Source organism: Anas acuta, chromosome 1 (assembly GCF_963932015.1).
Source record: "Anas acuta chromosome 1, bAnaAcu1.1, whole genome shotgun sequence".
Classification (NCBI taxonomy): domain Eukaryota; kingdom Metazoa; phylum Chordata; class Aves; order Anseriformes; family Anatidae; genus Anas; species Anas acuta.
Genome location: NC_088979.1, coordinates 168,100,869 through 168,172,957, shown reverse-complemented (window position 1 = coordinate 168,172,957; position 72,089 = coordinate 168,100,869). Strand labels below are relative to the sequence as shown.

The following is a 72,089-nucleotide window of genomic DNA, read 5'->3' as shown; positions in this document are numbered from 1 at the left end:
AAAGGCAGGGTTTTGCACATTTGCATTCCAGTTAGGTGCTGGTCGATTTTAGAAGTGGAACGGTGGTTTAATTTTTCTTTAAAAACGGAAAATAAACATAGTACCAACAGCCTGGGCACCAGTCATGAAATTGTACATGGAGACGGGCCCACAAATAGCAGGGGCCCACATGTAGCAGAGCCCAGACTTAATTTAGGATTTGAGAAAGCCCAGTGGTCCAGCTGTGTATCTGGGACTACCAGCTAATTTTGGAAGCGCAGGACCCTGGTATTTTTATACATACATGTATGTGTGTATGTAATGTATAGTGTCTATAGATAGATGCACACATTTTTATGTACGTACGTATATAAAGGTGATGTCTTTATGAAAGCATGCAAGGAGTGTTGGAGCGTTATATTTCTGTTTCCAGTATTTTTATACATATTTCACTGTGTATGCATGCATATGTTTATATTCAGCATATATGCGTGTGCATATGCGTACACACAGATGGAATACCTAATGGAAGCACTCAAGGGTGATCGAGCGTTATACTGCTGTGTTTCAAGGCCCTCTGGATTCTGAGTGTTGCAGACCCAGCCTTGCCTTTGCGATACGTTTCTACTCTCCAGTATTTATTTAGCCTTGGGTACTATTACAGAAATACCTCAGACTGCCTCTGTGAGTTGTGTAGGTTGTTATTTTGTGGTTGGCTAACATAACTTTTTGCGGTAAGGATCAGATGTGACATCAGAATGCTGGATTTTAACCAAAAAATGGTTATAGATGTTATGCGAGCATTCTCTAAACTTCAGGCCTACTGACCTCAGCTGACACCGGCTGAAACGCAGTGACTTTTGTGTCCCACTGCTTCCTCCAATCAAACCTGTTTGAAATGGAACATTTCGGTTTTCCTAAACCATTTTCTTTCCTTATATTTGTCTATGTACTGTGTTTTCATCCCCGTTGTGTCATTTTAACTTCTCTAATAGCTAAAAATGAAACGGATATTTCTCTTCTGTGTTTCAGACTCTCAGAGGTATAGTTTGCTTAAGTGGCTGAACTTGCCTGTGGCTGCCTGTGCACGTGTGCATCGTGTATACACTGATTGTGAGGAGAGACTGAGATGGAAGAGAGCTTTTTCTTTAAGCCAGAAAGTTTTTCTTTGAATTCAGACAGACGAGAAGTCCGCTACCTGCCGTATTTTCTTGCAGCAGTTGTGTGATCTAGCCTGTAGCAGAGCTGTTGCCTCCCTCTTTCTAGTGACGTTTGGTGTTTGGCAGGGCACAGCAGCCTGGGGGGGGGAGCGGGGAGATGCACGGGCTTCATGTAACAGGGCAGAGGTTTTGGCTGTAGTCTCTGCAGTCGCAGCAGCCTTTGTTGCTAAGCAGACTGTTGTGTGTTGTACCAGGGAAAGGTTTTGTTTATTTTCAAAGATCTGGGGCTTCATCCTAGGCATTCTCTTGCCTGTCTCGATCCGTGACTTTATCTTTCTGGATGCTTGCGATGGAAAATGTGAACTCATTCCCAATCCTTTGCCCTCCTCGTTTTCCTCTCCTAGTCATTGTTTTCTCTTTTGAAGCCCTAAGTTTTTGCATTGATGATTGGAATCGTTTCCTATTTGCTCTGTCCTGTTTCATTACGGTGTGCTTGCATCCACTTGACATGCTGCAGTAGAGATTATCTTGCTTGCCTGCTGCTTTGCTCGTGTAAATCCCCACCCGTCTGTGAGTCTCTCTCCCAGACTCTTGTCTCCTGCCTACCTCCATCTCTGTTCTTTCTTATTTGGCACATGTCCCTGCGTTCTGCACTCTTCCTGTTTCTCTTGCAGTAAAGCAGTCTTAATCTTTTTCTCCTCCTGTCTAGGACTGTAACAACAACCCATTTACAGTGCCTCATTCAGTGCCCTCTTTCTTCAAGGCCTTTCCAAGATATCCCTGCAGCAGGCCTGTTTTCTTTTGCTACCAGGGACGAGTGTAACCATATACTTTTGCATCATTCAGCCTTAATCTTGAAATTATATAATTAAAAAATAATAATTTATGATGGAACAGAGATCCCTGGAGTCTGTTACCTGAAGATCTGGTGGGTCACATGCTGCAAATTTTTTTTGTTGTGCGCAGCTGTTTTTAAAGCAAGAAGAAACAAAGAAAACATCTTCCTATTCTGATATGTTTGTGTAATAAATTGCCACAGAAATGCTGTCATCTTTGAGTGGAAATAAGTAGACAGTCATGACCTTGCTCTGCCTAGCTTTCTTTGGGTGATTCTTCTGCATAAAACTTTTGCTTAAGGGAAAGTGAAGCTACCTCGGTTCCTTTGGGAGGACATCTGAAACTTGGGCTCTGACAGTTGGTGGCTGTGCCATGGGGAGCGCAGAACATCTGGGCACATCTCTCCTACATGTGCACATCAGCTTCCCTGAAGGTTGGATGTAGCGTGCACGGAGTGTCCTTGTTGATTTCAACGTGGGTGCCCCACGAGTATCCAGGCCCACTGCATATGCACAGCGTAGCCCAGACAGGTGGAAGGGAATTTATGAATCAGTATCGCTCCTGAAGCATAGTTCTGTCTCTGAAAATATTTGCAGTGTAAAGTCAATGTTAACTTTTCAAAAATAAGCTTATGTTGGCCGTGTGTGACAGCAACGAAAAATCCAAATGATTTGTTTTTTTTTTCTTTTTTTTTTTTTCTACAGCTCTTGTTGAACACAAGCTCTTTAGGACAAGGGCTTAGTCTTTTTCAGTGTATAAAACCCACACTCATAATAAAACCATTATGATAATCCTGCATTATTGTTATCGTGCTAATTAGCAGCTATTTTTAGTTCTGAACAGAGGAATGCTGTTGAATTCATTTATCAAGGAAAAAGGGCCTTTTGTACATTTATTCAGGCTGTAGTCAACAAAATAGGCAGTGAAGCATGCTACACCTGATACCATATGCCTCGAGCGTGGTAGGCTCACTGGGGCTGAAACTGGCGTGCCTGGAAGTACTGTAAAGAAAGGGGTTTAGAGTGCAGCATTTATTCTTTAAATAAATTATTACTTTGGCACGGTATTTTTCATCTGTACAGAGTAACAGCAGATGAAGACATCTTATTCCCGTGCAGTGTTTCTGCAGGACATCATACGATTGCTTTATTACTGGGATTCATTTTACGAATCCTTCTAGATTCTGACTGATAGGAAAGTCTTTTTTTCTGGGGTTTTGCTCAAAATAAAATGATAATATGTAACTGAAGCACGGGTCAGTCTTGAATACTTTTATAGGGTGTTAATAGCACACCGAGTATGGGTTTTATTTTATTTTAGTTTGTGTGGTTTTGTTTCGTTTTACAGAAAAGATGGGATGTGGTACAACTGCATAATGTGTTACTGGTTATGGAAGACACCATGCAGAATAAGTATTTGATACTTAACCAGATTGGTTAAGTAAGATGGCATTGGATCCTACAGACAGCCATTCCAGTCCTGTAGGAGGTTTTGAGACAAACCATTGCACTGGCTGAGCGGCACCCCAGGAGAATTGTCAGTTTACCTTCTTGTTAGAAGGCAGGACTCAGTTTTACGCCACCACCGTGTCGTCACACCTCTGTCATCTAGGCGTAGTTCTGTAGTCCGCTTCTGTCTTTAAATCCATTTTGGGAGGGGCAGGGAGGGAGGAGAAAGAAAAAGAACAAAATAATTTTTGCTTGCATTTTTCTTGGTGTCTTTGTTTCAAAGATTGCATGGATTGTTTTCAGCTTAGCCATCCATTTCCATAAACTGAGCAAACCCAAGTTAAAGCAGAATCGTAGCAGTGATTTTGAAGTTACGAAACACTGCAGTGAGAGGAAAAAACCTTGTAATATTTGCTGTTTTACGGTTGATGTTGCTAGAACATTCAATATTAGCTCTTCGAGTTCAAGCTTACCTGGTATTTCAATATGTTTATGTAGAAGTGTGCACATCAAGACGTTTTTGAAGCTGTGTGCTCTAAAAACATGCAAATCTTAGAAGGCGTGTATGGGTCTCAGCACAGGCAATCAAATATTGTAGTAAGTAAGGTGTGTAAGTGTGTGCAGGCTGTTGGCTGTGTACATAGGTTGTTGGTTCTGGAATTTATGGGCCCAGATGCAGCAGGGAGACGCATTATAAACCTCTCGGGCTCGTGGTTTCGGATGAAAGGCTGATGGAGATCCTGCGAGCCGTGAGCAGTTTGCTGCAGGACGGAGAGGGCTGTAGCCCTTTGTAGCTTCCCAAGCCCATTAGCTGTGGTTTGGGGAACTTGGAGCGTCACCGGTGAAGCCTGCGCAGCGTGTGAGCAGTGCAAGCCCCAACTTGACAGCAAATCTCAGGCAGCCGGTAGGCAGAAGCAGATTGGCAGAGCAAAGGGCTGGTGAGAATCCAGCCCTCAGCTCATCCTGATAGGAAAGAGAAGAAAAGGTGGTGGTCCTTCTGCTGCGATGTGTCTGATACCTCTGAAACTCCCGCTGGGGTTTTTGAAAGAAAAGGGAGCTGTCATCTCCCCCACAAGCTTTGGAGCAGAGCCTGTGCAGATTTGGTGGCTTTTCTTCCACAAAGAAAACCAGTGCTACCGTCTGCATCTGCATTTGCATTCCCCAGCAGCAGCTGACTGCAACTGGCAGAACCGGTCACTGTAGATTTGGGGTGAAGCTGGGATAATGCTGCTGATTTCATTCTGCTGCTTGCAAAAAAACCAACAACCCTATGAACAGCAAGGGAAAGAGCAAGGCTGCCTCAAGGTACAGGAAGCAGAGCTACATGGTTTACACTTTAGAGATGTGTTTACAAACGTGCTTTTTAGGAAGAAGAACTCCTTAGTCCCAGCGGACTTTTGAAAGTGGACAAATGTTTGTGTTTTTTTTTTTTCCAAAGCCCTGGTACAAAGCAAACAACTGAAGTTTGAAGAATTACGCAGCACATCTATTGAAACGTGCAGTGCTTGGGAAGGGCAGAAAATAGCTAACTGTGAAAACAGGCGACTCAAGTGGAAATAAAAAGAAAATTAATTCAAAATGTGAACTGTGTCAATGAGCACTTGTGTTAAGGAATTCTGAGAGATGTTTTTCTCCCCGTGCTTTTTCTTTCTCATTGGCCATACGTTAGTATAATCTGCTCCCAGTTTACCTAGGTATGTGCTGCCTTGCTGGTCAAGCAGCCCTGCAGAAGAAGTGTTTGTACCTGGAGTTTCTTGGCTGAAGTATTTGTGGTCTGTACAGTTACTCTGCTGCTTTGTTGTGCATTTCTCTCAGGGAATTTTGCCATGCAGCATGTGCTGAACCTCCAAACACATCTTACAAACCAGATCCAGTTCTTCTGAGGTGCACCTCGTAGCAGCTCTTGGGGCCAAATCCTCTTAGGTTCAGTCACTGCTGCATATACAGGATCAGGACAACCTTAACGAGACTGTTGCAGGAGCATGTTTCAAACTTGGCCTGCAGGAATCCCTGTAGGCAATTCCCTGGTGCTTTTGAGACATGAAACCAGGAAGACAATTAATGTCAATATCCTATATATCTTCCTTGTGCCTAAATGTTACAGGTGCCTTTGCTCTGAATTGCCATTGTGTGGTGGCACTTTCGATGAGATCAATCAAATCTGATTGCACGAGCTGAAATTGCTCTGCAAATAAACCTACGCAGTCCGACTGCAGTGATGAAATAAAACGGACCAGTCATTCAGCGTGAGTCAAAATGGAAACAGGAGAACAGTGAACTCAGCAGAAACAGTCTCTGAGAGCTCTTGTTCTTGCATTGTGTGAGCTTATGAGCTGCAAATTTCAAAATATTATCCAAAGGTGAAACCTTTGCAAGTTGGATACTCCTTGGGAGCAATTTAATGAAATTACAAAACCAAGTTCCTACCATATCTGACTGATACCTTAACAGAAGCAAAAATGGTGCTAGATTCTGCATTGCTTGTCCTGGCTTTTTTGTTAGGAAGCACCTCTGCAGTTGCAGGACAGATTTCAGTGCCTCGTATCACTGCACACAACTGTCGCTTTCTGATTTCATTTCAGCAACCTGAAGTGAACAGGGAGCGTGTTTTCCTTAGCTGCATAGAAAAAATAAGGTTCAGATTAAAAGTGCTCTCAACCCTGGCTTGATCATCTGTCTGTCAGTATCTGTGAACTTTGGGTTGGTAATTTGGCATAAATATTAAGGCTGGTGAATCAGCTGGAGAGACAGCAGGGGAATTCTTCCCACGTCTGTCTAAGACCAGGCAGAAAAGACAGAATAATTATCCTCTGCTTTAGAGCAAATGAGGAATTTTAAGGACAGCTATTTTAGTGGCAAGTATATGCTTGTAAATTTCCTGTTTCTCCTTAAAAGTAACAGGTTTCTTGCACTAGCTGTTTTCATTCTCCAGTATTTCTTTGCTTGAAAATGCTGAGTGCTTCTTCTCCCTTGTGAAAACTGTAAAGAACAAATGTAATCTGTAGGATCAACTAATACTTTCTCCATCCCTATAAAATAAAGTTGCATGTATGTTCTTCAAGGCAAAGATTTTCTTCCCATTCAAGTCTGTATCAGGCCCCAGATCTCATCTTGGTTAAAAGTCATTATAAGGCTGGCGTGGCAAAGTGCTGAGGGATGTGCTTTATGCTTATACATTGATTTGAGTGCTTTGCTGAATAGGGACTGTCTCAATCGCAAGCAGTGAATGGCAGCTCCCAAACTTGAGAAATGTCCAGGTTCTTCTCCTCTTTGTGCAGGTCCCAGCACATTCCTCACTGCTTAAAATTGTGTCTGGCGCTTTTGATATCCAGCTAGTTTTAGAACAAGTTAAAATTTTGATTTCTGAGAACAGATGACTGGGAGAGCCCTAGCTATGTAAGCTCTAGCAGGCGTTATATATTGATCTTCAGCATAAATAAAACTGCTACTCTGAAATCTGATTTAATATCCCTCAAGCATACTTCCTGGTGTAACAGGACTGTTGCCTTGAAGGTTCCTTGAAGGAATTGTTCGCTTAATGTTGTAGCACACCATTGACGGCCTTGTTACAAACATTTCAGAGAATCACCAAGGTGGAATTTGAGAAAGTAGGATCTGGAGGGTGTAGTAGCATCTAGTAGTGTTGTAGTATGTATGTTGTATTGTTTACATTAGCTGTAGACAGCTGAATTTTAAGAAAATACTTTGTTTTGAAGTGTTGGGTTCAGAATGAATGGTGAAGCATAGAAGAGTTTATGCCTTTCTTGTTAACTGGGTATGTATTTATTTCCAATTTCAGGTTGGAGGCAGTAAGCACACGATGAATGAGCACCTCCATGTTGGTAGCCATGGACAAATCCAGGTTCAACAGCTGTTTGAAGATAACAGTAACAAGAGGACGGTTCTGACAACGCAGCCGAACGGACTTACAACGCTAGGCAAATCTGGATTGCCAGTGGTTCAGGACAGACAGTCAGAGAGTGCTCACAGACGACAAGGGAGCTCCAGCTCTTTAAAATCTACAGATGGAACAGGGAAGGTGAAAGCCTCCGTTATGACACCAGAGCAGGCAATGAAGCAATACATGCAAAAATTAACAGCTTTTGAGCATCACGAGATTTTTTGCTACCCTGAAATATACTTTTTGGGTCCAAATGCAAAGAAGCGGCAAGGTGTGATTGGTGGTCCAAACAACGGCGGGTACGATGATGACCAGGGGTCTTACGTGCAAGTGCCCCACGATCATATTGCGTACAGATACGAAGTCCTGAAAGTTATAGGGAAAGGAAGCTTTGGGCAGGTGGTGAAGGCCTACGATCACAAGATGCATCAGCATGTGGCACTAAAAATGGTGAGAAATGAAAAGCGTTTCCACCGCCAAGCTGCGGAAGAAATTAGGATTCTGGAGCACCTCCGGAAACAAGATAAGGATAACAACATGAATGTTATTCACATGTTGGAAAACTTCACATTCCGCAGCCATATCTGCATGACATTTGAATTGCTGAGCATGAACCTGTACGAATTAATAAAGAAAAACAAGTTTCAGGGCTTTAGCCTGCCTTTGGTCCGCAAGTTTGCCCACTCAATTTTACAGTGCTTGGATGCTTTGCACAAAAATAGAATCATTCACTGTGACCTTAAGCCTGAGAACATTCTGTTAAAGCAACAGGGTAGAAGTGGTATTAAAGTGATTGATTTTGGCTCAAGTTGTTACGAGCACCAGCGTGTCTACACTTACATTCAGTCGCGTTTTTACCGTGCGCCTGAAGTCATCCTTGGTGCTCGTTATGGGATGCCCATAGACATGTGGAGCTTGGGGTGTATTTTAGCAGAACTCCTCACCGGTTACCCACTTTTGCCTGGAGAAGATGAAGGAGACCAGCTGGCTTGTATGATCGAGCTATTGGGCATGCCTTCCCCAAAACTCCTGGATTCATCCAAGCGAGCCAAAAACTTTGTGAGCTCTAAGGGTTATCCCCGCTACTGCACCATCACAACCTTGTCTGATGGTTCTGTAATACTTAACGGTGGACGCTCTCGGAGGGGAAAACTACGCGGCCCGCCAGAGAGCAGAGAATGGGGTAATGCATTAAAGGGATGTGATGATCCCCTCTTCCTTGACTTTTTAAAACAGTGTTTAGAATGGGATCCCGCTATCCGTATGACACCCAGCCAGGCTTTGCGGCATCCCTGGCTAAGGAGACGGTTGCCAAAGCCTCCAACTGGGGAGAAAGCCTCGGCAAAGAGAATTACAGAGAGCACTGGTGCTATAACATCGATTTCCAAGTTACCTCCGACTTCAAGCTCAGCTTCAAAACTGAGGACTAATTTGGCACAGATGACAGATGCCAATGGGAATATTCAGCAAAGAACAGTGTTGCCAAAACTCGTTAGCTGAGTTTGAAAAACCCAATGCTGTTAATACAAGAGATACAATGTGGCTGAGCCTTATTTGTATGAAAAAGTAGCTCAGATAATACATTTTTATTTGCTCAGTAACTTTATTCATTTGTATCTTTCAGCACTCATTTTAAATGTAAGAAATGTTGATTTTGTTTTTATAAAAACACGGGGACAATGCTTTAAGTTTTTATACTTATTTTTTAAGATGTTTGTCTTCTACAGTACAATTAGCCTTACTGTAACTAGTGTGACACAGTAATAAACATCAGTGGCAGGCCACTGGTTACAACATGATTGTCATGCATTGCAGCGTGGTGTCAAAGGTATTAACCTTTCTCTTCCATGGTTCATATTAAGTTTCACCTGGGGTAAATTCGTAAGGCTCTTCTGGAGTTTACAGGTATGGGTCTTGATCCTGCAGACACTAACACCTATGCCTGACTGGACTCCAGGGAGAATTCTCAAAGAAATACAGTTAAGCACCTGCAAACTTGTTATCTGAAATGGAGCCATAGCATGTAATATTGTCATTTGCTGTATGGTAGCCCAGAAAAAGTAGTGGTATCACCTAGTAACGATACAGTCACCGCCTGTGGAATGCTTTCTCTATTAGACAGTAATGTTTTTGATTAAAATGATAGTTCATATGTAATGCAAAAAAAAAAAAAAAAAAGAACTTCTAGGGCTAAAATAGACTCTCTACTGTACATGCCATGTGCTAGAGTGAGAGGAACAGGCCTGAAAGAATGAAGCTGAAAGTATGCCTGTTTCTCTAAATCTGAAAGTGACCGATGAGTTGCTTCCTAAACCTGAAGTCAGGTAAAGCAAAACATTCTGGACTTCATTTCAGGTATATAACACTGAGGATTCACACTGGGTTTCTCTTTGTTTTTTTTTTCTATTTTCTCTCCTCATGTGCAGCTTGGCTTCCCTGAATCACATAGGCAGAAGTGCTTGTTTTGTCAGTTTTATACTGTAACTTCCAGACTGTTAATGCTACATGAATTTCATAGGTTGTTTTTATTTCTTCTGACAACGTCTATCTGAGCGATTGTGACCTCTCTGGTACATTTACACTTCAGATCAAATCTGTACGTAGGGGCAAACACTATGTTACTGTATGGTTTTCTGTAGACAGGTACCTTTCTTTAGAGAGCATAGGTGTAGATGCAAAGATCTGCTTTGGAAAGCATTTCACTTGGCAGGCACCACCTTAGGTATTTACTAACACAGGAGAAATATCAAAGAAAAGGTAAATGACTGGAATTTGGCTCAATCTTTGGCGCTTGTAGCTGAAAATGATTTTGAAGGAGCAGTTAGAGATCTGTATAGATTTGTTCATGTGTGTGTGTGCTGATGTTTGGTTTTTCATTTTTTTACTTTTAGTTATATTCATGGAAGAAAGATGGTCTTTACTGAGGAATAATATCTAGACCTACGTGAGAAATATTTACACATTGTAGCATGTTTTCAACAGGAACAGTTTGAAATCTAAGACTGGTATCTCATCACATGCAATGACTGTGGTCTACATTAGATGTATAAAACAGCATATGAAAAGGGAATTTTAAACAAAGTAGAATATAATCTAGAAGGGTTTATGGATGTTAGGATGAGAGAGACTAGAATGGATTGCATAAAACCTCAATAACTTTACTATAAGCAACCTTTATATGCACAGATCTTACTAAGTTACGTGTACAAATTATGAAAAACACTTAAAGCATGGTCCCCTGAGAGGCCAAGAAAGTTTCCGGTTAAGTTGTTCTTCATGTTCATTAAGATTTACCACTTACAGCCTAATTTTGTTTGTTTGTTTGTTTTGGTTTGTCTTTTAATTTAATGTAAGACTGGGGGAGGGATAGAAGTATGAAACGACAGAATTCTCAGGAAACATATCACTCAACTTCTTGCCAAAAAGTCAACACCTAAAGAAGCTCCAAAAATAATTTCTGAGTAGAGGATGGTATTTGTTGATTGATAACTGTAAAAATTAGAGCATCAATCAACCATCTTTATTACTTTTTTTTATATATAAAAAAAAAAGATCATTTCCTGCCTCTAGTCAAAGTAAATTATTTAGTGTTAAATGTTCACAACTTTATACAATGTGTGTAAGTGCAATATGTAAACATGTGTGAAATCATGTTAAAAATGAAATATAGTAATACAGCTAAGAGAAGTGGCTTTTGGAATATGAATATCCAGTAAGTTATGGTCAGTAAATTCTAAGTCTGGAAAAGAGATATATTAATTTTCCTATAAAATTAGCTGACTCCCATGACTGTGGGAATACAGTACTGTGTATTTTTTTTACAGTAACTGGGATTCTTTATTTCCTCCACCAACTACTTGGCTTTACCACTCCTTTCTACCTTAGCTCTTTCCGCAAAAGTTAAGAAATGGGGTTACTTACGTGAGGGGTGGAAAAAGAATCGCCTCCCCCTTAGTATATTTTGAAGATAACCTTGATTCGTGTTCCTGCCTTTCATGACAATTGAAGATGAAAACATTCATAAGGTTCATGGGTCATTAATGGGCTAAAACCACTAAATTTTCTTTTACATGTAACCAGTTCGTAATGCCAATAACGCATTTATGACCAACCTTCTTCATAAATGCTACCGGAAACTTTAAGGCCAAAATATAGTGTGCAGAGCTATTTTTTTAACCCAGATATAGTGGAACTTCCTCTATACTAAAGAAGCAGCTACATCAAGGTTTCTAAGTTATGTGGCTGCTTTTTATTGTAGCTTATTTATACGTGTAAAAAAGGAGGGGGGCGGGGGGGAGAAGACGTTGCCTCTTGCTTTGGTGTGATTTTATTATAAGGGCTCTGATAATTAGGCTGATAGAAGTTGGCTTGGAAACAGTGCTTAGTCTCACATGTTACCATTGTCTGGAGATGTCTGAGCTATTTTCAGATTTAGTAATAGCACAGTGTTGTCTTGTCTTTGGTTGCAGTCTCACTTGGCTCAGTTTCTTGCACCACTGGAGTGTTCATTACCACTGAAGTGTATTGGAACAACAGAGTGATGCAAGATGTGTAGATTAACAATAGAGGATGGATTGTGCCCTTGGTGTTAACAATGTGCCTTTTGTTACCAATGCCATGTTGTAGGGCATGCATCTTGGCCTCTTTAACCCTTGGAATACTGGAGCGTAGGGATGAAACCTATTTTTAAACGCCGAACCTGTTTTAAAACATCCTGTAGATTATCGAGGCCTTAACAGAAACAATAAGGCAATCACACTGCTGGGGTGGAAAGGACACTCTGTTCTTGTAGGACGTCTCGCTAAGGGGTTAAAGACGGCCCTTCCTCATTGGTTGTACTTTAACATCAAATTGATTTTCTTTTTTTTTTTTAATAAATTTTTGTTACGGTAACACTAGACAGAAATCAACTGTATTTGTAAAAATTTACCTCAGACTCTTTAGTTTTATAGTGTGATTTAATCCCAGGGCATTTGGTATGAACCAAAGTGCATTCCTTTTATATGTGCCTGGCTCTTATAAAGGTGGCCAGGGATTTTTACAATTTGGGTGCAAGGCACTTAAGCCACTTTTAACTTGGTGGGTGGTTTGAAGTTATAAATGACTTCATGGGAACGTTGGAAACACTTTAGACACAAGTAGCATTGGGCAATATTAGAATCTTTAGGAAAGGGTGTGCATTATTTAATGCTCTCCATTTTTTAGTATTTTTTTCCATCGATATTTGTGATACGTACAAAAAGAACACTTTATCTTTTTCCAGTCGGTAAAGATTAGAATATTGCCCAGTTTAACGCTACGGTAGCATTTAAATAAAACAAAAACATTTGTGAATTATTGTTTCGAGGGGCTTGTACATCTCTGCTACAAATTGTAATTACTCAGTTCGACTGCTCTACAACGACGTCTAAGCAGTAGCTTGGGGTTTTATTGGGCAACGACTTAGACACGTGACTGTAATATGCTGCAACTGTGTGTACTGAAAACATGTGAAAAACGATTGAATGTGGACTGTGTATATATGTATGTATACTTTTCTGTGAGATGCTGCTGTTGCCACTTAACATTAAAGATGTTGTAGTGGGGTTTTAATCCTAGTGGCCAGTTTTATGATACTGTATGTATTGTACAGCTGATGACAGGAGTTAAGACTGTTCTAGTGAATATTTGTTACATTTTATTGTTGTGGCCAGAGATCATTTCAGAATAAAATTTTATGTCCTACTTTACTTCTCTCCATTGTAGTTTGTTTTTTTTTTTCTGGTCATAAAGAGAGCCCTTGGAGTGATGGCAGTCCTTAATCGTGGAAAAGCCTTTTCCTAGCCCACTGAAGTCAATGCCAGCCATGCCTTTGTCCCCAAGAAATGCCTATTGTACCTGCATTTAGTATTTACCTGATGCTGGAGGATTATTTTAATGCTGCTTTATGTGTCTTGACAGCCTTGAATATTGCCCAAAGGCTGCTTTTGGCCTGCAGTTTCTAAAGTTCTTCTCCGGACTTAGAAAGTGATACATTTCTTGGTGTATTTGCCTAGAGAAACCATTTTTGGCAGGAGTTTTGCCTGCACTGGTATTTAAATGTGTTATGTTTTTGTTTTGGTTTGGTTTTTGTTCGTTTGTTTTTAACTGACTTTAACAGTTTTTCAAAATAAAAGTAGATCTGGTTTTATAAGATTTTTTTTTTTTCTGAGAAAGAGAGAGAGTATGTGATTTATTTCTTTGAAAACTGCTTTAAAAACAGATTTCTGCACTGACATTTGGGTCAGACTGACTTCAGAACTTGCCTGACTTTGTGAAGTCCCAGGATACTGAGAGTTTGGATTGGTACATTGGGCTAAAACTCTTGTCACATATAAATCCAGAGTAATTTCACTGCTTAGTGCAGTTACTGTGAGTAACTGGCCACATTCTTTTCTTGGTAATGCCAATGCCCAGAGCAGCTTTATTGAAAAGCCTCCCTGACTGAAGCGAGCACAGGCTGAAATCAAGGGATTTTAACAGCCCTTCTGTGTCTGCTATCCAGCACAGTCAGGAGATTCCAGGCCATGAAAAGCATCAAGATTAAATATAGATAAATACTGGTTACAGCCCCAAAAGAGCAGTGAGCCAAAAATTATATCTGTGTGGATTAAACCCTATTTGTTAATTACTGTGTTCCTTTGAGGAAAAAGGGCAGTTTTTAAAGTTCTTTTGATTTGTTTTAATGGTTTTTCTTTTCATTCTAACCTGTTTCTCTCACCCTCTCCCCCAGCCACCTGTGCCTTGTACACTTCTGTAATATCTGTTTTTTCATCTGAAGAAGGGAAGGGGTCATTCACCTGATTTCAGAGGTCTGGAAGCTGGATTTTGGGGCTTTGCCATTTGCTGAGACTTTCCCTGTGGCTGGTGGGGAACGGAGTTGCGCTGTGCCAGCAAGGCTTCCACCCCAGAGACAGCCAGTGGTACCTAACCCAGCTTAGGTGCCTGCCTTAAAAGAGGTGCTCACAATCTCAAATCCCACCCTGTGCTTGTCTGTGGGTGCTGTTATCTCTGCAATGCTTCCTTCTGCAGGGTAACTGTGGCTTCCTCTGGCTCTCAGCTGTGCAGCTCAGGTTTGCTCTGTTTGCTTTTACAGTAAACCAAGTGAAGAACGTGAGAAGTGCAGTCATAATCAGGTACCATTTTTTTCTCTTCTAAGTGCTGCTGCTTTTCTTAAAAATACCATAATACCATCTTTTCATTCCCCACCACCACCTTTTTTTTAATTATTATTATTTTTTATTTTTTAAGATCTCCTTACTGAAGGATCTGGCATGAATTTTACTTTTTATCAGAACTTGAGAAATTAAAAAAAACAAATCAGGTAAATAAGGGAAGTATCTGCATAGGGCTGTCTATGGTTAGGATCTGGTATTTAGAGGAAAAAAGGTATCTGCAAGATGAATAGGGCCAAGTTTGAGGTAAACTTGATCTTTCCTCCATCCATTGAAGGTTCAAGAGTTAAATATCAGGTTGAATTAGGTAAGTGTTCAATGCATCTCAGTGTCTAAAAACATTTGATAATTTATTATGTCAGTAGAAAAATATCTTCATTCTTTGAGGGCTAGTCATTTTACGCTGTGGTAATTAAAAATAACACTAAAGGGTCTTTTCTCTGGGTACTTCTGTTTCAAAAGTTTAATTAATAATGGGAATATGCTGCTAGCATAGCCTTGTGTTTTATATTTTCAATTTTCTGAGAGAAAGAATATTCCTAGTCCTTACTCTGAGCACACAGTCTCCCAGCCACCAAATATCCTGCAGCAGAATAAAAGTGGCATTGATAGCACTGGGTTTTGCTCCTTCACAGAAATCCTCCACGACTCCTGGAGCTGGGGTTTCTCTGTGTCATTTTCCCTATTTGGTTTTATGCCTGTTGTTTGCCTGCTTGTTCATTTGTTTGTGTTTAGGAAGTGCTTTCCACCCTTTGACTGTGGTGAGTCTTGGACTTCTGCCGCCTGTCAAGCACTTCAGAATCTGGAATAGAAAATACTGTAAAAATATTTTTTTTTTTCTCTAGCTTTTTCCCAACAATAAACAGAAAATCTAAGTTAGTACCAAACTCCAAAGACAAGAGATGCACATCTATCTCCAACTGCAGGGTTCCAGTATCCAAAGCAGCCTTTAGCCTGGTCCTATAACCTCTGTATGAAATTCAAAAGAAATGCCAAGTACTACAGAATTAAATAGCCCGTGTCCACTGCTTGACAGGAAGAAGAGACTGCTAAAGCAAGATTATGACATCTTTTTGGAGGTTTGGGACATAGCTGGAGTTAGGGAGAGGTCCTGCTGAGAAGTTTTTGTGCTGGCAGCTCTGCATGCCTCTGTGGGTGGTGGCAAATGCAGCGTTCCCACTAACAGAGCAGCCGCTGTTTTCCCCTCGTTGTAGATGGTATTTGCTTTGCCTTGGTTATCTGCAAGCAGCACATGACCATGCATACCTTATGCACCTAGAGATACTGTCCGGTGTAGGTACAAATGCCAAGGTGTTATTTTATAACTAACATTGGCCCTGGGAAAACCATTCGGAGCCTGGCTGACCTGACGGTGCCCCATGCATAGCACCCACAGAGTCCATAAAGGTACAACTTTCTAACTGCAAAGCATTGCAAGATAGAGGTGCAGTGAGGTATTAAACCTTGATTAAGCATAATGTGGGAGAGAAGCATCCACTTAGCAGAAAAGAAAAAACAGTTGACAATTGTATTCTAGACTCTTTGGGCCAAACACATTTTTCAGGTATAGTACTAATGCATTTTATAAAAGGTAGCACTAAAATTTACCTTTACTTCAGATCCAAAGTAGCAAAAATTTATTAATTTTTAGTAGCATTAAATTTATTTTTCTCCAGGTGTGTGAGGTGCCATCAGACACTACAAATACTCTCTTCTCAAGCCACCTAGGTGTAGAGACATCATCTCTTGACAGTGAACGGGACCTAAACTTAAGAAAGACTCAGACTTAGAACTTGAAAAAAAAAAAAAAATAAAAGAAGTGCATGCATGCATGTGTGTATACATGTATATATATATGATCCGGTGAAAACCAAGCCCAAAATCTCTGTGAGCTTTCTTTGTAGTGCCTTACAGAGGAAAGAGATGTGGCTTCATTTTCCCCTCACCTCTTTGAAGGCTCAGTACAAGCCCAACATCTCAGTGTCACACACGTGTCAAAGCACAGCCTCCCTGCTGGGATCCCTGTTTCACTGGCAGGCTGTGCAGAGGGAGACTTCCCCACTCCTGCTGTGAGCAGGAGGCAGATGTTACCCCAAGGACAGGTGCTCCTTCTCACTTTTTCTGAAATGGACATTCACCCTGGGAGAGCTGTTTTGTAGCCTATCCTGCTTGGCAACTGAAATTGCTCCTTTGTGGTTAAAGCCTGAGTCCATCTACTTACATTGGCTTGATACAGAGGAAGAAATCTTAAGGCAAAGGCAGGATTTGTAAAGTCCACAGCTGAAATAAAAATGGCTTTCTAAATATCCCAGTACTCATCATGTCGAACTGTGGCACTTCCAAGGTGGCACAAAGATGTTTAAGAAGACACAGCTTTGCCCAGGACAGCCTGGCTATAGGAAGGCAAAGGACAGCTGGTGGCCCTGCCTGCAGATTGCTTGCCAAAGGCCGTGAGTTGCTAGTACAGTGCTTTGGAGCTGCTCCAGAGGGCACACCAGCAGGGGCTGCCAGCCCACCGGTGGGAACTGGCCTGGGAGCAGGCCGTGCCCAGGAGTTGTGTGAGGGTGGCAATGTCCCTGCTCCCCTCAGGGTGCTCCTGTCCCTAACAGTGGGCATGGGGCAGCGATGCTTGGCCTGTCCTGCCTGGCAGAAATGGAGGGTGAAGCCCAGGTGGTGCTCCTGTTGCTGCAGGAGGAGGAAACGGTCCCTAGCAGGGGGCTGGGAGCATCAGGACTCGGTGCTGGTTAGGGTAAGATGCAAGGAGGCTGTAACATGCCGTACTGCTGCAGTGGGGGGTGATGTTTCCTGTCATAAGCATTCGCAGATGGCCTGTCTTAATTAGCTTTGACAAGTACCTAAGTTGCTGTAAGTTACACCACAAATGGGATCCTGAAACTTCCATTTTTGTCGCTTTTAAATAAAGCTTTGCCCCTCCTCTCAGTACAGCATTTCCATTTTTCTTTCCATGTAAGGCTCTGGAGATGAAATGAGATCTTTGCGTAGCTGAGGAGCTGTATTTTGATTGACTAAATGATTTATAATTAGGAGGTAGCTCCTGCCAGTGCTCCTCATACGCTGAATGAGAATTGCCTGCAGCAAGTCAGCGCGGGCAGAGCTGCCAGAAAGGCACGCTGGTGTGTTCCCACAGCAGATACCTTTCAACCCCAAATTTCCTTCTTCCCCTGGTACTGACTCAGACAAATTATCTTTATGGCCAATGACTCTACGGGAGTCACCGGGTTGCCCTCGGAGGGCCCTCAGTACCTGCTCAGCGATTTATGACCTGCTGTGTGGAGGTGGTGGTGCCGGCAGGCTGTTCACGGCCTGCGAATGAGGTGTGAGGGCACGTGTGCCTCTGTCCTTGAAGGATGTGGAGCAGAAACCTTTCCCCACCTGGTAGAGGCCACAGCCTGCTTGCCAAAAAGGCCTCCCCAGGAGAGAGCTGGCTGCTACAGGGCTTTGAGGAAATGCAAGATTTTTTCTCCCTCAGACAAAGCCATGGCATGACAGGCCCCTGGGGTGCTCTGAGCAGGAAGGATCAGGGAACAAGATCAGTTCCTGGCCACAGGGGAGGACCAGCCTAAGGCTGTTCATTCCTATTTTTTCAGTTTTTTCCTTGACTGAGGTAGGCCTGGCAGTAGTGGTCAGGGAAGCTCTGCTTTTGGCCAAAGCTGAGGAAATCCTCGTGAGCCAGCCTGCTTGTAAGCAGGCAGGCCAGAGAGCCAGGGAGCGTGGTGGTTGCACAGAGAGGGCAATAAGCAGTAAACAATGGGATTTCTGGTTTTCTGTCACTGGTTTCATTCAGCCTTCTGTTGCAACAGACTTGGGTGTCAGTAGACAACCACCTGCCTGAGTCAGAAGCACCTTGAAGAAAGGATAAAAGCAACATAAAATCAGGAGATTTAAATAACTAAATAGATAAATAAATAAATAAATAAAGTTACCAGTGGACTTCTGTTAGATTGCCTTCAAGTATCTCAGCTTTCAGGGTTCGCATTTATCTATTTTTTTCCTTCCCTCCAACTGTGACAGCCAGAACCTTTCCAGGATCACAAAGCCTATGGGACATGCACTGTTACAGCATGTCATAAATTTCCCTTACATAAATTTACTATTTTTCTGCTATAAAAATAGTTAGCTTACTAGCTCCTACTGCTTCTGTTGGAAAGCTTTTACAAAACACTATTTCTCTGATGCTTAGAAATGTGCTTTTAGCTTAAAATAGCTAGTGACTTTTTTATTTTTTTTCATGCTATTTGTTCTTGTGCCAACATTGTCTTATAGCTTCAGTGATTCCTCAGCCCTGCCGGTATTTAGGAATGTATTTATAAAATGTAACCGCATCTCTCTCACCCTGTATTTTGCTAGGCTCACCCTATTAAGCTATATTTGTCCCATCTGTAAAACCGATTCCCTGTTCCCATCCTACTCAGTCTCTGCACCTGTTCTGGCTGGAGCTGTGCCGTGTGGGAGCTGTGGGCAGCCTTCTGGTCGTGCTCCCACCAGGGACGTGTATGGTACGGAGAATGTCTCTCCCTGCCTGCTGGGGTACTTCCCCTGGGCATCCCAGGGATTTTCTACCCTGTGCTGTGCAGGCAGCTCACGGGCATTCCTCGGTCACTCTGCTGTACCCTTTGCACTCCCTCTGTCACTTACAGATGAGACACAAGGTACAGCAAAACTTCACGTGGCTGGCTTGCTCTGTTAAATCTCCATCGTCTCACTGTAAGGAATGAAACCCTGTGACTCTCATGAGTATGTATTATTTGAGAAGCTGGGGCTTTTACGAAACCATTAGAAATGATATGACTGTAAGAAAAAGTATTCACATTTGGCGTTCAGTTTTCAATGAAGTGTCTCAGGATGTGATGCAGTTGGATGTAATCAACATAGAAGGATCACGGTGTTGCCATTACACTAAAACAACAACAAAAATTTGTTGATTATTATGCTGCCAACTGTCAGTATTTCAACTCATGTTTTTCCTCAAATCCTCACTCCTAGAATTACTATAGTTATATTTTCTGACCTTTTAGTGAATACAAGTTTCTAGACTCAGAGCTGTATCTGAAAAGAAGTTTGCTCTAAACCTCAAATCCACAGAACAATTCCTATGATTTTAAAAGGAACACATTAGAAAAAGAAAGCAGATTTAAGTTCCAGACTAATGAATTTGCAGGGCACATATCAATATTGTGAAGGTTTTCTTAGTGTTCAGTGTCCTTGGTGCTATCAATAGCATGTGCAATAGTATGATTTGAAGGAAAACTGCAGGGAGTAGGGACTGTTTAGAATTGCTAGGGTGAATTTAGTGCCAATCAGAACTAATAATGAGGCTGAAGGAGAGAAACAGACTGTCCCCTGCCACTTCCCACTTCTGTGTCACTCCTAGAAGGGCCGTAGCTGGTGAGAAGGCCCAAATGTGCTGAATCGTGGGGTTTGATGGGGCTCACAAGGGTTTCAGGGATGTCTTCAAAGGTGGTATGCTTATATTGTATTGGCCCATAGTGCTGGCTGTTCTGTATGGTGTGCATCCCAAACTTAGCTTTTTTCTATAAAAATCAAAGCCCACATGGATTACCAAGGAGGAAACCTCAGTAAAAGTCTTCACTATCTATCTATCTTTTTTTTTTTTTTTTTTTTTTTTAATATCCTGTTTAACAGTGAATTCCATCCTGTAAAGATGAATGGAGTTTTTTTGCAAAGAGCTTCTACTTGGGATTGCTTCTGGGCTTTCCTTCAGTACAAAGTTTTCTGGACAAACTAAGAGACCACAATGAATGGAAGGGCAGGAAAGTATCATGGATGACTGCTTTTAAGCTCAGAAAAACGTTTTTTTTCAAGAACATTCTGAATATTTATTTTGATTTTTTTCAAAAGAGTGATTTTTAAATGTTAGGTTTCCCTTCTGTTTTTCTTCCCATGCTTCACAATTCTGTCTTTCTCTCCTTTTCAGCACTCACTTATGTTGCCACAGGAACCTGGAGAGAAGGAGAAAGGAGTTTAAAAATGAAAGAAGCTAGAGGAAATCAGTTTAAATGTGAAACTGAAAATGCTGCAAAAGTTTGCATAGAACTTTCATTTTCAGACACACAGAAAATTAACTGAAAAAAAAAATCAGATAAAAAGAAATGAGACAGGGCTAGATCTGGATTTTCTGTACACAGAAGTTGTAGCTGACTAAAACTCCAATCCTATAAAGATTTCGGTACCTGTTTAGCTTAATACACATAAACATTTAATATTGCCAGGGTGGATTAGAAGTCATGTTCAAAGTGCTTCTGTGAAGCTTTTAATTGCTGGAAGATCTAACGTCCAGGATCTTAAGCCGAGAAGAACCCACTTCTTGTGTAACTAGAAAATACGGCAATATTAATGTCTGGCGTTGGATGAATGACTGAGGAGGTGACAACTGAGGCCTTTGCTGGATAGGTACATGCTCACGCCCAAGTCTTTTTAATCATTTTTTTTCCCTTAAATTTTATTTTTTCCCCTCCCTTTTTCTTAATTTTTACCTTATTTTTTTCAGGGAAGGCTTAGGGATCTTGTAGGTAAGTTTCCTGCCTTGAAGAGGACACTTGAATTTAGTCAGTTTAGGAGAATGCAGTTGTTTTTGCCTGAAAATGACCATATTCAGGTACAACTTTATTCTGGTAAGAGGTTGGGATAGATTTTGTTTTTGGTATTATTTGCCCATCTAAACACACAGAAGAGGCGGCATCTATTTTTTTCTTTATTGCCGCCTTGCACACCAAGGCTATTAGGAAATTAAATCAACCCAACTTTAACCTTCAAAATGGGCAAGGGGGTGGTTTTTTTGGACAACCTGCTCCAGAAGCTGGCCGGCTTGTGCCTGTTGGGTGATGCAAAGAGCACGGGCAGAGGAGGGACCCGGTGTGATGGGTGGCAGCTGCTGCCCAGCTGGTGTAACTCAGTCATAGCCGGTGACAGGCAGGGACCAGAGGAGATACAAATGATAATTCCCCTGGGAGCTTCACGCATCAATAATTCATCACAATGAATTTTATAGCAGGGGTCAGAAGAAATTGAAGCGAGCCTGAGCGTTAGTTCTCTGAGGGAGGAATTGACGAGCTGTTTTTGTACAGGCCTCCTGGCAGGGAGGAGGGAATGCAAGCAAATGAAATGTAAATGAAGAAATTGACGTTGTTCCTGTTACCTGGAGCCAAAATAACAGAGACATGAGACTTAAAAACAAAAGGAGTGATGATTAAGGAAAACCCAGTAGCTGAAATTGGGCAGCAGTGTTCATCTGAGCTGAGGTGCCCCATCCACTCCTGCCCGTTGTGGCTGGTGTGCACCAGCAGTGCGCACTGCGATGGGGGCCGTGTCCCCTCCTAAAATGCTTTGGGTTTCCCACAGTGAGGCCATTTACCTCCAAAAACACCCTCAGAAGCTGGTGTTCAAGGACAAGGAAAACCGTCACGCCTCATTCAGCGCTTCAGCAGCAGCTCCCCAAGGAACACCATACTTACACTGAGAAAATGTAAGGGCTGGTGCTCCGAGCCTGCCTGCAAAAACGTCTCCTGGTGGAGCTCTGTTTGAGCTCGCCCAGCACAAGGTGGCTATTTTTCCACATACAAGACTATAATTCTGCCACTATTTGTGTTTGGGTTTTGTTTGCCTTTGTAAATGCTGACTGAGAAGGGGTATTTTTGTCATATTTGAAGAAATGCCGGCTTAGGAGTAAGCTGTTATAAGCCCATGAAAATGGCACGTTGCTTATGCGCAGCGCAAAATTTTCCACCCAGGCTCGTATTTTCAAAAGCGGTCTCTAATTTTGGGTATCCAAATTTAGATGGCTGGAGGCTGCCCTGCAGTGATACCGCCTGCCCCTGAGTCTGAGCGCTTGGCAGCCCCAGGAATAGCTTCTCCAGCGGGCTCTGCCTCGTGGCGAGCAGCAGCCCTTGCCCTATGCCTTGTGCATTCCTCCATGGTCACAGCCGGGGACTGCTCGTTTCCCTGGGTAAAACGTTGGCCCTGGCTTCAAGCTTTGTGCTCCCTGACTCTGGGTAACTTTCTTTTCCACAGACTTTGTTATCGCCACAGATGCAAAAGCATCTGGGCTCAGAAGAAAAAAAAAAAGGAAAGGCTTTATTTTCCTCTGTAATCACTTGCAGACAACAGCTGTGAGACTAAAAGGAGAGCCTCTTTAACCACCACGAGTATTTTAAAGCAGAGCGGTGTGGGAGAAAGACGATCCCTTATCCAAAGCAGCCACGTGTGTTTGTTGTGCAGTGACAGGAGCCTGGCTGCAACCTCGTTGTGTGCAGAGCCACAGTGAAAAAGTTGACTTCGGTGCTTCATACCCCTATTTAGCTGAGAAACACAGAGGAATCTCCTTTGAACTGAATGGGATGGGGGGAACAGGGTGAAGAACAGCCAGAACACAAAATGTTTGAAGTGTTTAATTATTTTTTGTGCTAACCTTGCAAAAGGCAGGGAGCTTGCCACTTTCTCACCGCATTTTCTGCTTGACTGCCTTTTCACGGGGAAGCGTGACCTGATAACAAGTTAAAATGTGATGTTCTGTCTTACGTGCAGAGGTTTTACTGTGATTTAAGGAAAAAAGTTGCGCGTGTGGTAAGGCACCAGTTTCCAAAAATAAATGAAAGAATATCCTGGTGAACTGTGGTGATCGGGGGATTAATGTTGTCTCATTACTGAATCCATGCTGGGTTCAGGTATAATTAAAGGGGGCTGAAAAATCACAGGGGACACAGTAGTTTTTTGTTGTTGTTGTTGTTGTTGTTGTTGTTGTTTTTTTCATTTAAGACATAAAAAAAGCAACCCTCCTGTCAGCTGTACTGCAATTTCCAGAGCCAGATGAGAAACACTGGCATTATAAATAATGCCTTTTATACTGGGCATCACATTTGTGGTGGTATAGCCCAGAAAATAAGGAAGCAGGAAAAGCTGTGTATCTCTCTTCAGATTGAAAGAGGAGGTTGAGCAAGGGACGCCTGCTGTTGCTGATGAGGAGGGCATGTTCTGGACCAAGGATGCAGCAGGGGGAGAAGCAAGGCTGCTTGCTGGGAAGGCACCAGCAAGCTGTTCTCACATTTTCTCATGCAACAAACCAGGCATTGACTGACAATTTCGCAGATGTGCATGAGGATAAAGAATGGAAACTTTCAGCTCTTGTACCACAAGGCACAGCAGTGCCAGCTTTTGTTGATCTTATGTGATACCAGCGATGGCCAAAAGCAACGAGGTTGGAAGCCGCTGTGCAGCCCTGCTGGTGCACAGGGTGGTGGCAGGACCCTACAGTGCACAGGGCAGGGGTCATTTCTTCTTTTATCTCTCTCCAGCCCTTGACACCCTTTCCCTTTCTGCCCTCACAGTGAGGAAACAATGCTGTTCTTCCTTTTGGGGTCAGACAGGTGGATATGTCCTGCCATTTTCCAGCTGCGGGATGTGATCCGTCTTATGTTTTTGTGTAGGAATCCCGTGCTCCTGGCTGTCCGACTCGGTGCCAGCACAGAGGTGGCAATGTGTCCCACTGTCCCCACCAGGGCTGCTGGCATCACCCACGTGCAGTGCCTCTGACGTGAGGTGCTTCTCTCTGGAGTCCCCATACAAGACTGCCTATCAAAAACCTGACATTCCTGCTGAATAAACCCCGCGTGGCACCCTGCTCTTGCTGCCAGGGTAGCTAAACACAGGGATGCCACAAGCTTTATGGTTTATACCAACTGTCCACCTGCTCTCAAGTAATGTCCAGATATCTATCATAAGCAATTTTGCTCATCTAATTCTCTGGAGAGCAAGCCTCTTTGATACTTGTTCAATGATTTGGTGCTGAAAATGAGTATTTGCTTTGACTTGTGTGCTGAGACCATGGCAGCCACTCTACAAAACATTCAGTGCTTCAGTAATTTTTATATGTGTTGTTTGTGTACACGTATTTGTCAGGGTTAGTTAAAGGTACTATTATTTCCTCTGAAACCTAGGATTAACCTGTAGCAAAGTGGTCTATCCAGGCTTCACCCCATGACGGGAGTGTCTGCTGGCTGCCAGTGTGACCCACTGGAACATGGAATAAAGATGCTGCCTGGTCTGCTCTCCCTATTGATCCCGGGAGTGACAAATTCCACCTGGGGAAGGCAGCACTTTGAGATATTAAAGGGTAATTTATGGATTCATTCACTGGGGTTTTAGAATTGATCTTTCTAAATGTTATGTAGCATATCCGATGCAAATCCCCTGGGATTTGGAACAATATTGTAAAATACCATCAATTCCTCATTCCTTTTGTAATCATTTAATGAAGCCAGAGTGTCCTTTGTTAAATGGACCCCTTCATCCTCTGGGTGAATTAGGTACAATTATAATTAAACTTTCGTTTAGAATTGGAACTAAATTAGAATCATATAAATAACTGAATCTTCAGTATTGCTATTCCTAATTAATAAGGTAACTGCCCTTGCTGGAATAGATTTTTTACGATGCATTAATAACTCCCAATTCCTATTACATATTTGTCTAAGGCAATACATTATATTTCCAGTGTTTAACAGAAGACTCCCATAAGGAAAGATCTAATAAAGTGCTCTATTAGATATCGAGTGGTTTTAACTGTACTGCAGATTCTCTCAGTGCCTCCTGCTGCTTCTGAAAGATGAGACAATAAAATCCATATTGCAATGTGGTGCCACATTTTATCTGAAACTCAGCGAGGTTCTTGGTGTGCCACGCAGAATGTTAGCACACTGGCTAGGGTGACCTGAGAGCGCACAGACACCAGCAAATAGCACCATGTCATTACTTTTTTTTCCCCCGGGGCTATTTTGATACATACTTTGGAGACCTTGCAATTCATTCTGCAAAGCAGTAGGTACTTAGGATTTAGGATTGTAATGGCATTTCATAGTAATGTTAGCATTACCCTAAAGTTTCACACTCAGTCAATTGTAAGTATGTGTTAAACCAGACTCCACAAAGTCTATCATGCTCATTACATGTTTATTCTCAATGTGGAAAGAAATTACTTCATGTGAAGCCATAATTATGTAACATCCCACTACCTTTACCTCCTGTGACAGACAGACCAGGAACTCCAACGGGCTCCGCTTGCAATGCTCCAAGCCTGAGCACTCACCCTGAGCATTCACCCTCAGCTTCCCTGAGTCTTGCAAGACCCATGTGAGTGACCTGGGACGAGGTCACTCCAGGTGACTGTCTTCTATATTAGCATAAGTGCCAAAAAGAGAGGAAAATGTTAACAGCAGAAATCATAAAAATAATCATCATTAGAACAAAACTGTATAAAATGAATATAATCTTCTGTGAGGAGAAGATAAGAAAAACAAAATCATGGAAGGTGTTAATTTCTTTTTAATAATGTTTTGATGATAAGGATTGTACAAAAAAAAAAAAAAGTATATGGAATAAACATCTCTGCTGCAAACAACAATTTTGGACACCCTTCATCACCCTGATCTTTAGCTGTTCATTAGTATCATATCTAAAATATGGCATAATTATTCCATTAAATATTACACAGTTTACGTAACTACAGTTTTGCAATCTGGTATGCTATATTTTCATCAAAGTGTTTTAAAGTATCAGACAATCAACAACAATAAAAAAACAACCCTCTCTGAATTACTGAAATGTGCACAAATATGGAATTTTCTTGCCAGAATGTATGTGAACAGTTGTTTTTCACCAAGCTCAGGCCTTAGTATCTGTAGCTATGTGGTAGACCAATACAAAATTGTGTCACTATGGGACATGGTTCAGTGATGGGATTCAGTGGGTCAGGCTGATGGTTGGACTTGATCTCAAAGGTCTTTTCCAACCTAGATGATTCTTTGAACACAAATGCATTGTCAAAAACAACAGACTCAAGAAAACGAAAACACGATGGCATTTTGTTGCTGTGAATTCCCACCTACATCTGTGCTCAGGTGTATGGGCCATTGCACAAGACTCTGCAAGGAGTGAGGTGATGGGCAAAGGGCTGTTCTTACTTATCACCTTCTCTTGCACATTTCAAGTACCCAACCATACATGTATTTAGCTTAGCCCACGTAATGTTCCACCACATCTGCTTGTTCCCCTTGCCCTGATAGGGCTGCTGGGGCTTCTGTGGCATTTTTTGGGACTGTACATACCTGGAGTGGAAATAAACTGTATTGCATCTATTGGCTACCGCGTGGATTCTTGTTAACTGGCAACCTTAGACCTCTGGTTCCATACATCAGGATGTCTTGTTTTCAGAAGATACTAAATGAAAATAAGCTTTTAGGAATGGCACAAAATGATGAAGTTAATTTTGTTAAACATTTTCACTTAAGCCGATTTTCAATAGATGAACATCAAATCTGCTTCTCAGATTGATATAGTTGAAGGTTGATATAGTTCAGTGAAGGTATTAGTAATGAGTGATGGGTGGTGGAATCAAAGCAGTATATGACTGACACAGAGCAACTTTTGTTTTTAAGACACTTTAATTGCAGAGGAAAAAAATGTTCTCATCCATTGAGCACTGCAATCTTTTTGGCAACTGAATTGAATCCTTTGAGGGTGGTGAGTGCAATAAAACTATGCTGTGGTTTGCTTTAACTGCTCAGATCAAGGTCTTGGTTAGCTTTTTGGCATAGCTCTGCTGGAAGGGATTTCGTCATGCAGAGGCTGTTCATGCTGTGTTTTGTAATCAAGGCGTTTACTAACTGTAACTTTGTGAGTCCTGTATATAATTTCATGTAGCTTATTGTGATGCTTGCATTGCTGATCCTTAACTTTGGATGTGGGAGGTGTTGACTGTGAGGATCGGACAGCAATGGGAAGCAGACGTTAAATATCCCTTTGGTCAAAACTGCATGGCATTTTGCAGTGCTTTCTGCACAGATGTTTTTTCATGTCTGTAAGTTGACATTTTTGTGCACAAAGGTTTGACGCAATTATATTATTAGTTTTGATTGAAAAAAGGCACCTTTAAAAATTAATACTAATCCCTAATCCCTAACTATATGCAACAAGAGAAATCAATAGGTTAGTTACTTCATGTCAAGATGTATACGGACTTTTAAAAACTCTTACTGTTTCCCTCTCTCATTTGGAGTATTTCTTTCCCTCTTCCCTCCTTTATTGTGGAAAATGGCACATAGCAGTGCCTGTTTCATATTCCCTTAGCTCTCCTCCAAACTAAATACTTCAAGATGCTGATTCTCCAGAGGTGCCAAGTAACCACATTTTGGCAGAATTTGAGCTTGGTCAAATTTCTTGACAAGCAGGCAGCTCCAAGTGGCAGTAGGGGGTGAACACCCTGTTTTGATGGGTGGCTTGTTAAATGTCCTCTAGTGTGGAGTTCCATCTCAGCATCCCAAATACAATATCTGAAGTAATTTCCTCCTTTTGTGACCCTCTCCTTTCTACCCCACTTTGTGATGAGAGGCAGTGACTTACACAATGAACATAACATTGAAGGCATCGTCCCATCAGCATTCACACTTTATAATAGCATATGTTAAAAAATGATAATTCTTGATTCTCTCCTGTAGCATAATTTTTATTTGTTTTACTACAGTTGTTTAACCACAGACCTTCTCATCATATAACTGCCTTTAGGCTAGATAGGTGTTCTCTAAGGCTGAACTTATCAAAAGGAGTACAAGAAAGCCCCAGTATCCTCAAGCTGCCTACTTGAAGCCTAGGTAATTTTATCATGAGACTTTAAGAAATTACAGAAGAACTACAGAATCACAGACTAGTTTAGGTTGGACAGGACCTCCGGAGATCGCCTGAACCAATCCCTGCTTGGAGCTGGGCAAGCTTAGATCACATTGCTTGGGGCTGTGTTTGGTTGGGTTTTAAACATCTCCAAGGCTGGAGACTCCACAGCCTCTCTGGGTGGCTGGTCCCTTTTGTTCACCCTTGATGTTCAGCATCACCTTTTTTCCCCTAATGCCTAATTGGAATTTCTTTTGTTGCAACTCACGTACACTGTCTGGGTAAACTTGCTGGATGAAAGGTCTGGATGCAAGTGACATCAGGTTTCATTTGCTATGTCTGTACCAGTGAAATTAGAGGTTCTGTAACTTTTATAGGCTGCTTGGACTGCTTGAAGTTCGTGGTTGGTCTCAGTCCAGGAATGGCACCTGTGTCACAGAGCTGCCAAGGTCATTCGAACAGCTCTTCAGCTGTTCGAGCAGACCAAACAAAGATGATAAGGGCTGAAAGGACAAGCAAAACCAGCCTCTTCATGACCAACAGTGCTCTTTCCAGACAGGCTCAAGGGATGCTGGCCGGTAGCCAGCAGTGCTTTGGTGGTTCCTGCCCTGAGTTCTGTCTCTTGCTAAGGGGATGGGTGCCCTTTGCCAGCGCAGCACACAGTGTGAACATGAGTCTGGCTTTCTGCACTCACCGAGCCCCAGTGACTGCTGCCAAACCGGTGCTCTGAGGCACAGACCCATCTCCCAGCCCATCTGTCTCATCCATGGGCTGGCAATGCCCTCCCCATCCCATCCCACACACCTCTGTGCAGTGAGGGAACAGACCAGCTGCGGACCCGCTGTGTCCCACCTACCCACCAGCCTGCCTTCTGCAAAGCGCCTGTACCCTCATTTAATCTTCGGAGGGGTGCCAGCAATAACACGCCATCGGGTTCTGGCCTGTTTTAATGACTGCACACACTTCATCTTGAAGATTATGGGACTGGCCTTCTTGGACCAAACTTTACCCCAATATTTTCACCTTAGCCATATGGTTACATGCAGGGGCTCTAGAGACTCCCTTAAGACAGACACCAATGCAGATTCTGCAGTCCAGCTGTGTTCAACCACAGTCACACTGTATTTTAATTTTGCCATGACAAATTTGGTTCTCATTTCTTCAGCTTTAGACTACCTTGTTCTTTATGATAACAAGAGATTGCGCAGTGATGCAAAACAGGAAAAACAAGGGATGGGACACCCTCATCATCATGATAACATAGTGTTAAATAAAATAAAATAAAATAAAATAAAATAAAATAAAATAAAATAAAATAAAATAAAATAAAATAAAATAAAATAAAATAAAATAAAATAAATATATAACATAACATAACATAACATAACATAATATAATATAACGAAATAAATAAAAATCTCTAGAAAATGTTCAAGGAATATGTGAAGGTAGGTACCAACAGCCACTGCAGTACACCAGGCACATGGGCATCATGGCTGAGTGAGTGTTCTGCGTCTATATAGGAAATAGAAAATCCAGGAGAGAGAATTTTCTTACTGAAAATTACATTTGCCCATAAGGCCCTGATTCTGGAGTTTCTTAGGGTAAGCTCTGACAGCATTGGCTTTGCTCTGAAGGTGCAGGATGTCTCTCGGCTACTTGCCCTTTGCAGAAAGGTGTCTGGTCTTTCCCCAATTCTGCTGATTCCAGCATGAAAAGTGGTATTTGTAGGTTGCCTTGAGACCCATTCCACCTCTGGATCCTTTGAAAATGTCTCTAGGTAGACATCCTTGGGACCTAATACCATTTGTTTTATTTTCATTACTGAGAACTGACAGAAAGACAGAAAGTGCCCTTGATTTCAGGCACTCCTGTTGCCATAGACCTGTCTTTAAAGACCAGAGGGAGGATCAGTTGCTGCCTTGTCCACGAAAATAAACAGAGCAATTTTTTTTCTCCATAAGTAATACCTTCTTCTCTGGGAGTGGGAGGGATTTTTTCCTCTTACTGAGCGCACCATTTTCTGTCAGCAGGGAGGACATTTAATAAGAGGTGGGTCTTCTCAAGACTGTTTTTTGGGGAAAGAGAAATCTCTTTTGTGACGTAAATATACCACTAATCTTGCTTGGTAGCTGCCAGGTTTGTCTTCTAAAGCATCTTTAATGGATGCTTTTCCATCTTTTCCTTTCCCCATTGCACCCTGTGTTTCTAACATCCCAGGGTCAAGCCTCGGTATCCATCTGAAACACTGATGGAGAACAAACCCTGCAGGCTAATCAGCAGCAGAGGTGGATGTCCTCAGGACAACGAGTGCAGAAGATAGTCACAGCACTCTTTGCACTGAAATGCTTCTTGTGTTAGGGAAGGGAATCAAAACATGATGGTTCCCCGGGTCTTGGCTGGGATTTGTAGCTACGGCCTCCTTCATGCTTCTGAAACACTGAGGAGCTTTCTGGACATCTTGGCTGTGCTGCCAGACCTTGGCTCCTGTGTAGCTGCTCTGACTTCCAGCACTCTTGGAACATACACTGACTTCAAGGGTGTTGGTAGGCTGAAAATCCAGCTGCACTTCTGAAGCTTAAACACAGGCTCGGGAATCCAACTTAAGCTTTGATTTTTTTCTTTTTTTTTTTTTTTTTGGAAAAGTATGCCTTCAGTCAACAAAGCAATACAGGACTTGGCCTGGCTTTCCTTCAAAAACCAGCAGTGTATTATAGAGCTCGTGCAGTCTGAGCTCTGCTGTGAGCCTGCCATCAGAAGGATGTGGCTCTCTCAGATAAACAGAGCCTTATCTAATTAGTTATTTATATATCAACAATCACCACAGAGTGCTGAATGCTGCAAAATTGTATCGGAGGTGTGAGGAGGAAATTAAACTTCATGCTTTGAAATGCAAGAAGGCATTCACAATCCTAGGAATAACTTGTCTCTTGCTCTGTCCTTTCACAGGGCTGTTTGACCCCTCGACTGAGCTCTGGAAAATAAATGCCAAAGCCCCAGCTCTGTGTTTTTCAGAGTGATATGTTACAGTTTCTCACCGAGCAGTCTCAGTGACCCTTGGAGTAGTCCCTCCTCAGGAAGGAACGAGTGATAGCTGAATTTCAGCCCTTTCACAGCTACTGCACCGTGCCTGATGCAACCCAGACAGCTGCCTGCTGCAAATTTGACCGAGTTCACCAAAGACCTCCGCAAGCTACTCATTTCAGATGGCAGTCCAAAGGGCGAGGGCTCTCTGCCCTGTTTGCAATCCAGCCTGCCCATTAAGCCTTTCCCCCCTTTCTTTAAAGGTCAGAATTAAATGGATATCCCTTTCCCACTTTACAGACAAATGCTTTGGTAAGTGAGTGCTCAGAAGCCCTGGGGATGAATAGAGAACATAGCAAATATCCTGACCGACAGACGAGAATTTAAAAATATGGTATTGTGCTTGTAATATGGAAGGGGAGGTGAAACTCCAGTTGTTAGATTTGTCAGGGGTGGCTCTCTTCTCTGCAAGCTATTATCTTCTGTACCAAATGAGTACTGATGTTGGAGAGTCAAGCTGCGGAGCACATGAGGATTCTTAATATTCAGTAAACAGATCCACTTGCAGCTCCTGAGCACTGGCAATCTGCAGCAAAAGACTTCCCAAAGCAGGCTACAGCTGCTGTGCTGAGAGCCAGAGCCAGAGGGGAGGTCAAGCTACGTCTTGGGGCCAGCCTTCTCCCAGGGACGAGGAAGACTTCCCAGGGCACACAAGAGCCTTTTCCCCTGGAAAGGCTTCTTTCCCGTAGCCAGAATGAGTATGTGTTCCCTCTGTATTGCCACATGGAGCTGAGTTTCCGTGGGAAGTGGTAAGGGAAGCAAGCAGGTAGCACTTGGTCAGAGCTACCCAGCAACGCTGCAAGAAAGCCAAAATGCTTTGCAGAGATGTGTCGGTGAATCTCTGCCGAAACGTGGCCAGAAACCCCGCTGGCTTCCTGCCAGACTGCCTCAAACCTCCTGGGTTTTGAAAGAAAGAGGAAATAAAATTGAATTTAAAAAATATATATATATTTGAGAAAACATTTTTGTAAATCTAATGAAGCACTTCGGTGCGTACATTGGTTGGCTGATGCAGCCACAAACACACCTGGGGTGTGCTGACACCAGGATGTCCATGAGGGTTGCTCAAACTGCCTGATGCCCAAGCCTTCACCCTTCCCCTTCCTTACAAGCTTTCTGGAGGGTGACAAAGATCGAAATTGAAACTTCCCTGTGCACCTTCCCCAGTTCTTTCACTTGCTGAGAGTGAGTTGCTATTCTTTCTTTTTGAAAAAGCTTTTGTTCTGCATTGTACATAGGTGGGTCACCTCATTCATTCTCTGCACTAAACCATATTTACTGCATTCTGCTGTGTTACAATGGACTGTACCCTCCCATTCCTCATCTTTATAACAACAATAAACCCTTAAAATTAAAGCCATTACAATTTAGATAGAAAAATGTAATAAACACTGAAAGAGAGTCTAAAAGGTCACAGGTTTTTTTAACTAAATATTAAAATTCTTGCATGATCGTGGTGAATTCTGATGAAAAATCTTTATCAAAACTGGGTCTTATTTTTTAGTAAGAGAACACATGAGGTTCGGTAGTGAAGGTCTTGATGTGTATATGCATGAGCATACACACATACACCGATGGCATGTGGCAGCCTTGGCTGTGACTCTAAATTCTGAATTTCACAGACATTGGTTAAAGGGAATATAAATTCTTAATGTGGCTTAGATCAAGGTGGCAAGATGATGTAAAAAGTGAGGGAATTTTTTCCTTAACCTAAGTCTCCTTACTAGAATTAATCTACTTGCAATATTTTCACTTAGAGGTACTTAGCTGAAGCTGGGCAAGGTGGAGGTCTCGCGCAATGTGCAATGTGTAGCAAGTCAAATTCTCAGTCTTGTGTGTGCAACGTGCGAAAAAAAAGGAAGCAGGAAGAGGACAGCATGAACACCTTTTTCCTCTCTTGGGAGTGGAAGAGCCAGCTCGCTGCATGACCATCCTTCCTCAGATTGTTTCTTCTGGATAGTTCATGGTGACAGCAGGCTTTGAGGTGGGTGGGGAAAGCTGCCTCTGTGGGTGCTGGAAGGAATTTTGCAAACCTATAGGGGGTCAAGGGGGAGAAAGGAAGCAAAAGGGCTTGTGGGAGGAACGGAGATTTGGGTGTCTGGAATGCTCCTGGTTATGGAGTGGTGATATGACATTGCTCTGAATGATATGACATGGCAAGGGTTTAGAGAGAGAGGGCTGAAAGCATGTGTTTGATGTGGTGGAAGGTGAAACCAGTGGGGTGACTTGAAAGAGTCAGGAAGGAAGTATAGAAAAAATGATCTTAGCAGCAATATTTCTTTTATATCTATATCTATATCTATATCTTTTATATTTATATTTATGCTTATGGTGATCATGATGTCAAAGGAAAGGACAGCATTTTTCCAGAACAGTTGCCACAGAGGAGGAAAAAATAACAGTCAAGAGCATGGAAGAGGTGAAAATTTGGTGGGCTGAGGGGAGATGGTTTTGCAGTAGGACAAAGCAACAGCTGTATATTGCAGCCTGAACGCGAGTATTTGGTGGAAGGAAGAACTTGAAGATGAGACCAGGATTCAGGCCTCAAAGATGGATCACAATACTGCTCCTGCCCTGATGGGGGAAAAGCAGAGATGCTGAAGGACATGCCCACCCTGCTGAAATCCTTTGCATCTGAAAAGCTAAGAATGAAGAGCAAGCTCTGTGGAGCAGGACCTAAATTGTTGAAGCATTATATGTTTAAAAATGCCACAAAACCCAGAGCTTTTCTTTCTAAGTAGCATTTATTTATCTTCACATTCCTTTGGCTTGTGCAGCTTCTCTGCCTGGTTGCTGGCAAAGCATTTCTGCTCCTTACAGCAGCTCCCTTGCATTTCATGCAGGCCCCCTACCAAGGCACAACAGCAACAGGCTGGTTGTTTAGCATGGCTTAACAAGCTTCAGAAGCGCTGTGCCTCTTTGCTCCTCATTGATTTACACTGCCAGGGCTGTGTTGTGTTGAGGTTATATTTTGTTTATTATTTCATTGTCCATTTCTAAACAGCAACCTCAAATATTTCCCACAGAAACTGTACCTCATCTTCTTTTCTTTGCTCAGAATGGCGATTAAATAAAATACAGCTTTGGTTATCTTCCCTTTTCAATACCCTTTCTGCTCCTGCAATAGTGTAACTTGTGCCACCGTTTAGACAATATAATGAGGGTTATCATTGGAGTGATTAAATCGCTGTGTTTGAACACCCTGGTTTAGCTTATTGCCATTGGAACAAACTGTGCGGATGCTGACATTTTCACAGTGGATAATGTGAAATTGCCTGGTCCTCCTGGGTTTCTGATCTTCTAAGCCTATGAACTATGGATTATGTTCTCAGAACATGCGTTTTGTTGCAGGTGGAATAAGGACATTATTCCATCGCTCATAGGCTGAAAAGAATTTGCCCAGAAATGGGAAATGCTGCTGAAAAAGCCCTGCCTTCTCGGAGCTGAGGTTGTGATGTGGTACAACCTGAACGCGTGCTATATGGCACATGGTGTACAATACATGCCATTACCTGCACCATGTATTAAATTACGGAGCGGAAATCAGTCTCATAATCAGTCTCTCATTATGCTCCTCACTTTAGTTACATGCAGGAGGAGAGCATCTGCTTCTTCTTTTCAAGCACTTGTTTATAGAGCAAGTCTTCCTGCCAAGAATATAAGTGCAGGACTGGTTGTAGCCCTGCTGCAGGAGAAAACTGAGCTGGGAGATGCATCTGAAGTTCATGCAAGATGTGGGTTCCTCCTGGAGATGGGATGGGGGAATACAGCTCTATGGCAAGACCTTTGGGAACATTTTCCAGAAGTTCAGAGAAGCCTTCATCTGCTTTGCAGCCCTTCTTCTGCAGGGGCTTGCTGTTGTGGAGCAGCAAATGCTGGCCCCACCAACACTCCTCATCTACAGGTCTTGGCTACCTTGCTGTTTTTCCTTACCAAGAAGCCTTTCCACAGTTGTTTTCTTGCTCTTCTTCTGTCTCCTGGGACAGCCCTCTGACTTGTAGTAGTAATTTGCCAGGTCTCTGGGGTCTTGAAGTTGAAGTAGCAAAGCTAGAATTTCCTTCTCTGTACTTTCCACCTCCCCTCTCTCAGCACAGGAACCCAGAGACCTGGCAATGAGGAAGAAGCCACCCACGTCAACAGCTTCAATGTGCGCTTTCTTTCTGGGGAAGCAAGCCTGGGCAAAGACATCATGAGCTCTTCTCTTCAGAGTGCAACAATCTCATTGTTTTTTAATTCCTTGGTCAGATTTTTAAAACTGTTCAGCCTCTCCTTGGAGCATTAATAATTTTTCAGGGTTTCACTTTAAAAATAATGGAATAATGGCAAGCTAGAACATCCAAAAAACTTCTAAATTAGTGCAATCGATGCCAAGCATATCAGTGCTAAGCCAAAAATCCAGAGCCTTGGACAACAGATCATTCAGCTAGTTGATGTATATTCATTAATTGGGGTGGGAGTAGGGAGGGAGCAATGCACAAATGGAAGTGAATTCTTTTTTGGAGTTTATGTATACAAATATTAAAATGGGGCTGGTTTTGTTTCATTGTTAAATTCCAGAGTGTTTTGGTTGTGTTTTGTTTTTTCTCTCAAAAACATGTTCTTAGTCCCAGCAAACCGCTGGAGTAACAATAGCTAATTTAATTTGTCATCTTCTCCGTGCACAGTTGTGGATGGAAAGGAAAGCTCTGCTTTGGCATCAAAGACCTTCAAGACCGAGCTCGGCTAGCTGTAAGCCTTTTTAAGAATAATGCTTGGTTACTAATCTGTGTGTGAGTAAATTCAGAGCTCCTCGAAAGTTGGAAAGGTTGCGTTCATGGCTCGCAGCCTGTTCCAACCTGAGGGCTGGCTCCCTGCGTGTTGTCCTCTTCGTTGCCTAGCACTGCCTGTCTTTCACTGCGCTTCATAGCAGGCTCGCAAGGCCACGTGTAGGCTCCAAATAGCAACTTGCAGGGGAGAGTCGGTCCCAGAAGGGTTTCCCCTATTTTCTGAAAGCCACCACGGAACAGTGACACAAATCTTTTTATTTAGTGATCGCATCTCCAGCGATCTTTGAGATAAAGCCACCCAATTGAATGCCTTTCTAAATGTCGTATTACTGCTAATCCTGGGTTAAGGGATAAGGGGATAAAAAGGGAACAGCCGCCTCATTAAGAGCGTGACTGGGGGCTCATTTTGCATTTAAGCTCTTAACTTGGCTTTACCATAAATCACTGAATCCACATGAACTCAGTGAAAAGCAGGTAGCAGCGCTGCCAGACCCTGCTGGTGCATGCACAGAAGCTGGTGGCTTCTACTCTTTCGTGGTTTTTCTCTTCAGGAAAGCGTGAGAGGAGGAAATGGGAGTGATTCATGTTTCTGCCACCCTTGTTTCGGTGCTGCTGCCCATCCTCAGCCACGTGGCCGTGGGAGCAGGAGGGAAGTCCCCGTTCCTCCCCCGAGCGTGGGGAATGCTGCTGGTGTGTCCCAGCTCTTCTGAAGCGAGAGGCTGGACCTGAGCTCCTGTCACCTGCGATGTGCTTACAACAGCTTTACAAAGTGGGGCTAAGTGCCAAGCTGCTGCATTTCCTCACTGGGCTGGATCTGAGCTGATCGCTGATCACCGTGTGTGGGCTCCCCCCGGCTCCCTCCAGGCCTGGCTGCAGCTGGGTGAGCATCCAGCATCCAGCATCCAGCATCCAGCACGAGCTGCCTCGGGCCAGCCAGGAGCACCTTCCCCAGCAGCTGCAGGAGGGATGCGGGATGTGATCAGGGCTCCTCAGCTCCACTGGTTTGCAACAGAGTAGGCAGAGCAGTGCAAAAAATGAAGGGGGATGGTTTGGGTGCTGAGGGTTGGTGATGAAAGAGAAGCACAAGCACAAATTTCCTGTTGATTTTTTTTATTATTATTTTTATTTTTTGCTGCTTTGAATATTGCTGAAGCATCTTGCATGCCTGGTTGGTTTGGGGTTCCAAAGAAGGAGACATTCAGTTTCTAGAGAGCACAAGCCCAGCTGTGCTCAGGCTTTTGCAGCTGTGTGTATTGGAAAGTAAACAGAGCATCCAGCTAGAAACTGCAGCTGGCAAGAGGCTGAATGAAAGAAATGCTGAAGTGTCTATCTGGGCCTGAAAATCTGTGTCAGGGTTGAGATCACTGGAGATGTGAGTTTGGATTCCAAAGGTGGCTTCACCTGAGTTTGCTTCACTGTTTAACTACGTCCATTAGCCAAAATTACTGGGGTATGAACAGCAAGAGGTTGTTGTGTGGTATGGGGCCAGGCTGACTCGAAATGAAAAGCTGAGTGGGAGAACTGCAGATTTTCTTTCCAAGTGTTTTGTCATAAGTGGAGCCCTTTAGGGGAGGGGGAGAGGAGTGGGGAGACGACAAGCACTTGACATTTTGGGCTATTCTTTTTCAACATCCTTTAAAATATTTCTGCTAAACAAATTCCCAGAGTTGTGTCCAGATCTCCTTTCAGTTATGTTAGCACAGACTTGAAAGAAGAACAGACCAGTTCTTTCTTAATTGTTTTTTAATTGTGATCTCTTTTTAAATTGTCTTAAAAGCTGCTTTGTTTGTGGTAAAGAGAGCCACTTATTCTGTTCCCACCCAGGGAACGGCAGCACGATGCGAAAAAGCAAGAAAACAGAATATTGTATTCCAGCACAAAGTAACCATTGCTGAGGGACAGGAGCCTCTATTTTTTTCCTTGAGATGTAAAATAAAGTAAAATTAAATTAAATGGTAGTGGTGGTGTGTGAGGGGTGTTAAATTAATCCCTGGGCACTGTGGGTGCCCCAGCATTTGCCATATGGCTTTTCTGTGGTGCAGGCAGTGCCGTGGGCATGCAGTGGCAGCACAGAACCCAAGAGCATCCCCTGCCTCCCACTGCTGTGGGTGTGAGGGCAGCAGAGCTGCCCAGTGCTTCCTTGCTGTTCGTGTTTGCTTGCCCTTCTGTGGCTGGGGGTTGTTGGAAGGCACTGGGAGGTGATTGCTGTGGGCACAGCTGCTCTGCAAAGTAAGCAGGTTTCCAGACTGAGTGAAAGAAGAACTTCTTTTAATCACCATATCCAACAGTGTAGGTAAAATGGGTTAGATTTGCTAGCAATGCTTTGTGTATGGAGGGTGCCAAGTGGAGGGAACCTGTCTCCAAATGACTATATGACCTTAAGCTTTCTGCAGATGATCAGAAGCTTTTCCCTTTACCCTAATGCAAAAGTATCCCAAGAGTCAAACCATTTCAAGGACTCTTCACACAAGACTCTACATTAGTGCTCTTTCTCAACAGAGAGGAAAAACCCACTTCAAAAATCTTGGGTGTTCATATTTTCCTATAATAATATCCAAAAATGGGATTTACATTTTTTTTTCCTTTGGACCTTTCTACCACTTCTTTGGAAACTCTACCTCTACCTCTACCCCTACCCCTAACTCTACCTCTACCTCTACCTCTACTTCTACCTCTACCCCTACCTCTACCTCTACCTCTACCTCTACCTCTACCTCTACCCCTACCCCTACCCCTACCTCTACCTCTACCTCTACCTCTACCTCTACCTCTACCCCTACCCCTACCTCTACCTCTACCTCTACCTCTACTTCTACCTCTACCTCTACCTCTACCTCTACCCCTACCTCTACCCCTACTTCTACTTCTACCTCTTCCCCTACCTCTACCTCTACCCCTACCCTTACCACTACCCTCTACCTCTATCCTGACTGCTACCTCTACCTCCACCTCTACGTCTACCTCTACCTCTACCCCTACCTCTACCTCTACCTCTTCCTCTTCCTCTACCTCTACCCCTACCCCTACCCCTACCTCTACCTCTACCCCTACCTCTACCTCTACCTCTACCTCTACCTCTACCTCTACCTCTACCTCTACCTCTACCTCTACCTCTACCCCTACCCCTACCTCTACCTCTACTTCTACCTCTACCTCTACCTCTACCCCTACCTCTACCCCTACTTCTACTTCTACCTCTTCCCCTACCTCTACCTCTACCCCTACCCGTACCACTACCCTCTACCTCTATCCTGACTACTACCTCTACCTCCACCCCTACCTCTACCTCTACCTCTACCTCTACCTCTACCTCTACCTCTACCTCTACCTCTACCTCTACCTCTACCTCTACCTCTACCTCTACCACTACCTCTACGCTACCCCTACCCCTACCTCTACCTCTACCTCTTCCTCTTCCTCTACCTCTACCTCTACCTCTTCCTCTTCCTCTACCTCTACCTCTACCTCTTCCTCTTCCTCTACCTCTACCCCTACCCCTAACTCTACCTCTACCTCTACCTCTACCTCTACCTCTACCTCTACTTCTACCTCTACCCCTACCTCTACTTCTACCTCTACCCCTACCCCTACCTCTACCTCTACCTCTACCTCTACCTCTACCTCTACCCCTACCCCTACCTCTACCTCTACTTCTACCTCTACCTCTACCTCTACCCCTACCTCTACCCCTACTTCTACTTCTACCTCTTCCCCTACCTCTACCTCTACCCCTACCCGTACCACTACCCTCTACCTCTATCCTGACTACTACCTCTACCCCTACCCCTACCTCTACCTCTACCTCTACCTCTACCTCTACCTCTACCTCTACCTCTACCTCTTCCTCTTCCTCTACCTCTACCTCTACCTCTACCCCTACCTCTACCCCTACTTCTACTTCTACCTCTTCCCCTACCTCTACCTCTACCCCTACCCGTACCACTACCCTCTACCTCTATCCTGACTACTACCTCTACCCCTACCCCTACCTCTACCTCTACCTCTACCTCTACCTCTACCTCTACCTCTTCCTCTTCCTCTACCTCTACCTCTACCTCTTCCTCTTCCTCTACCCCTACCCCTACCCCTACCCCTACCTCTACCCCTACCTCTACCTCTACCTCTACCTCTACCTCTACCTCTACCTCTACCTCTACCTCTACCTCTACCTCTACCTCTACCTCTTCCTCTATCTCTACCTCTACCTCTACCCCTGCCCCTACCTCTACCTCTACCTCCACCCCTACCTCTACCTCTACCTCCACCCCTACCTCTACCTCTACCTCTACCTCTACCTCTACCTCTACCTCTACCTCTACCTCTACCTCTACCTCTACCTCTACCCCTACCTCTACTTCTACCTCTACCTCTACCTCTACCTCTACCTCTACCTCTACCTCTACCTCTACCTCTACCTCTACTTCTACCTCTACCCCTACCTCTACTTCTACCTCTACCCCTACCCCTACCTCTACCTCTACCTCTACCTCTACCTCTACCCCTACCCCTACCTCTACCTCTACTTCTACCTCTACCTCTACCTCTACCCCTACCTCTACCCCTACTTCTACTTCTACCTCTTCCCCTACCTCTACCTCTACCCCTACCCGTACCACTACCCTCTACTTCTATCCTGACTACTACCTCTACCTCCACCCCTACCTCTACCTCTACCTCTACCTCTACCTCTACCTCTACCTCTACCTCTACCTCTACCACTACCTCTACCTCTACCTCTACGCTACCCCTACCCCTACCCCTACCTCTACCTCTACCTCTACCTCTACCTCTACCTCTACCTCTACCTCTACCTCTACCCCTACCTCTACCTCTACCTCTACCTCTACCTTTACTTCTACCTCTACCCCTACCTCTACTTCTACCTCTACCCCTACCCCTACCTCTACCTCTACCTCTACCTCTACCCCTACCCCTACCTCTACCTCTACTTCTACCTCTACCTCTACCTCTACCTCTACCCCTACCTCTACCCCTACTTCTACTTCTACCTCTTCCCCTACCTCTACCTCTACCCCTACCCGTACCACTACCCTCTACCTCTATCCTGACTACTACCTCTACCTCCACCCCTACCTCTACCTCTACCTCTACCTCTACCTCTACCTCTACCACTACCTCTACCTCTACCTCTACCTCTACCTCTACCTCTACCTCTACCTCTACCTCTACCTCTTCCTCTTCCTCTACCTCTACCTCTACCTCTTCCTCTTCCTCTACCCCTACCCCTACCCCTACCCCTACCTCTACCCCTACCTCTACCTCTACCTCTACCTCTACCTCTACCTCTACCTCTACCTCTACCTCTACCTCTACCTCTACCTCTACCTCTACCTCTACCTCTACCTCTACCTCTACCACTACCTCTACCTCTACCTCTACGCTACCCCTACCCCTACCCCTACCTCTACCTCTACCTCTACCTCTACCTCTACCTCTACCTCTACCTCTACCTCTACCTCTACCCCTACCTCTACTTCTACCTCTACCTCTACCTCTACCTCTACCTCTACCTCTACCTCTACTTCTACCTCTACCCCTACCTCTACTTCTACCTCTACCCCTACCCCTACCTCTACCTCTACCTCTACCTCTACCTCTACCCCTACCCGTACCACTACCCTCTACCTCTATCCTGACTACTACCTCTACCTCCACCCCTACCTCTACCTCTACCTCTACCTCTACCTCTACCTCTACCTCTACCTCTACCTCTACCTCTACCTCTACCTCTACCTCTACCTCTACCTCTACCTCTACCTCTACCTCTACCTCTACCCCTACCTCTACCTCTACCTCTACCTCTACCCCTACCCCTACCCCTACCTCTACCTCTACCTCTACCTCTACCTCTACCTCTACCTCTATTTCTACCTCTACCTCTACCCCTACCTCTACCCCTACTTCTACTTCTACCTCTTCCCCTACCTCTACCTCTAACCCTACCCGTACCACTACCCTCTACCTCTATCCTGACTACTACCTCTACCTCCACCCCTACCTCCACCCCTACCTCTACCTCTACCTCTACCTCTACCTCTACCTCTACCTCTACCTCTACCTCTACCTCTACCTCTACCTCTACCTCTACCTCTACCTCTACCCCTACCTCTACCTCTACCTCTACCCCTACCCCTACCCCTACCTCTACCTCTACCTCTACCTCTACCTCTACCTCTACCTCTACCTCTACCTCTACCTCTACCTCTACCTCTACTTCTACCTCTACCTCTACCCCTACCTCTACCCCTACTTCTACTTCTACCTCTTCCCCTACCTCTACCTCTAACCCTACCCGTACCACTACCCTCTACCTCTATCCTGACTACTACCTCTACCTCCACCCCTACCTCTACCTCTACCTCTACTTCTACCTCTACCTCTACCTCTACCTCTACCTCTACCTCTACCTCTACCTCTACCTCTACCTCTACCTCTACCTCTACCTCTATCTCTACGCTACCCCTACCCCTACCTCTACCTCTACCTCTTCCTCTTCCTCTACCTCTACCTCTACCTCTACCTCTACCTCTACCTCTACCTCTACCTCTACCTCTACCTCTACCTCTACCCCTACCCCTACCCCTACCTCTACCTCTACCCCTACCTCTACTTCTACCTCTACCTCTACCTCTACCTCTACCTCTACCTCTACCTCTACCTCTACCTCTACCTCTACCTCTACCTCTACCTCTACTTCTACCTCTACCTCTACCTCTACCTCTACCTCTACCTCTACCTCTACCTCTACCTCTACCTCTACCTCTACCTCTACCTCTACCTCTACCTCTACCTCTACTTCTACCTTCTACCTCTACCTTCTACCTCTTTGGAACCTACTACTTCTTTGGAAACAAAGAAGTGATGACTTCAGAGCAGGGTGATTGGTGCTTGCTTATCTCAGACCTCAGGAACTTTTATCAGCAGATGAATGCTAACTAACAAATCTGCAAGCGGATTTTTCCCACTAAGGAACCAACCCCTTGCGGACATGTGAGTCTGTATTCTCCTTGCACAAGGACCTGCATGCTGCTGTGTCTTGAAGGGACTCAGATATGCTTAAGGTCTATGAATGATGGTTGGTGGGGACCAATTAAAGGTATTGACCTAATGACTGCCATGTGGGCTGTGCAACACTCTCTAGAGGGTGTTTGAGTACTGCTATCCTTTACCATCTGTATCTATTTTTGTGTTGAAGTCATATTTACTGTTATCCCTCTCCTCAGTCAGTTGATACACTTTCACCTTCAGATCATCTTCGCCTGACTAAAATATAATATTAACCTGCTAGACCAGTAGTCTCTTTTTCCAGCTCCATTTTGACCCAGTTCATGCTTAGCTAGTTCTTAATCTAAGGTTTATTCTGCTACCATCTAGAAATTGCCTCCTGTCTGCAATACAGTTTTTCTAATATGCCTGTCACTTCCTGGGCCAGTGTTCAACAAATTACTCAATTTTTGTTCTTGTAGATAGTGGATATAGTGCCAATTTAAGTTTCTTTTGCCCATTTTTTGTGTGAAATGGACAGCTTGTGTAGTCTGTGGAAAACAATTTTAATAGGCTTGTGCCACACTCTGAAAAACATTCGAGAATGTGCTTTTAAAACTGAACCAAATACAGCCAAAATTTGTGGTTAAAGTAATAATTTACATTTCCTGTCATGTAATTACTCTGATTCATCTCTTGCAACACAGATTAAAAGTAGTGTTCTGGTCCTTAAGCCTATTTTTTTTTTTGGCGGGGGGGGGAGGATTTTTGCATACAGAACGAGGGAACAATTATTGCCTCCAATAAATGCCATGTCTGCAGTTTGGTACAGAAGGGCACGATATTCATAGGAGTTCTCTAAAGAGCAGAATAAAATAGGCAAAAATCTCATATTGCTTTATTTTTCTTTCAGTTTCATCATTGGTATTTATATGAATGCCTTAAGCTTATCTCAAATTCTCTTTTATTAAAGCCACTTTTGAGCTCACCCTAATAAATATCAGCTGTTTTGTTTACTTCCCTTTTGAAACAAAAGTTAGCTATGGTGGGCAGGAAGTTATATTACTTCTAAAGTATGTGAGCACAAGAAAAAGGTAAGTTATTTTTTCTGTCTCTACAGCCATGCAAAGGTTTATTGTTGAATGGGGTTTAAATTACACACACAAAATGAAAATTCAATTACACACACAAAAAGCTTGCAATGAGTGAGAAACAAACAGTTGCCCTTGGGAGTTTCTCTGTTGAAACGATCCTTCCAGCCAGTCCTAGCTCTTTATTTCTCTGTCGCAGTGTTGCTGGTGCAGTAAAGCAATGCTCTTTAGACCACAGGAGGTTTATTCAAGGGCAGGGTTATTTTCTGGTATGAGTCCACAGAGTCACATTTCTGGGTTTTCCCCAGCACTCCTGAGGACAGGAGGGTTTCCTTGCTTCCTAACAGTGCCAGTAGGAGCAATCAATGCACCTTGCTTCCCAGACTGTTAGCATGTACCAAACAGGGAGTGTTTTATTGCCCCAGATAGATGCTGAGACCAGGCTAGCCTGTTCTCTCACTCTCTCAGCCCTTATTCATGTAGTAACTGCCTTCGAGAACTCCTTGCATAAGGCTTTGCATGAGTTTGATATTGACTTTGACCAGCAGCACTTAGTCTTTCAAAGGAAATCGGAGGGCACTTGCGTCACTCCTGATGCTGGGCTGTGAGGACAGATGCCTGTCCTGCTGCCCAGGTGTCGTGGCTGGGACAAGCACTGCGGCTCCGTGCCAGGCCCATCCCAGGTGGACTCCCCAGACAGCCTTGAGCTCTGCTTTGATATGTGGGTTACAAAGAGCACATTAAGACTGCTGAGAGGACAGCATTGTTTGCTCTTGGGTCTGAGGCAAGCTTGTTAATGCTGTAAGTACACATGTAAGGTAGCAAGGCATAGCTTTTCATTGGGATGAAATTTAAGTCATGTATGGATGCAAATCCAAACCTTTCCAGCAAACAAAGTTGTCATTTTTGATGGCAAAGGTGATTGACATGACTGAATTAGGGAAGTGATTTTAAATAATCTCTCCTATCTACAAACAAAAAGAAAGTATTGTTCTCTCAGCTTTTTGTACAAACAGCAGTGTGGCATATCGGCTGTACATACAACTCCTGCTCCTTTCCCTTCTGGTCCCACATCACCCACACAGAGCTGTAAAGCTGGTGCTCCAGGAGAGCATATTGGTCTGAAATTTCAGGCTCTGGATATGCATAGAAGCCAAACTGAGAGAAAGACCAATCTCATCTGCTGCTTTTTGCCCCAGACTAGAGTTACAGAATCTCTCCTGGCTGGAAGGGCCCTGGGGAATACACCTCACCCAACCAGCCATTGACTGGCTCCACCGCCAGCATGCTTTGAGCGGATGGTGCTTGTGGATGTGGGGGAAGGGGACCTGCACCACTGAATAATTCATATCTTAGAGTATGGACTAGAACCCAGAGGGTGAAAGTCCAGGGAAGTCGGGTTAGTGATTTCCTGGTCACCACAGGTGGTTTTTCCATGACGAAAATGAAGCGTATTGGCAAGCACGAAAGGAAAATGCACACTGCTTAATGCCATGCTTCACTACACTGTAACGAGAACTCGTTTACGAGGTGTCCCTGAAACCTCTCCCACAAACACCAAGTTGCTCTAAAGCAAGTGCAAACAGAAAAAGCAGCCTGGTGATTGTAGGTTTTTACTAACGATAACATATGAAGGAGAGAACTGCTTCAGCTTGTCACTATCCTTTGAGATGGGACAGAAACAAAGAAAGACCAAATGGATCTGTTTAGGCTGCCATTTCTGTTGAGCTAATTGGAAGTTGGCAGAGCAACTTCTGCAAGATTGTTGAACAGTTGTAACAGAGCAGGGATATAGCACTGAATGCATGCACACGTGCTCAGGTCTCTTCCCCACACCGTATACTTCATGTGCAACTCTTTGAGCTACTCTGCCCGTGTCCCTGAAGCTGAAAGTGATCAGCTATCAGATTATGTGCCTGCCAGCCCGCTGTCCCCCAGCTGAGCCCTTTCAGCAGATTCATTGGATTTCTCTTCAGTTGTGAATCCCTGAAGTGAGACTGCCAGTTGCTGGCTGTGAGTGTATGCAACGACTTATCCCTAAGATGGAAACAAGGCAAACTGGCACCTTTTTTCCAGTAGGATTATCAACCCTCATCAGTCACATGTCATACTTGCAAACTAAATTAACAGTTTTCCATGTCAACTGACTGTTTGTTGCCCAAGCTCAGCTGTGATTGCAGAGAAACAATGCAAATGTTTGCACACACAAACACCAGGCACCTAGGCAACAAAATAGGGGAACCTGACCTACTTGTGCAGGATGTGAAACCAGCTGTTGCAGGCAGGACAGAGACATGGTCGAGCAGCAAAAGACAGTAGAAGACAAATGTTAAAGGGTAGGCATTGCTGAGAAACAAAGGTATAAGGGCAGAAGTAGAGGCTGTCAGTGAATATCAGTCATATAAATTATTAAGGGATGCTGTAGCTAACAGAAAGTTGATTTGGGTCCAAATCTTTTGGGGGAAGTAAGTAAAACCCCCCTTGAGGCATTGCTGAGAACTTGCTTTCCTCTCACACCACTAAACCTGGAGGTTTTCCAGCACTGGGACAGCAGGAATTTAGGAGGCCTGTTTAAAACGTAATTCATCCAGTGAAGCTGAATGTATCGTGTGCTTCCACTGGGCTATTTCCTGTTTGGAAGACTGAGAGCAAAGGTCCCTGATAAGAAATATCTAAACAGGCTGACACAGAGCCTTTGGACTGTTCTTCAGGAAGTTTTGAGCATGGACCCTGGTTTTCCATTGATATTTTTTTTTGAATGATGTCCAGATAGTAGTGGATGATTTTAAGGACTGGAGTCCTAGAAATGAGATGAAATTCCATACCACAGGAACTCAAAAACAAAATCTTCCACTGCAAATTGGGAGTTTGTGAGTTGGAAACAAGTGACTTGGAAGGGAAGGGATGGCTGAGGATGTTGTAGAATGGCTGTTGCAGAATGGCTGTGAATATGGCCGTTCTGCAAGTGTGATGCTAGGATGCAGACAGAGGTGAAGAGTGAAGCAGGGATTTCCATCAGAGACTGGAAGGAACTGGAGCCACAGCCACAGTGGTTTCCCCTGGGGCAGGGAGCATATCTGGTTGGTAAGGAAGGAGGAGCACAGGCATCTCCAGCTGCAGGAGCAGGCAGTGGAGATGGTCAGGATAACTGGAAACCTTTCCTGTTAGGGAAACCTGGATTCTGGATTTCAGAAGCTGACAAAACAAATGCAATGAAAGAGGAGGGCTTCTCTGTATAAAATATATCCATGAGGTAAATTTGAGGAGGGATTCATGTTGGTACCACATGACTCGTGTTCACTGACTATGAATACATGTGGCTGGAAAGTGAAAAACTGACCATTTCCATTAAAAGAAGCAAGCTCTGGGAGTGCCTCCTGTTGTTAACTGCTTCACTCCTTTTCCATCTTCTCAGATGAGGGATGTCACAACCCTGGGGACACGTGAGCTCCCAGAGCTGTACCAGGGGCTGGGAGACAGGGTCAGTGTAGTAAAGCTTCCTAAACCACCATTCCCTCTCCATTTTCCTGCCTTCCTGCCTCATAAATCTACACCTGAATTCATGTTACTGGATTGCTCCTTGTCTTTCTCTCCTCAGACTGAGCAGCCTTTCATTACAGTCTTCAAGTTATAAATAATGCATCACGAAGCTTTGCCCTTTGTTCACAAATGTTGGAGCTGGCTGGAAGCATCTGCATTTCTTGTAGTCAGAGTAATTGCCCAGTTTATTAAAAAATGTACCCAACCTTGATATTTCGGGAACACAAATCTTGGGAGGCTGCCCCAGAGAGAATGAGAAGCCAGGTCTGCGGAATCAAAATGTTGTTTTCCTTCTGAGGACTGTGAAGCTTCCTTTTACAGGAGGCCCCTAGTGCACGCATCCCTGTGGTCCTGCAAGCACCCTCCCTTCTCCATGCCACTGCCAGCACCACTGCAGGTTCTCAGCACGCCAGCTCAGCCACACCTCTTGTCCCAAAAACGAGGGTCCTGCAAGAGTTGCTGCAAGAAGAGCTTGATCATCTCCTTGGGAAGTGCCATGGCCTTCCTTGTGCTCCACAGTCCTCTACAAAGGACAGACCTGATCTGACAGGGGTCAGGAGAATCCAACCCCACAGACGGGCTGAGGATTTTTATTCTGGTATTTATATGCTTTTTTACAGCTGTAAAAGTCTCAGTTCATCTGAATGGAGTAGAACGGACAGTTGGCAATTAGAAATTTCCCAAGCTTGGAAGGTTTCTAGAATAACTGAAGACTAAGGCATCATAAACGCATATCTTTGAGAGTTTGAAAATGGTTAAATTCTTCCCACCTGGCACCAGAGAGATGGCATTATATCTAAAATGGCTTATTTGCCTGAACACCCTCTGGAAGTCCTTATGATGCATAATAGTTACCTATTAGACTCCACATCCATTTGGTAGGACCACTTCATACATTTGAGGTTGGCCAAGGAGTGCTTTCTGTGTCACTGTGTAAGAAAGTCCATGCAAATCCCTTTCCTGATTTAGATTATATTGCTCTGATTGAAAGTTCATGAATTACAAGAAAAATGGGCCAAATACATCATTTATCTAATATTAGAGAACATAAAACTGCTAGGATGCAAGCCAGGAGGCCTGTGAGAACCAAGGAGCACTGTATGTTACAGAGAATAATAGTGTGCCTGTGTTAAGTGTCTGTGTGATGCAGGGTAAATGAGAGGTTTTAAAATGTCTTAGTATAGATTGAATTGAGATGAATCACCTTAATTTCAAGGACAGCCTGTCTCTGGCATGGAAAAAGCCAGCCAGTACATCCAAATGCAAGAATGGGGGAGTTTGTGTATTCAGGTCTTCACTCCACCAGGGGCTCTCGACACAGGATGCCTTTTATGCCTCAGAGGTTAGGGTGAAGTGGAATTAAAAGTCAGAATGTTCAGCAGCTTCATGAAAGGAGACTCAGTGCTCATCTTTCTTGCAGTGTCCCCACGAGGAGCTGCTGCACTGAGCCTTCATCTAGCGGGCTCAAGTGTTTGGGAAGGTGTTTAGCTTGTGCCAGGGGAGGCATTCAGCTTGTGCCAAGCTGTGCGTTTGTGTGGCCGCGCTGGATCTACTACCAGGATCTGCTTTGTGCTGGTGAAACATGCAGCCCTGGAGATGTGGGGGGAACTGAAGCCTTTGAGGTGAGTGCATTTTCCTTGTGAGAAGAAACTGAGAACACCATGGTCTGCTGTGGGTGGCAACTGTAATGCTGAAAATATTTGCAGAAGTATGGTTAAACAAGCACTATTTAGGCCTCTGCTCAATATGTCTTGATCACCCACTAGGTACTGCTTCACTGCCATCCTTTCTGCTCGAGAGAGGCCATGAAGCCACAGCAGCAGTGCTCCAGGCTTGGCTGCTTCTTCTGTCCTCCCCTGATCACACTTAGGGCATGGAGGCATCAGTGCTCTTTGAGCAAGACTTCTTGCCACAAATGATGGATTAAGTCAAAATGGCAAAGCTGACTACGTCCTCTGCCAACAACTTTGCATGAAGCTGATCAGAGTCCCAGTGCCTCCCCTGACAGAATTTGGCAAGATCTGATCATTAACTCAGTTTTTCCCTTGTCAGTAAGCTCAGAGGTGCGTCCCACCAGACTCGCTCTGTCACAGCTCCTGATGAGCACTTGCGTGGCAGCTGTGCCTTGGCTGCTGTGCCATCAGTATGCTGGTGACATTCTGCTCTCTGTCTTTTTTTCATCAGATCCAGATGGTATAATTTCCTTGCTTTCCCTGAACCTGGCCAAGACCAAGGGCTGGATGAGAATCAGCTGGAAGGCAACCTGGCAAGAGGGGTGCAAGGGTGCAAGGTGCGAGGAGATGGGCAAGAGGATCCACTGCCATGGCCTGACTGCGCCCACCTTTGCCAATGAGTTTGGCAGTTTTTGAGTATTTCCAGAATCTGCTGGCTCTCAGATTCCCACATGATGAACTTTCCAGCCACTGTCTTTCAACACACTACCTCAGGCAACAGGCTGAATCCTGATTTTTCTCAGTTTCACCTTTTGGTTGGCCTATTGCAAGGTGCTGCCTTAGCAGCTGCCTGGGACAAGACTGGTGAGGTTTCTTCTAGGAGAGAACCTGGGGACTGCCTGGCCACACAAAAGGCATGGCCAATACCTCACATATCTATCTGCTTCTGGGATCTCCTCTGCCCAATCTACCTCATCACCCTCGCTGTGGTATTTGGGCAGCTCCCAATAGCAAACGTAAGCACTCACTGGCATAAGTCTGGGACCTGGAAAGAAACAGAGCAGGCTGACATTTAAATCAGTCTTTCCTGTAAAAAGCCTGGATTTGGCAACTCCATCTTATTTTGTCTTCATTTATTTATTTATTTTTTTTTCTTGTTTTAATTGCCTGACTTTTCTTCTGGGGAAGCAAGGTTGATAAGAGATGCTTGAAAAGCTCAGAGTTTTTGCTTAAACATCCTCAAAAGTAGATTGAACTGAATTTTCATATTTATGGAGATTTTATCTAAAGAAAAAAAAATATTTGAAATCCAACAAACTCTTGCCTTTGACAGAGATACATGCAGTTTATGTAGCTCTATCAAGTTGGTCTTTTCTGACCTGCTAGCAGTCCTGAGTACACAGGCATTCAAATGAAGCAGAGCTGACTGGTGTGCAGCACAAGGAATGAAAGCTGCTAAGAAGGTAATCAACAGAAAGATCCTGTGTGAGGAGATATTCATGCTTCCTACCTTAGGCACTCTGAAATGTCTACATGCATACCTAAAGTAGCCTGAAGCAGATGGCGTGATTATTTTCCATCAGTGAGCATTTCCAAGAGCCACAGGTACAGCATTTTATATCAGAGTGATGCCTCCAATCTGTACCTTTTTCCTAGTGGCCCGCTTCAGTTTACCTTCTGAAGGCAGGTGTTTTAGATCACACTTCTGATTTATTATTGATGAACATTAGCTGGTAAGCTGGCTCAATGTGTAAAGAGGAGTTTGCTGCAGTGGGGCTTAACAAGGCAGTGTAGGGCAATCAGTTTATTCAGTTTATAGTGATGGAAACACAGACAGTCACTACTGGCTTATTCTGACTATAAATAACATGTATTTGTCACTTGCAGTACTGAGGCAACCTGAGCAACAGGAAACCTGTGTTTATCGGCAGTTTTAGCTTCCTTCATGCATCACTGATAGTGGAAATGAAACACAGTAAAAAAGGGATGAAAACTCTGCCATCAGCTTCGGCAGAGCTCTAACACACTGCAAGATGTTCCTGTGGGATGTTCCCATCTGCCTTTACCTACCAGAGCTACAGAAACTTATCCACCGACAACAGCCACAGAGATAGAAATGTTTTCAAGATGTAAATGCTTTCCTGAGTATGAGATCCTACTATAGATGTCCCTTATCCAAAGATGCAGCATTTGGGATGGTTGGTCTCCTACCTTGCGATCTGAATAAATTACTTCAGCTTTCTGTGCATTGTTTCCTATCTCCCCACACCAATATAAAGGAGCAAATGGATGCAATGTGCTATAAATTATACATTTCTACACAGTAAATTTTATGCCAAGCAAGTTCCTCCTTCTCTTACCCATTTTCATATTGGTAACAGTTTACACCTTTCTACTGCTTTAAATATTCATTCTCCATGCTTTTTCCATCATGAGTTCTGTTTAGGCTGGCCTTTGTGCATTACAGACTTATAAAATATATTTCCCTATAAACCTTCAAAGAGCTGGAAGTGTGTAAATGAGTGCTTCTGCATGCCCAGAGGGTGCTTTTAGGGTTTGAGTAACCACTGCCCGGGGGCTGAAAATCCCAACCAGTGTATTCTAATTCACAGACTGCAGGGCTCCCTGGTGCCTGCAGGTTGCTGTCAAAGGGAGCAGAGATCTTTAATGGGCTGGAGATGGTTGGTGCTTTGGAGAGTGGGCTTTGGAGCCAGAAAATGCTCTCTGAGAGGCAGAGGGGCAGCAGAAGGCCTGTGCCACAGTCATAGCTTTTTTCAAGCAAACCTGCTGACCCTCTGCACAGAGGCCAGTTTCCTCCCTGTAGCTCTGTTGATGGAGTTTCACGATTTGTGGCTTTGGGGACTCCTGCTAAACTAATACAGTCATGCAGGAAAGATTTTAAAATTAGTAATAAAAACTTTGGCAAATAGTTGTAGATGAAATCAGCTATTGCTGCTCTCTGAAATAATCTCCCAGGCTCTATCTGCATGGCCTCCACAGCTCAGTGCCCTGCAGAGATGTGCAAGCCAGCACTGCATACATGGTTTGTCCTGCTAGTAAAACTAGGATGGGGAGGGTGACTACAATGATCCCCATGCTGCTTTACATTTCCATTTATGAGCCTATAACATATTCACAGCACACGCTGCCAGCATTTTGTCCCTCCTTGCCCTAAACCAGATGTTTCAATGTCCCAGTTTGTGGCTGTGAGAGATAGGGGACAAGTGGGAACACTTGATGCTGGTGTCAACTGGGCGCTGGCGTCACTTGGTATCGCACACTTTGTGGGCTTTCGTGAGAAGCCGGGTGGCTTTGCTGACAGCTGAGCCACAGCCAAGACACCAAAAGGTTAAGGCACAGCTTCTCCATGGCCACGTCTGCTCTATTTCCCATGGTGCGGTTCCCTGGGGGGTGTGGGGAGGGACGGTCCTGCTGAACCCGGTCACCCGCTCCGGTCCTCCCCAAGTGCTTGCTTGGCTGCTTGGTGCTCATCCATATTAGGAGCGCACGAAGCAGAGATCGGGAGCCAGGACTGGGAGCTCTCCTGTCATTCTGTGGCGCGGCTGCTATATTTAGCTGTGGGCACATGGGAATAGCAGCTTCAGTGTGGGAGGGGGCTGCTGGCAAGCAGAAACCTCAGTGAATCCACTTGACTCTTGATGGGAGCTCTCAGATTGCGTGCTGCACTATCTTTAGAGGGTCCTGTACAGAAATTAATTGCATTTTCCTATTTTCGCAATAGAGAGAATAGCAATTCAGTTGACATACCTCCACCACAATAGTTCTGCAAATTGCAATTACTGCACAGCAAAATAAAGTCCTTGTTAAGTGTTTATTTACCCTCTTGTTTCAGTCACATGCAAACTAATCAGCAAAAGTGTATTGCATTTAAATGCAATTATGGCAGCCATTATAATGTGAACAACAACTTCTTTGTGTAGTTTTTTTTTTCTTCTTCTTTTCTTATTCTCGTGCAGTGTTACTTAGAGATGACAGAAAGATACACCTTGTGTTTTAAAAGCCCAAATACAAAAATTAACTGGTACTTTTAGGAAATACTGGACTTTCATTTGCAATTAACACAGGTATATTCCTCTCTATAATCAAACAAACCCCCTTACATCAAGTGACTATAAACAAGAGGAAGCCTCCTAAATGATTAAATCGACAAAGAACTTGGCATGGTAGCAGCCAAACCCATCTGATCAACCACACCTGTTTTAGCAGAAATACACAGCTGTTCTCAGTCCAGAAAAAGGTTTTCTGGTTTTCAGCAAGAGCTATGTTCTGTGGTTACTTTCCCCATTTTCCACCTGGGCTTAGTGCTCTCTGTGAAGGTCAAGTGACTCCTCCAAGGCCTGGTTCTGAGTCATGGGATAAATTTGGAGCTAGGATTCCCCCTAGATCCTGCTCACCCACGAGTCACTCGACTACATAATCTCTAGGAAGAGCAGGTGGGGCCAAATCACTGCAATGAAGTCTGAGAAAGGAAATCAGTTTGAAATCCCCTTGCGGAGGCTGATTTCCTCAGCACATCCATGGAGAGGCAGAAATTTGGCACTATTAAGCACTAATGCTTACTTTTCCCCTGAACTAGAAGAAATGGAGGGGCTACAGAGTCCTGTGTTCCTGTTCTGGGTCTTGAATGCCTGTGCCTGTTGCTCTGTCTCTTATCAGCACCGCAGTGTTATTACTCATTCGGCCACAGCTTCGCTCCCCAGCCCTGTATACAATGTGCATGGCAAAGACTGGAGAACCTGATGCAGCTCAAAACAAAGAGAATCACAGAATCATAGAATATCCTGAGCTGGAAGGGACTCACGTGGATCATCAAGTCCAACTTTTGGCCTCACACAGGACAACCCAAAAATCAGACCATGTGTCCTAGAGCATTGTCCAAATGTTTCTTGAACTCTGGCAAGCTCAGTGCCATGACCACTGCCCTGGGGAGCCTGTCCCAGTGCCCAACCACCCTCTGGGTGCAGAACCTTTCCCTAACCCCCAGCCTGACCCTCCCCTGTCCCAGCTCCATGCCATTCCCTCGGGTCCTGTCGCTGTCCCCAAAGCGCAGAGCTCAGCGCCTGCCCCTCCGCTCCCCTCGTGAGGGAGCTGCAGGCCGCCATGAGGCCTCCCCTCAGCCTGCTCTGCTCGGGGCTGAGCAAACCAAGGGACCTCAGCTGCTCCTCACACATCTTCCCCTCTAAACCCTTCACCATCTTTGTAGTCCTCCTTTGGGCACTCTAATAGTTTTATGTCTAATAGTTTTATCTTCTGTATTGTGGTGCCTAGAACTGCACACGGTGCTGGAGGTGAGGCCGCCCAACGCAGAGCAGAGCGGGACAATCCCTTCCCTCGCCCGGCTGGCAGTGCTGGGCCTGATGCACCCCAGGGTGCGGTTGGCCTCCTGGCTGCCAGGGCACACTGCTGGCTCGTCTTCAGCTTGCTGCCAACCAGAACCCCCAGATCCATTCCTGTGGGGCTGCCCTCCAGCCTTTCATTCCCCCTCCAGTCTGTACATAAAGTCAGGGCTGCCCCTTCCCAGATGCAGAATCCAGCACCTGTGCTTCTTAAACTTCATATCGTTGATGACTGCCCAGATCTTTAACTTGTCAAGATCTCATATTCCTTGTTTTTCTTCCAGTGTTGGTCAGCTTCTCACTAGAATATGAAAGTACATGTGTACAGTTTGGTAACAGTATTGTCAGAGTAGTATTTCCTTCACCACCTTGTGATCCCAGGGCTGCGATGCCAAGAAGCACTTCTCAGCCTGCTGCAGGAAGGAATGTACAGCCTGGGTCATCCTGAGCCACACACAGTTGCTGTCATTTCGAAATGACTAGAAATAATTGTAATTCCCATCCATGCCTGGAAGTGAAAGTGCAATAACCAACTCCTGGGTACAGAACTGCCAAAGAAGAAGTTTGTGGGTTTTTTTTTTGACTCTCTCTTCTTTTCCTGCTAGGACAGATGCTCCAGCATTGTGAGAGAAAGCTGGTTTTCTAATGTAAATTACTTTCTCTGGCTTTCTCCACTATTTACTTGGCATTTCATGAGTATATTGCTATACTGACATGGAGTTTCTCTGAAAACCTGGAGGTAAATTTAGCAAAACAATGAGGAGACATCAGAGCTTCAGAAGGAGTACTCTCAACTGCCAGCCTTTGACTTGGCATGAATCAGTCTCCAGGCGGTTTTAGAAAGAATATGAACAGTGTTGCTTCATTTTCTTTATTTGAATAGTCATCCACTTTCTGTCTCCCTAAGGTGCTGCTGAGGAAAACAGCAATGGAAATAATGCTTTGTTGCAAAAATTATTATTATTTTTTGCTAGATGTTTGCAGACCTCTGAATAATGGGATGTGCACTGAACATATACGTAAACAGTCACCAGTACAACCTGTAAACATCAATGTATAGCCAGGGTTTGCCTTGACATTTTTCTTGCCGCTACTGGCACAACATGCAGTGCAGTCTGAGATGGGACAGTGACAGGGCTGGGGCCAGGCTGCCTGCCTCAAAATGGGGGCTGCAGCAAAGGGACACTGCTTCATTCTCCATCTGTGGATGTCTGGAACAAACTTGCATGCTGTGCAGCAGGGCCACCACCTCACTGCATTGGGGGCTTGCCACGTGGTGCCAGCAGATTTGGGGAGGCAGGTGGGCACTGCTCTGATGCACAAGGCCTCTCTGCTGGGATGCAATGCTGCACAGAGCATAAACACAGCTGTGCACAGAGCAGTGATACACGGATTTAGAGTTATTCTCTATCTGTTGGCTGCCTGTACCTGGAAATGCAAATAGATTGAATGACGAACACTTTCTAGCAGCCAAGCACGCTAAGTTGAGTTTCAAAAAAAACAACCTAAACTGTTTTGATCTACCAGGCTGAACAGAAGCATCAACATTTCCTCGGCAGGAAAACGCTTAGTCTGGTGCATGGTGATTTACTGGCTCAGAGGCCTTGATCAGTGAAATACGAAGGAGAGGTTAAGGAGGGATGTTTTGGAAAGGTTAGAGGTGTTTCCTTCCTTTGTCACCATTCAGCTCTCCTTTTCCCTGGAGTGTTGACTCAGACAATCAGAAACTACCCTGGTCAGAAGTGTTTGCTTGTGTTTGCTTGTGTAAGGTATCCAGCTGCTCCTCTGTTTGATCTTTGTCTCTGTCTGTCTGTGCTCCTGTGTCACTTTCATTGCTATTATCCCCACAGATAAGTGAACAAATGCAATCACCACTTCCATTGCTGTACCAAGGAGATAAAATCTGAAAATTCTTCCCTTGTCTTACAATTACCACTAAAAAAAAAAAAAAAAAAAAATGTTGGAAAGGGCCATCCTGGACAATACTTGTTTCCAGTTCAGGCAGGGATTTAAGAACTTTCTCAGCTCTGAGAGAACAGTACATTGCTGATCCGTTCTCCTCCACAACTCTACTCAGTCAACGTTAACATTGCTTTGCTCAAAATGGACCAGGGTGCCTAAAGATGGTCTTTGTTTAGCACATTGAAATGTATTTGTGACTGGGAGGAGGGATAATAGAAATACTTGCTGAGAAGATGTGGGTCTTTGAGGTATTGTTGGCCACTTATCTTAGAAAGAAATCAAGTGAAGGTCTGTATTTTTTCCAGTGGCCTTCCAAAGTAGCATCACACTGGAAAATATGCCTTTTTTCCCCTCTACATCCATAATTGATCTGAGGAAGAAGATGCAATAACACCCTTTCACACACCTCCCACCACCAGCTAAGAGGACACTCTAGATTTATAAGCCCTCATTTTGCTGATGAATGATGCTTCAAACAATCAGTCACAAAGAGTATGAAGAGTGAAGCAAATGAACCTGTCTGCTCTTTACTCTGATGGACACAAGAAGCCTACAGGTCTAGACAAAACACTCAAGACACTTGTATGTGCTTTACTCTGATGGACACAAGAAGCCTACAGGACTAGACAAAACACTCAAGACACTTGTATGTGCTTTCCTACATAGTGTTTTCTATTCCTGGACAACTGTTGTTGCCCAGGGTGGCAGGAAGGGATCTTCTCATTGTAGCCTCTCTCTACATCAGTTGTCCTCATGCCTGGACCAATATCATTCTTCTCAAAACATTACTCCAAACATTGGCCCATACTTTCATGCCCTGACAGTTGTCCTTGCTTACAGTCCCCTCCCAACTGTTCCAGGGAACTAGGAACACTCCTTAAATCTGGAGTCTGCAGCCCTCCAATGAGGCAGCATGTGCCTCAGTTATTTCCACTTCTACATTTAAACAAATTCTTCTATGGCTCTTCCATGTAGAAGGATGATAAATATAAAGGTTTTCTCTAACAGCCAGAAAAAATACTGCCTCAGCTGGGGACCTGGTCTGGTTCTAGGTTGAAATTTAATGTGCTTCAGCCACCAGCTGCTTGTCTTGCTCTGAGCAGCCCCAGGTGCAATAGTCAAACTGGTATGGAAATGTCAAACTGGCAAATACTCAGGTGGGATCCGGGCTCCCTCACAGAACTAAGTGCTTCCAGAAACTAGCCAGCTGTAAAAAATGTGTTGTAAAAAATGTGTTGGTTAGAGAAACAGGGAGAGAGAAGCAGAGCTGGCCAGGAAAAAGAGGTGATTTCACATGGGGTTGAATGGATGTGAACTGCTCAGTCTCAGAGATGACAAATGAGGCTAAAGAAATCTGTTATTTCCCCTGGAAGTTGCATTAGGTTTCACCAGCAGTCCTTAATTCCCTATATGTTCCCCTACGTAGAGAGATGATTCAGGGGGGAAGGTCTTTTTTGAGAGGCATGACTGATAGCTGAAATCCTGGGAGCCGGAGTCATCTGTTTGTAGAAAGCTTCCCCAGAGTGCATGGAGCTAGATTTCTGCCTTCATAAATATTGTTCTTTCAGGACATATTTGCTAAATCATGTCTAGTTCACTATCATTTGCCAGCCTCGTTTAACTTCATTAGCTCAAGTCCAGTTCATGTTGTTTAAAATGCATAGTGTTTCTTGGGAACAGCACATACAAAATTATGCGAACTGTTTAGAATAGCTTCACCCCGAGCATTTAGCGTGGGTAAGTTAAAAGGAATTTGAGAGAACTGCATTGTACTGACATGTTTCATTAAGGTCAGTAATTAAGTAATGTGTGCGCACGAATACATGTGCTTGACAATAAGAGAAATGGATGGTAGCAAGCACACTGTCTCCCAGCGGAGTGTAGCCAGGCAGGGCCAGATTTCTTGCTGTGCTGCTGCCTGGTTTGGCAGAGTGTGAGCAAGGCTGAATTTGCCCTTTTTTGTTTCCTGTTGTAATGACAAACATCTACGCGTGTACTGAGAACATAGCTGTGCTGCAATATTGGAAGGCCGTCCACAGTTCTGGTGAAATCAGCAGGCCTGTATCTGCTGATCCCTCATTTGGTCTGACTCAACAGATGCTTCACATTAACATCTGGGGGAGATTTACGCCCCCTCCCCAGCAGTATCAGAATGGCAATGATAAAATATATTCATCTTAACAAAGTAGAAGAAAAATTATTTATCAAAAATGTGTATGACAGCCTACGAGTCTGATGGACCTGCATCTGCATTGCCCTTTGCTGCACACAGAAGCCTGGCTGTTCAAGGCTGGCACTGGACACAGTCAGGGCACTACCTGGCTCTTACCCACCCCAAGTACGAGCAGTAGTCGCCGTGGAGGCTGGCTCCCTTGCAGACATACATACAGCAGGTTTCTGTGCATGGCTTTCAAATGTTGGGAATGCTTCTCTGCATCTCTCGAGGTGCAGATCACACCACCACTTTTGCAAGGTGCAATACCTTCTGAGTAAGATGGTCCTATTGAACCTGCTAATTGTTAAATACCTGTAATTACCTTCTAACCTCTCTCTCCCTCATTTTCCCCTTCCCATTAGCTCATTCTTTGCTACCATGCTACTAATCCAGGCACCTTCCATCATGAGAGTGACTCAGTTTGTCCCCAGATCCAGTCTTCCTGTAACTTGTATTGGGTGATGCAGAAGGGTGGGTGTTACAGTGACAGACCATATTCTTCCTGAAAGGATGTGTTTTAGGGCAAAGGATAAGCATCTGGTTGTAAAGGCTCCCACAGCCAGGGGAGGGTGGCTGGCCTGCACTGACCATCAGGCTCTCACAGATGGGAAGGCAGCACGACAGCATTTCCAGGCTGCTCTGCTGTCCCGAGAGCTTTCCTCCCTAGGAAAGACACACCTGGCATAGTGGGATTCCCTTGGAAAAGCACCAGGAGCTGGTGTTTGGAGTAGGGAGTTCTCATTCCTCAAGCCACTCTGCAGACCAAGGTGCAACCTAGCCCTAGATAATGTCATATTCCACCAGCTGCCTCTTCCTTCCCTGCCTTTTCCATTAAATGCTCCGATTCTGTGTGTTTCTTGCTGGGGAGGTGCTGGTGACTGGGATAAATTGTACAGTTTACCAATTTTTCTCATCCCGGTGTCTCCAGGAAGCCGCTGACAGTTTGCACAAAAGGCACCGCTTACATTTCAGTCATCTGCCGGCACGTGAAGTGTTTCGGATGCCTTCTGTCGGTGATTTATAAAGCAATAAATGGAGTAAAAATAAAAAATAAATAAATAAAAAAGGAACTGTCACGAATGCCCATTCCCCATCCCTCTCTCCCTGGCTGTCTCTCGCAGTTTATTGGTATAATTATAGCTCATCTCCCCGGGTTCCCTTAGCAACAGATGAGGAGGTGGCTGGCTGCCCATCCGCACCGCTGCCGTGCTGGGAGGACACGGCCATGAGTGGTGCTGCTCTGCCCGCTGCTCTGCGGTGGGACCGATCCCTGCAGGAAGACCTGCAGCCAGAAGCAGGACAAAGTACTCAGAAATGCTGCTTTGAAGCGCCAGGTGGGACTCAGGCAGGTTTATCAGATGATACACTGAAATGCTCTTGATATTATTAGAGTTTTATAAGAAGACCAGCTACCAAAAAATGTCAATCCCATTTCCAGCTCCACAAACACCTCCTCCCTGGGTGGATCTGGGCTGGGGCTGGGGCTGCTCACTTTTGCAGCCTCTCTGCCTGTCTGTGTTCCTGGCAGGGGGCTGCCTGGACCCAGCAGCAAACCTGGCCTTGATAGCCTGCTGGGATGACGAAGACAGAGGTGTCTCACTGCCTTTGTAGTAAGATCAAGTGCTGTTTTCTTCATCTCATCATGTAGGAGTGGATTAGAAGCCTCAGTAGCCCAGTCCACTTGCATTTCTGAAAGTCCCATCTGTTGTGTGTTTCCCCAGAAGTCCTGGCAGAGCAGGACCTGAACTGGTGTTTTATGTCGTTTGGTGCCGACAGCCAGGGAAATTGTGAGGTAACAAACAAGCAGATCAGTGCCATCTGAGCAAAAGGGAGATAGGAAAAGGCTAGTAGAGCAAGCAGATACCTGCTGTTTTGCCATCTTCTCAGGACCCTCTGTTGGCATGTGCCTCTCTCTCTAGTTCTTGTCATCTTTGGAGGTAGGAGATGGTTCACCATGCCTGTGCTGTCATAGCCACATCCATTCCAAGATAGGTGGGTCAGAGAGAAAGTTGCTTGGTTCAGAAACAGAAAGCAGATGTGAAACACATCCCATAGTCTTACACCCTATGCAAGCTATAGGTGACATTGTGTTGACCAAATAGAAAAAGAAGAAGTGTTCTTGCCCTCAGTGAAGAGGTTCCCACACTACTAAAACTGCCTTTCTAAAAACACCTTACATGTTCGTTATATCACATCGTGCATGTCAGTCCCTGGGGACAAAACCCAGCATCCCCCTATGGCTGAGTCCTGCTTAGGAAGGGACAGAAAGGGCCTGAGACTCATAGACAGTTCCATTACTGGTCTACCAACCCAGTCCCGGAGTGGCTATGGTCTGTATTTCCTGCAGCTCCAGCGCCCTGGATGCTCCTTGCACATGGGATGTCAGGAAATTCCCAGCTGGCTGGCTAGAGCCAAAACCTGGCTCCTCCACTCCTCCACCAGATGGGGCTGAGGTTTGACCACTCCTCAGTGGGCATCTCCCTGGCTAGCGCTCCTATATTTACTATGTTTCTGGTTGCAAAACAAAACTTCTTGTTCAGCAAGGAAGCATGACCAAAATAAAGGCCCAGATGTTCTCAGAAAACTGCAGTTCAAGGGAAACGCTTTGCCAGCCTCATTCTGCTAAGTTTAGCAGGATGAAGCCACTTGCATTGGAAAGAGCCTCGTCAAATCAAATCAAACCTATTCTGCTATAAACAGCCCAGTGTGGAAATGAATCATCCCAGTTTATGCTGGAACAACTGCATGTGCTGCCTGAGACTTCTCTCATGTTTCCTTCGGAGATTTTCAGGCCCCCATTCAGCTGAAGCAAGCTGCAGTTGCCTGCTGTGCAGTGCCATGCAAACTGTGGACCTGCATGTGCAAGGGCTGATGAGAAATGCAAGAGTTTGGGATGCACAGAGCTGAAGGGTTTCAACTAGAAATGCCTCCAAGTTACCTCAGAAAGATGATCTGTCTTCTTCCGACATGCCTGATTTGTTCCTGTTTTTGCAGGATTGAGCATTTCCAGCATGTGGCTCAGCAGTGGGGCATGCCTCTTCTGTTTGAAGTGTGCCTCCAAGCGCCCCAAATTAGAAACTTTCTTGTTCCTGAAAAGGTCACATAGCTTTGTGACTGTGAGAGGGTAGGGGAAGAGCTTCCAAACTTCTTCCATGGGCAGAGTGACCTTAATAGAAAACCCCTTTATTTTGTAATGTCAGGTGTGATTCAGTGCTACTTCTTCCTGTTTCTTCTCCAAGTCTGCTCAGCTAAAGCCTGTGTGCAAGCATAGGAAGGGAGTAGCCTCCACCTGCAGACCTGGGTGGAAACGAAGGGGAAAGTTCAGTCTAACATTTAGTTTGTGGTTTACTCACTGGGGTGAAATTTAGAAGACATAATTCAGTTGAACTTTGCAAGCATGAATAAACGAAAACTCCAAGCACAGCCCCCCAAACCATAACTGGGGGCAAATACAGACCAAAAATAGATCAGCTCCGGCAGTCTCTGGACTGTAAACAGAAGCCACCATCTGTTGACAGTACAGAAACTATTCAAAAAATGTGTATTGCCTGGTGCAGCGTGGCTCCTTCCCTCCGCTGTGAGTGACAGCTGTAGAGAAATCTTCGGAGAGGCAGAGCCTTGTTTCCCCATTTCCAGAAACAGAACCCGCCTTGGCTGACCCTTGCTGAGTGCGGCCCTGATTGACATGCCAAATGCAGCATCAAGAATACTTATTTGGTCAGACAGTGCATAAAAAGATACGGGGTTAGCTAGGAGCTCTGGTTCCAAGCTGCTTTCTTCCTTCCAAGGGACATGTCAAGTGCTACCATTCATCTTCCTGCCTTCTCACCACTAGCTCTGCTGGATTCGAAGCCCAGCCGATGTCACTGAGTAGCTAGATCCCACACAGACACACTGAGTGACATGGACACCACAGGGCCTGCTGCCCTTAGGACAACCTCCCCGTTCCCAGGGAAAGCTGAGAGCTGGCGGAAGGCACTGTGGACTTTCTGACAGCCACAGTGACAGAGGGGCTGGCTTGCAGTGCTTAGACTTGGAAGTGGGTGAAAATCAAGTCATATCCAGCAGCTGGGCCATCTGCCCCCTTGATGCTAAGGAGCCTCACACTCCACTCAGACAGAAGCTCCAGGTAACAAGAAGGCAGTCTTCATTCATTTTTAGGATATATCAACCTTTGCACAGACTCTTTCCCTAAACTCTGGGAGGTAACACGTTTCTTGGGTTCAGCCATGCTTCTTCCCCATTCCCACCCTCAAAACTTTTCAGAAACTGGGACCTGGGGCCCACAGATTTGGGAACTATTTTAAAATGCCTTTTTAATTACTCTGAGTGAATCTTCTTCAGTGGCTTAGTTTGGAAGTGGTATAAAATCCTATTGGAACCCTGATCCCTGAAGTGCAGCACAGTGTTGCAGACTGGTTATCCAGTTTTACACCTCATATAGGCTCAAGAAATGTCTGCCTGCTTAGGCTGGAGGATATTTTAGAAAAGGATAACCCTGGTCAAGCAGCTTGTTAAACTCTTTTCTAAGTATCCTAGATATAAGGATACTTATATACCCTTTTCTAAGCCTACATATGCCTATATATCCTTTTCTAAGCAGTCCTAGATATAACCTCCAGGTTTGACGGACTTTGTCCTTTTCCCCTGTTATCTCCCTGTGCACGTTTAGCCAAGTCACTAACCTAACTTATATTGAGTAAACTGTCTCAATGGGATTTTATGCAGCATGAGGCAGACCTAATTTGACTAAATAAGGCACATGCTGGCCCCCAGTGATCTATGTCATCAGTGCCTGAAGCAACAGCTACTCTCATTATGGCACCTACTGCAGTACCCTGGCCTATCTTGTATTATAGGTCTAAATTACAGGCCACAGAGAGAAGCAGGAGGAAACCTGAGTGTGACACTCTACAGCATGAGGAGTCCTTAATAAACGTGGAGGTCTTTAATTTAATCCCTTCCTGTAAACTATATGCCATCACAAAGCAAGTGGATCTGAAATAGTCGCCTTTGACCTTTGCCAATACACATACTTATTTATGCATTCTGCAGGCAACAGCAGAAATACATCCTATTTTCTAACCCCTATCTGTATGTGCCGATGTCTGTGCATCTTCTAAAATTCATTTCCATTATTTATGGAATAATGCCTACATGCAGACTACTCCTGCATGTGATAGTAAAAAAGTCAGCCTTCTAGACTGCCTTCCCCCCTTCCTTGTTCTCTGATCAAGGGAAGCAGTCACAGGAAAAGAGTCATCATGCTGTCTTTTAAAACTGTTTTCAAATGTCTCTGTGTTAGGATGACTGGACCTGGGGCAATGCTAGATGTGCCTCAAAAGTTTGCTTGAAATTAGAATGCATATTGCATGCATCATAGGTCGTGACCACAAATGGCTGGCATTCATACAAAAAGGCCAGCTCTCTGGGCTCCTACGTCTCTGAGATAGATAAAAAATGACTGGTTATATTAGTCAGTATAAAGTAAAAGCTCTACTTTTTACCTTTTGAATTGTTTATACCAGAGGATCTGTGTATTAATGCTAAGGATATTGGATTTGTTGTAGGCTTTACCACTTCTCAGCATCTTCTTTGCTTCTCTGTGTACTGATTGCCTCAATCTTGAGAGCACTGGTTGATGCAGTATATGCTTAGGCAAAGAAAAACAAAGGTAGATTTTTCTTTTTTTCTTCCAGAGTTTTGCTTTGACTGGCTTTCTTTTGTTTATATGCTCTGATTCCAAAGATGGGCTGAAATCATATTTCTGTAGAAAAAATAAGCCCTAAGGTTACATGGATATTCTTAAAATTAGGGAGAAAGTGTCACCTTGCTAAATTTCACAGTCTCCTACAAGGCATGACTTTGAAGAAATCATCATGATCATTTTCGCCCTCTGCAATAAGCAAGGGTCCCTGTTTTTATCCACCCCTCTCTCAGAAAGAGCCAGACTATTATTAGAGCTTACAAAACAAGTGGCTGTGTTGTCTGACACACTGAACCCATATGGAAAACTTCAGCTAAAAACTCAGACAAGCTTCATATACTAGTAAAAGCACATGCTTTAATGCTACAGTAATGGCTTTTCAAGGACAGGAACTGGTGAAGCAGTTAAGATTTCAAAATATAAATGGCTGTGGATTGTTGGCATTAGGGGAATTGGTGGAGGGCAGATACCATGGCCAACTTCCATCATTTTGCCTTTTGTGAGTGAAGGACTCCTCCTTTTTTTCGGAAATGATGGCATAATTAATATCCTGCTGATAGACATCATCTCTTTGCAATCAAGCCTAAAAAATCTGAAGAGGTGTGTGCCGCATGTAGCATTTTATTTTGGTATATTAATAACATATCTGTGTGTGCTTCCATGTGTTGTACCCGCTTGCTAGCAATGGTACACTGTAATTAGCCTCCTCAGGAACCTTCATTCCAGAAGCAAAGTCATTAATGTCAGCTCATCCTTTTTCCAGTGTGTGTGCACAGACACATACACAAATGCAATGTTCAGCTGCCAGAACCGTGTGTCTGAGTTCATACACAAAACATTTGACAACTCTTTTGAGAGCATTTCTTGTAAAGGATACAATAACCATTAAGTTCAGGAATGAGATAAACTAGTATTTCTGAACTGCTCTTTAACTTCTCACCTTATAATTTATCTAGTCATTTTTTAAATGACCGTAGCATGTGCCTTTCTTGTTGAGGTTATATGGGATTTCTTATGGGTACCAGTGGATAAGCAGCTCTTTGTCCTGGTCAATGTGAATTTCTTCAGAGCAGCTAGGGAATCCCCTTGTACCAGGCAAGGGCTGATGCACTGTGGCTAATGGATTTCTCCCTACCAAATTGATAGCTTTTAAATTCAGGCTGTATGTGATGAAAGTCATGCCACGTCCTGTCTTTGAGCTCAATTCCCTCTTCAGCCTACTTTCTCAGCCCGTACTTGTGAGAGATCAATTTCCCTGCTGTCTTCTGGCAGATGAGAATTCTGTGTTTAATATGTAAATTTTTTTTTGCTCTTTTTATTAGCTTTATATGAATTATGTTTAACCTATTGGCGTTTTCCATATTTCCAAACATGTCATACTCATCCATTTCAAGGATATAGGGTATTTGCTGACAGAATAATCAAATCCATACTGCTGTGTAATAAGAGTAAGTGAAGGGAAGGATGTGATTATGTGATTGGGGTGAGTTATCATGGCTTCAGTCTCACAGAAACATTCTCCTAGATTTGGCAGCACAGTACAAAATTTTCCTTAGTATTTCCCCAAGCAGCCTTTTTTTTCTGTTGTCACTGCAGCTGCTTTGTGGATGGTTCCAGTTGTTCCATTATTTATCTTGTAATCTCTTCCCCAACACTCAAAGCACTTGTGCCTAGGGAGGCAACCATGACAAGTCTGGTTTTCTAGGGGAAGACGTAAGACATTTTCGTAGGGGTAGACTCTAGCAACCTGTTTCTCCTCCACTGTTCCCCTCACTGCCTTCCCTGTCTCTTGTTCCAGCTAACACTCTCACAGCCCAAATCATCAGCTAGCAGAGAATGGTCACCCAACACAAGCAACTGGGCTGTGTCTCTCTGATGAGCCACCCAGAAAATGGGAATGACCATCCTGCATCAGGGCCCCTACCCTGGACTGAGGCTTTTCACAGCACCAGAAACCTACAGAGAGAAATAACCAAATTCAGAGTAGGCATCCCCATCTGAGCCAGTCATCATGATTCTCTCTGGAATAAAAACTTTCACCATAATGCCTGTTTGATTCACCTACCCTAAAGCAAATGCTTAAAATAGGGCTAATGAATTGCTCCCTAAAGCATGCCTATTTCTCTCCACTGAGCATGAAGGGAGCTGGGATGACTAGGTCAACTGTCAACATCTTGATTATCAATACCCAAAGTTAGGCAACATAATTCCCATTCACACAATGTTTTAATGGAAAGCCTTAGGATTTCTAGGGCTAAATCATGACTGGGGAAAGAAAGGAAGGAAAACCATGTTATTATTTGAGTAAAAATGGTAAATACATGATCAAAAAAATGGAATTAGCAACTTTGTCATGATCATGCTGATTATTCTATTTACTCTCGCTGTAATTTTGTGTCTCTCTTAACTATTTAAGGTATAAATTTTAGAGGCAGGGGCTGCATACTGCTGTGTTAATTCACTGACAGAACCAATAGCAGTTCATTTTTATTGGTCTTCTTTTAGGGATTATGGAATGTGCATATCTTATTCCATCAAGCTACTCTACAGAGGGGGTTGTTATCCAATAAATGAACACAGCCTGGATGAAATAAGGTTTTAAAGTGATGATTCTCTGCTGAATCTATTTTTAGGCATTCTGATCTATGCATAGAGAATCTGTAATAACCCATCTCTGTTTAATATACTTGTCTTCACAATTAAAGGCAGGAGGGATGATTCAAGCCTGGTGTCTGGTTTCTATTAATTGAATTAAAATAATGAGTTAAAATACTGCATTTTCTAGCAGCTCTCCCTAAAGCATCAAACTATGTATACATGGCTGCCTAGGTACTGAAGTTCAAGATATACATTTAAAGGAAACTCACAGAAAAAAAAAATAAATTAAATTTAAAAAAAAAAAAAAAGAAAAAGAAAAAAAGGTGATAAAACGTTTTTAAAAATACATGTATATTTTCTTAAAACAAACTTGCATGAGATAATATACGAGATGGGATATTCATGCCATTTTACTCTTAGGAGGGGAATTCTTAATTACCACTTCTGTATTACTGGCCTAAGTAGGAGAGGTAAAGATGCTGCTGCCACCAGTAAATAAGAGGTAATGTAGAATTTATAGGAGGAAGTTTCTTCTAATCCTAGTTTCTTCTAACCCTTTAACACTCGGACAAGGGCCCCTTGAAAATAATGGGCAAAAAGTTTGAACTTTTGGTTGTACCTTATATTTCTTTTTCTTTCTGAGAAAAGAACAAGTTGAAAACAACAGATCACTGTAAGAACCAGTGTAACACATTGCAACTAGTACAAAAAAAAGAAAAAAAAAAAGAAAAAAAAAGATGGAAATTAATATATTAATGTCATTGTATTAAAAATACCAATGTGTGTTTTCAGCTCATGTAAATTGTTTTTTCTTAGTCTTGGAATTTGAAAGGCATATTTCAGTTTCCCAGTTCTCGCAAAGCTCTGTAAAATGAGTGGTAGAAATCAAAAAGATCAAGTAGGAATTGAAAGACGTGGTCTGTCTGACTTGCCTGCAGAAGTGCTTTGCAGCAACCACCTTTGAGGTGGTCTGTAAGATAGAGCAGCTTTGCTCTAATTCCATGAAGTAGATGTAGGGAAAAATACTTGGCTACAAAATGTTGCAGGCCAACCAATAAAAAGAAAGTCAGTCTTTGGAATGTGTAATGAGAAGACAGTCCTATGGCCGAGGATTTTTATTTCAACTTGCTCCAAGACAGCAAAGCCAAGTATTTTCTCTTGCATCTAGTTTACTGAATTAAAGATCACCGGAGGCTTTTGAAGGAGCATGAGTCAGTGGTTTCACTTGAGGGCACCAGACACATTCAAAGTAGAAATGAAGGGAAGCTGTCTTTTTAATATGCTTTGGGGATAAATACAAACTAAAACGAAAATTCATGCTCATCCACCCATCAACTTCAAATGAAACATAAATAAGAAATGTCAGCCTTTACATTCTTCAACTTTATTCCCTGTGTTTAATATTAATATGTGAATCATAGCTGTGTCCATATATGCCCATACACATAAATAACAAATATATAAAACACCCACTTTATGTATGTATATATATATATGCTTGTGTGAAATTTGAGAATCTCTATAAACTGCACTGATCAGTTTTGTCATGCTAACTTGTAAGTAATCATCACCGAGATTTCAACTAAAATATTCACTGCATTTCCTTTGGATCAGCATGAATACATTAAGAGGCCTGTAAATCTAAATGAGTAAATGATCACTTGCCAGTAAATGATGACTCTCTTGTGATCTATGACAACTGGGTGAAACTAACATGAGACCAAAGAACCATTAATTCAGATGGAAAGAAATAATAATAAAAAGCTTCATGGGGATTGCAAAGTGCTTAATCAGGGTGTTGCTCCTAAAATCTGTCCACAATTTTATAAAATAATCCTATTAGCACAGTACATCTGGAATGTATCTTCCAGGACTTAAAGCTAATGCTATCACAGACGGGAACAGCATTTCACCAACCTCAAATCTCTAAATCTACTCTAGAAATGTATGGATGCCACATAACATTTACCGTCTGTGACACAGTGGTAAGAAGAGTTAATTATATCATATTGTTGTGGAGTGTTGAACCTTTTCATTGTAATAAAACACTGACCAAGCTATTAAAAAGGAAATAATGGTTCTCAGTAATCTTATCTACCATAATGCTTTTCAGCAGCTCTAAAGCTAACTACCTCCCATCTATTGGTGAGCCTGGTGATTACTTATCAATAGCAACAGAGGTGCACACTTCTTCCTGGGAATGAATAAAAACCTGCAGAGATATAAAGATCTGCATCAGGCTGTTAACTGTGGCCAGCTGATAGGCCTTCAGCCACAGGGATCACTGAGGCCAGTACTGTAGTTAAAAGGAAGGAAATGGGAGAGAGATGCAGGAATGTCTACCACACAGACTGCAGTTTCTAGGCTCCAGTCAGTATTGAATCAATACTATTTAGGCCTCCATTTGGCAATCAGTGTAAGCACGTGCTTAACTTTAAGCAAAAGAGTAGCCTGCTTCAGGCCAGCCCATGGTGTTATTGGAAAGCCCCCAAAACATTTGTATATTCCCAGTTATCTCAGTCATATAATTTCTATATTTTCTTTAGATATACTTTCTTTATATAAACTTTATCTTAAGGAAAATCTTACTTAACTTCCTATCTTCCTTAACTTAAGGAAGCAAGAAAGAGCTTTGCTAAACCAGGATCTCTGCAGATGGGTATCCCATGCATTAATTATTGCTAATTTGACAGAGTTATGAATCCTTTTGCTGCCACTCAACACCAGGTCTTATTTACAGTCCTGTTCTAGCTTTTAGGAGGTTCTAGCTTCAGGATAGTGTTGTTCCTCTTTTCATTGTAACTCTCTCTCTCCCCTGAAATCCCACCTTCACCCTCCTTCATAAGGTCATTTCCTTCTATCATTTGGAAGAAACTTTTTTTTTACACTTCAAAATTGCAGATAAGAAGTCCTGAGGGAGATTGCCCAGTGAAGATGAGTATATTTTTGAACACCCTGCTTTTGAAGATGCTGGTATTCTGCCCTGACAATGGTTTCTGGGCATCAGGATGAGTCACACTTTCAAGTCACTAGTGATTTCCTAAATTAATCTGATACAAATAAATTCCCTATTATTGTTAGCCATGAGTATCTCTTTTTCACATGACTGGATTTGGATGAAAACAAACAAACAAAAAAAGCCTATTTTGAAGTTACTACCACAAAAAAACAGTAAGAATTTCTGTTTCTTTTTGTTCCTCATAATCACTCTGTGTGATACAGTACTCCCAGTCATGCCCTCTTTTGAAAGAGCCAAGCCTCCAGTGAAAGGCAAGAGTCAGATGGCTGACAGAAATATCATTTCTGTGTTCTGAGGGAACTCCCATTTTTTACATAAATAAAATAAAATAAAATAAAATAAAATAAAATAAAATAAAATAATAAAATAAAATAAAATAAAATAAAATAAAATAAAATAAAATAAAATAAAATAAAATAAAATAAAATAAAATAAAATAAAATAAAATAAAATAAAATAAAATAAATAAATCTACTCTTTGTCTCTTTTCTGTAACACAATCTGATGCACCTGAGCCTCTGTGGTTTTGGGACTGGCAGCACCTAAAGTAGGGTTAGGCCCTGGCCAGCTGCTTCTTTAGTCTGTGTCCCAGCAGCTGCTCTAAGGGCCACTGCAGGGAAATAAAAAAACAGAGGGGAGAGCAAGGTTTCCAGAGGGCTCAGTGACTAAGTGCTGCTGGGGAAGTCCCTCACCACAACATTAGGACAGCAATGGCTTCTTTTTCTCCAAGTACAAGTGGTTGGAAGGTGGCTGTGTGCGTTGCTGGCACTGTTCCCTCTGTCCTTCAGGAAAGATGTGCGTTGGTTGCTGTGGCAGTTTCCCGAACAAAGCCAAAGTGTTCAGAAGAAATTCCCTTCCTGGAGCAACCGGGGCTAACAGGCCCAGGGCAGACTCCAGCCTCCACGGGCAGGGCAGCGTAGGAGTGCAAGCTGGGGAGATAAATAGCAGATAAACCACGGATACAGTCTGAGGGAGTCCAGAGGTCACAGGTAATAAACTGGTAGGTTGGTCTCCATAATCAAATACCTTTGATTTACATAGAGAATACTTTTACAGGGTTTATGATTGCCGGGGAACTCAAAAACTGGGGGCATTGAAAGTAAAAGCTGAGGCAAAATAATTAAAGAAATCAAACCTGCTTTTCAGCTTTGCATTGCTTTAATTGCTTCAATTATCAGAGTATCAAATTACCTCCACTTTTTTTTCTGTAAAGCTTCCTGACTTGGCTTAGGTCTTCAGCACGTGTGTATGTGTGTGTGAGAGACAACCTATGGACCATTTTCTTCTCATCCTTTCTCCACCATAGACACTTTTCATTGCTTTTGTTGTGAGCCCCACATACTGGGATATATATACTTTGTCTTCTGCTCATCCTACTAGTTACTGTTCTGCTGAATAGAAAAAAAAAAAAAATCAGCAAAAGAATAAAACCTTAAAATAGGGAAAAATTCTCAAGCTTGCACACATGTCCACACAAAAACAAGATCGTTTAAAAAAAATCACATAAGTTTGTTTCTAAATAGCCGTAATAAATTACTTCACATATTCTAAAACTGTCCAAAAAGTGACCTCTTCTTAGCTGTGTTAATAATATTTATTATTTCTGGTGTGAAATAATAGAAAATTCTAAATGGAAAAAAATATATTTTAAAGAAAATTTACACCCCTGAATGTATTTGTTGACATTTGTTATAAGGAACTAAACAAAATATATACAATCTGTTTTGCAAATACAAACATGTTCTCTGTTGCATGTAACATTTCATTCGATATTTTTTTGAAAATGATCTGGAAAAATCATAGTATTTCCTTCATTTGTTTCCAATGCAAAAGAGTTCCTCTTTTCTCTCCTTCTTTCC

General features: G+C 43.5%; 1 protein-coding gene and 1 long non-coding RNA gene across 5 annotated transcripts in view; both read left to right on the top strand.

Moving 5' to 3' along the window:
• DYRK2 (dual specificity tyrosine phosphorylation regulated kinase 2) overlaps positions 1–13,054 on the top strand; it is a 14,921-nt gene extending 1,867 nt beyond the window's left edge. For all 3 annotated transcript variants that reach the window (XM_068669263.1, XM_068669262.1, XM_068669261.1), the window contains one exon: positions 7,224–13,054. In XM_068669263.1, the coding sequence (XP_068525364.1) occupies positions 7,245–8,825 (1,581 nt within the window). In that variant the 5' untranslated portion in view covers positions 7,224–7,244 and the 3' untranslated portion in view covers positions 8,826–13,054. The remainder of the gene's footprint in view (positions 1–7,223) is intronic.
• A 19,896-nt stretch (positions 13,055–32,950) lies between these two features.
• Positions 32,951–50,231, top strand: LOC137849538 (uncharacterized). 2 transcript variants are annotated; one of them, XR_011091937.1, is made up of 4 exons: positions 32,951–33,281; positions 48,021–48,297; positions 49,120–49,321; positions 49,884–50,231. It is a non-coding gene; the product is annotated as an uncharacterized lncRNA (long non-coding RNA). The 2 variants fall into 2 exon arrangements; XR_011091936.1 differs by lacking the exon at positions 48,021–48,297 and having other exon boundaries at positions 32,963–33,281.
• The last annotated feature ends 21,858 nt before the right edge of the window (positions 50,232–72,089 follow it).